The 51,454-nt window shown below is 37.9% G+C and overlaps 2 protein-coding genes across 2 annotated transcripts; both read right to left on the minus strand.

Annotated features, from left to right (window-relative positions):
- Positions 1–7,349: 7,349 nt before the first annotated feature.
- Positions 7,350–22,540, minus strand: LOC110938152 (cellulose synthase-like protein H1). The gene is made up of 8 exons (XM_022180622.2): positions 21,655–22,540; positions 21,142–21,472; positions 19,958–20,083; positions 10,093–10,194; positions 9,736–9,945; positions 9,259–9,370; positions 8,983–9,170; positions 7,350–8,384 (listed from the first exon to the last, which is right to left on the minus strand). Exons 1-8 carry the CDS (start codon positions 21,927–21,929, stop codon positions 7,449–7,451), a joined length of 2,280 nt encoding a protein of 759 aa, XP_022036314.1. The 5' UTR covers positions 21,930–22,540; the 3' UTR covers positions 7,350–7,448.
- A 12,518-nt stretch (positions 22,541–35,058) lies between these two features.
- On the minus strand, positions 35,059–35,997 carry LOC110934221. Its single transcript, XM_022177403.1, has one exon. The coding sequence runs from the start codon at positions 35,995–35,997 to the stop codon at positions 35,059–35,061; it is 939 nt and encodes a 312-aa protein (XP_022033095.1).
- Between the last annotated feature and the right edge of the window lie 15,457 nt (positions 35,998–51,454).

Below are 51,454 nucleotides of genomic sequence, written 5' to 3' on the forward strand. Positions count from 1 at the left end.
GGACCGAACCGACCCTATATTTAGGGTAGTGAATCGGTTCTGTATTTTATGTTTGATCGGTTCTCGGGTCGGGTCGGGTAATAGTCGGGTAGGGTCGGGTTTTTCCTTTTGCTCACCCCTAACTACAATGAAAACCAAGATGGACAAGAAACGTACTTAAACGTTTGAACCAAGCCCTCGGTGCTTGCTTAAGACCATAGAACGCCTTTTTTAACCGACACACATGATTTGGGACTTGAGAGTTGACGAAACCTGGGGGTTGCTCCATGTACACCGTTTCTGTTAGAAAACCATTTAAAAATGCATTCTTTACATCAAGTTGGCGCAAATCCCAATGGTGGATTGTGGCGAGAGAAAGAACGACCCGAACTGTCGAGGCTTTGACAACGGGGTAAATGTGAGCGAGTAGTCTAACCCCGGAACTTGCGTAAACCCTTGCGCTACAAGACGCGCTTTGTAGCGATCAACTGAACCATCAGATTTGTATTTCGTTCGATATACCCATTTCGACCTGACGACATTGGAATCTTTGGGGCTTGGTACAAGTTCCCAAGTTTGATTTTGTTTTAAAGCATGGATTTCATCTTCCATAGCAGTAACCCAATGAGATTGTTTAGATGCTGACTTGTAACCCCTAGGATCTTTAGTAGCAAGTAATGCTTGATGTAACTTACTTGAGCTAAAATAGCTATATCAACCTGATGTTTGGGTTTAAAGATCCCATTTTTCGACTGTGTGGTCATCGAGTGACCGCCCGTAGGGGGCGGATGAGATGTAGAGAGAGGAGGCGTAGGGGGTTGATGATTAGTAAAGGATTGTGTGTTGGGTGGAGATGATTGTAACGGAGGTGACGGTGGGGTGGGGTGGTTCGGTGTTGGTGGCGTAGGTGATTGGGAGGTTTGCATGGGAAAAAAATCATGTTGCATGGGAAGGTGATTGTTTTGTATGTTAGTTGCATCAGTAGGACATAAGGTGCACATGGGTGGGGATTTTGGGATGGAATTTGAGGTGGGAATAAATGACGGTTGGGGGTGTTGGGAATTAATTTTTGTGTGGGGTTTAACTGTGCACATGGGTGTGGATTTTGAGGTGAGAATAGATGACGGTTAGGTATGTTGGGAATTAATTTTGGTGTCACAAAATTCTGATAAAATTAGTGTAGCTTCATTTGGTGGTGAAACACTACCGCTAAATGGAAAAACATCCTCGTCAAATATTGCGTGACGTGTCGTATAAATGCGTTTAGTTGAAGGATCTAGGCAACGATATCCTTTGTACTTTGAGCTATACCCAATAAATATACAAGATGCACTTCGGGGCAAAAGTTTGTGTCGGGCATAATCTCTAAGGTAAGGAAAAACTCGGCACCAAAAAACCTGTAGAGTAGTATACGATGGGACTTGTGCATAGAGAAGCTCAAAAGGAGCTTTGTTGTGAAGCACAGGTGTCGGTAGACGGTTAATAATATATGTGGCCGAGGTGAATGCGTCTACCCAAAAGGTTGCTGGTGCATGGGAGTTGAACATCATTGCAAGACCCGTCTCCATAATGTGCCTATGTTTACGTTCGGCACGCCCGTTTTGAGGAGACGTATAAGGGCATGAGAGACGGTGATGAATACCGTGTTTTTGAAACAATTGTTGGACCCGATTATTTGTGAATTCGGTTCCCCCGTCACTTTGAAAGATTTTTACTGTTCGTGCAAATTGAGTATGCACAAACGGTAAAAAGTCATTAAAACATTATAAAATTCTGATTTCGCTTTAAGGGGGTAAAACCACGTGAATCGGGAGAAATCGTCAATAAAAACCACGTAATATAAGTAACCATCGGTTGAGGGTACAGGAGCTGGTCCCCACAAATCACAGTGAATTAAATCTAAAACATTTGAGGCACGTTTGTGATTTTTATTGAAAGGTAAACGATGACTCTTGGATAATTGACACGAGGAACAAATGCCAGGTTTGGGTAACAGAGAAGTAACACATAAATGACCAAGTTTTAACAAAGAAATGACATTAAAAGAAACATGACCAAGCCGACTACGCCATCGCTCGAATGAGGCTCGATGTGATGACGCGGCTGCAAAGAAAACTTCTTGGCCATTTTGTAGAGTGTAGAGACCATTGTTACAGGTTCCCCGTGCAAGAACTTCTCTAGTGTTTCGGTCCTGAATGTGAAAATAAGTATTAGAAAACAAAATGTCAACCGGTAAATCGGAAGTAAGTTTACTGACAGAAATGAGTTTCTTGGTAAGATTTGGAACAACAAGAACATCCTTTAACAAAATCCGATCCGTAATAGCCTTTTTACCAACATGAGACACAGGTAAAGTGTTACCGTTACCGAAAGTAATATAATCGTTACCGGTATGAGGGGCGGATGCATCAAGACCATCAACGGTAGGTGTCATGTGTGCGGTTGCTCCTGTGTCGGTACACCAATCTGGAGTGTCGTTTGTGACGTGACACTTTGCATGAAACGCTTGAGCAAGGTTTGCATCAAGTGTTGGAGCTTGTTGAGCAAAGGTGGAAAGACTTGGACATGAGTTTGCATAATGACCCTCTTTCCGGCAAAGCTGGCAATGAGGTGGTCGACGTCCGCGACCACGTCCTGAGAGACCAGAATTACCTCGTGCACGACCACGAGAGCTGCGATAATCATTCGAGCGTTTTCCTTGGGCAACAAAAGCGGTTTGCGGTGTAGAGGATCCATAAATGGACTGCACAAAAAGCTCATGATTTTCGGCTTTTGATAAGAGATCTCGAAATAGTGGAGTCGGAGAAATAGCCCGTTGAGCAGTCGAGAAGGTCTCGAAAGAGGACCCCAAGCCACATAGAAACCAGTGGCTTTTGTCCGTGTCATCAACGGGATGGCCATGGCGGCCAACTGGTCACAAATCGTCTTGAATTTGCGTCCAAATTCTGAAACGGAGGAGTTTCCCTTCTGAAGTTGACGAAGAGAGTCACGTAGGGTATGACGACGTTCAAGGGAGTCATGCTGGTATGCTTTTTCGAGAGCACACCACACTTGACGTGAAGTCTTGAGACCAAGAACCTCTGCCATTGCTTCTTCAGACAAGGAAGATTGAAGAAGCAAGAGAACTTGCTGATCAATATGATGCCACTTAGCGAATTCCGGGTTTTGAACAGTTTTGCCATCGGTAACCATGGTTTCGGACAGTTGCTCGACGGTGCCATCGATGTGGCCGGAGAAGTGTTGGAACGACAGGATAGGAAGAACCTGACTTCGCCAACACAGATAGTTTGTAGAATTTAGTTTGATAGTGAGAAGATGAAGAAGAGTATGGAGGAGAATGGCTGTGGTGGTGGTATCGACTGAAGAATTTCCTGCCATGGATGGTTAGATGAAAGAGATAGAGTTTGAAAGAAAGGGTTTGTTGAGAGGATCGATATTTTTTTAGGCTGATACCATGTGATAATGGTAATTGATAATTCACATTAAACAAGAGTGGTAAATATATACACATAAATCTCCAACAATCAAGGAGAAATCAACTACTTTCTATATTACAACATTGACTATAATATATACCAAATATAAGATATTATGATTTGCTAATAGTAACAATGTTACATTTTAACACAAAAAAAAATATATTACAATTCATCATAAACCACCTATCTATAATCTAAAATAGTTGAGATGATCTTCTACATAAGCGGATAAAGAACAAAGCCAAAATATTTGGTTTCCATATCATCGATGATAGCCTTGAAACTCCAAGAATATAGCTCTCTATTTAATAGTAACAATGTAATATTTTTGCCTGGCGGGCGGAGATGGACCGGTTACCGACAAAGGCGGCTCTTGTGAGAAGGCACGTTCATGTGGAAGATCCATTGTGTGTCTTTTGTGGGGAGGTGGAAGAAACTGCAGATCACATTTTCTGCGCTTACGGGATTGCCGCGGGGGTTTGGATGCTGCTGTCGAGATGGTGTTCTGTTCCTCCAATTTAGGCCTTCACGGTTCGTGACTTGTTCGATATTCATAAGCAAGTGAACTTGGAAACGGGCAAGAAAGAGGTGATTCATGGGCTCATAATTATTTCCTGCTGGAGATTATGGAAAGCTCGGAACGAAAGGATTTTTTCAAACAGTAAAGATAATGTGATGGATATTTTTGTAGATGTGAAGATTACAGGTTTTTTGTGGCTCAACAATAGGTATAAAAAGAGGGTTGTAGATTGGAACAAGTGGTGTAAGTTTGACATTATGTGATGCGTGTTTGGTTGCGGCTTCGTCTCATCTCGAGGTGAAGTGCGCGCCTGTTCTTGGTTGTGGTTGAATGAAGTTTAATTTTCAAAAAAAAATATCATCGACGATGGAATCCCATATTTACCGTTCCTAAATAACCCTTTTAAGTACTCCCAAAAACATAGTAAGAGCCACATGCTACAAAACATCTCTTCTAACCTGAATGTTAATACACATGCTACAAAACATCTCTCCTAGCTAATGTGGGCTAGCTTACTTGATAGAGTCTTTTGTTGCTTAGTGGGGAGGTCTTGGGTTCAATCACAGGCAAAGAGTAAATTAGTATTTATTTGGTATGATTTAGAAGTATGTAAACATTGCCATTCAAATAAAAAATAACCTAAACACACCATTGACCAACGTGGTCATGTTGACTAACAGAATGCCAATATAATATAAATAGAATGGTCGTTGTGTAGCTTGAGAGCTATATATAAATCACTACTAGAAAACTGCTACTATTTCTACCAAATTTTCCTGCGTATTTCCTACAAATGAAAATTCTGACACTTTTCTCACGAAATTCTTATGAACAAGAAAGGGTCTTAGTTTTGTAACAAAAAAGCGACAAAAAAGCCACAAATTGTTATGCGTAAGAAAAATGTCGGAAATTTCCCACTGAATTCAGACGGATTTCATTTTTATTTTAGCGATTAGTAGGTAATGCGTAGGATTACAATTTATCAAAAAATAATAACAATAATAATAATAATAATAATAATAATAATAAATAAAATTAGTGATATTAAAGTATAACGTTTGTTATTTGTAAAATATATGTTATTTTTGAATTTATTTTTTACTATCCGTAGGAAGAGTGTCGGAAATTCTGACAAATTACTTACGGAATGGATAAAATATATTTGTAATACATTTTATATGTTATTTTAAAACAAATTTATTAAAATCCGTAAGAAATGAGTCAGAAACGCCGACATATGTCCTACGGAATGATTTTTAATTAATATCCGTAGGAAATGAGTAGGAAAATACTAACAGATTTCTTATGAAATTGTTTTTAATTAATATCCATAGGAAATGTGTTGGAAAATACCGACGCAATTCCTATGAAATACATTTCGGTTTATTTTAACAATTCGTCAAAGATTCGTAGGAAAATAATGAATTTAATACTTCGGTTGAAAATGTGTATAACACTTCAATACTGAATGTTACATGTATGATATTATTGTCACTCAAACCCTTCAATACCGAATGTTATATAAAGGTTCTAACGGGCCATTAAGATATATCAAGGGCTAGCACAGTCTATTAGGGTCGTATGACTTGTTAGTGTCCATTAAGATATATCAAGACTTAACACGGTCTATTAGAGCATGTATGATTTGTAACTGGTTGTTACGACATAATATCACTCAATACAACGTGATATAACCCTTCAAAATCGAAGGTTACATAATAAAGTCCTTAATGGGCCATCCGCCATTAAGATATATCAAGGCCCAACATGGTCTATTAGGTAGGGCTGTAAACGAGCCGAGTCGAACCGAGCTCGACCCAGCTCGAGCTCAGCTCAAACTCAATTCGAGCTGGCTCAGCTCGAGCTCGAATTTCAAATCAAGCCGAGATTTGAAGCTCGAGCTTGACTCGACTAAAATTCGAGCTAGCTCGGCTCGGTTCGATCTAGCTCGAACTAACAAAGAAACGCAAAATTTAGTACTTAAAAAGCCCAAAAAATGAATCCCTTCAAAGACTAAGGACCATAATTGCAATTTAATTTAACCAAATGGCTAAATATGCAAGTATAAATAGTTAGCTCACTTTGGATAGTGTCTTTGCCTTCTTTTATAGGGGAGATACTCCCTTAGTTTTTTTTATCTTCTGAGCGATGTGGGACAAAAAAATAAGGATTAAACCTTATCGAGTTGGCTCACAAGCCGAACCAAGCCAAACTCGAGCTCGACTCGTTTTACAAACCGAGTCGAGCCGAGCTGGCTCGTTTACAACCGAGCCAATTTCGAGCCGAGCTTTTTTCGAACCTTTTTCGAGCGAGTTTCGAGCGAGCTGCAAGCCATGAGTTTTTTGAACACCCCTACTATTAGGGCATATATGATTTGTAATTCTTCGTTACGATATAATAGCACTTAATACAACGTGATGTAATCCTTCAACATCAAATGTCACATAATAAATGCCCTAATGAGCCATTAAGATATATCAATACTTAACACAGTCTATTAGGGCACATATGACTTGTAATTGTTCATTACAAGGGCGCAGGATGATAGGGGCCGGGGGTCGCCCGACCCCCCGAACTTTTCACGCAGTAGTGTTACGTATATACTTTTCTTATAGAATTTTTAGGTATATGCGTTTTCGCCCCCCCCCCCCGGGTTTTAAAAAAATTATGTATATACGTTTTTGAACCCCCCCCCCCCCGATTTAAAAATATTATGTACATACGTTTTCGGCCCCCTGGTTTTATAAACACAATTTATTTATATAGCCCAAATCAGATCTATTCAGTTTTAGCCCAAATCATATTGTTATGTTTATTATAGCCCAAAGCCCAATCACTGACCCAAGTACTCTATCGAAAAAACCCAATATCTGTTGATTGGATTACCAGGTCGCTGAACAGAAGAAGAAGAAAAGGAACGGCTGAACAGAAAGAAAACCAAAATCGCTGGGCAGTGGGCTAGCTGGTGTTGTTCGATCTTCGTTGAACATAAAGCAACGGCTGGAATCGATTTAGCTCTTCTTCAATCTTTAAGGTATGTGTTTTATCTTTAGGTTTAATTTATTTAGGGCTTCAATTTATGTGATTTAGGTTGAAATTAGGGGTGAAATTGTTCATTTGTTTGTTAAACAATGTTTGCGTTTTAATGTTTGAGAACGCTTTTTATTTGATATTAATGTTTGACCCGGCCCGACCCGACCCAAATCGAATCACCGATGTCCGACCCGAACATACACCTCGAAACTACACCATAGAAATTTTTTTTATTTCAAGCTACGCCACTGGTTCATTAGTTATTCTTCCCTAAATTTATATTCTAACAACTACTTTGTACATAAATGTATGAGTTTCTTATATTTTTGGCTTGGTAATGGTTTGATAATCCAAGAATTAGCTATCTATTTATGATAACAACGTTACAATTCAATCCAAGAATTACAATATTTAACATAAATCACTCACCCGATCTTCTAAAATGGTTGAGAAGATCTTCTACATAAATGCACAAAGAACAAAGCCAAAATCCCTGATTTCCAAATCGTCGAGGATGGAATCCCATATTTCCCGTTCCTAAATAACCCTTTCAAGAACTCCCAAAAGCATAGTAAGAGCCACATGCTACAAAACATCTCACCTAGCCCCAATGTTAATACCTCCATCCAAATTTTGTTATACTCTACCTTTAATAATCTTAACACACCATTGACCAACGCAGTGATGTTAACTAATAAAATTACAACACCTGGCATGATCACAAGTGACTTATCATATGTAAACCTACCAACATTTTTATCATCATTATCACCAACATCATCACCATCATTTGACTTGTATTCCTTTTGTGTTACTTCAAAGATACTCTTTGATAAACCCATGAGCTTTAGCATCATATTTAATATCGCGAATAACCATGTTGTCAAAGCAGTCACCCTCCCCATTCTTTGTAAATTCCACCACATACGTAATGATACACCTAGACGTTTAGACTCCCACAAAATATAAACATTGTAAATGACGAAAATACCCACAGGGATAATAAAAGCTTGTTCGTTGCCTTTAGGCAAGAAACGTGAGCCCGTGATGATACAATATGCAGGAAGTGATGCATAACATATCTCAGGAATGGACCGGACTCCCCATAAACATATCCAACAATAAGCGAGGGCTTGTCGAAACCAAAGGTTTCCTTTTATAGTAAGAAGGAACGGGTTTTTATCAGTGAATAAGATCTCAAGAAGCCCTATGGCCCATCTTTTTTGTTGGGTCAATGAACTCTGGTATGTTGATGGTGCACAACCAAGAAAAGCAAGTGGGTCTGGTGAGGTAATGATGGATTTCCATCCTCTACCATGGATACCGAGTCCTGTGAGTATATCTTCTGCTGAAGACCCATAAAGCCAACCAACCTAAAAATAGATTATATAATGTATTAGACAATACCATTAAATAGAATATTTTACCATGTATAAAGTCTATTTAGGTCATTTAACGCAGCGATCACGGACATGGGGCCACTCAAGTATTGTAACTCAAGTATTGTAACTTTTTTATGGTCACCATGTGCAACCTTTTTTCCTTCATGCCGGTTCTTGTAGAATTTATGCTAGAAATTTGTGAAATAACAAAAGCAAACTTTGAACTTTAAAAAAAAATATTATAAATACCTCGGATGTGAATGTGTGTATATATATGTATAAATCAAATACTTCGAATGAATGCATTTTTATTTCGATTATTTACTAACATACATTTGGTTGGAACCAGTATAAACAAAAGTTATATACTTTGGTGGTTTCAATGAGAAAATGTTGTTATCTGTATATAAACCACCTATACTATACATAATAACCAATATTGAAAGACAAAAGGTGTTTACGGTCGACGTGACCCAACTTAAAATCAGCATGTTATATTTTCATTGCGTACGCATTGTACGTTAAGGTCAATTATACGTTAACTAACCCCTATATTTATAATTATCATTATTCACTAATTTGTGTTTACCTTTTTGCCCCAGTGTGTACCATACTCGTAGCTACAACCTGCAACATCGATTGCTGCCTCAATTAAACTAGAGGGATTCGTTCGATTTTCTATATTTGTGTTTGATCCTGATAATATCTGTGCAGCTGATTCTCTCAATTCAAATGATTTTCCAAAGACTTTATGTAAATCTTCATTTCTTATATTCCCTATTTAACAAAAGAAAATATGATTTAAACCGAATATGCAATTCTACAAAACAAAAGTGGAAAATTAAACAAGCTTTAATTGGCATACCAGATTTTGTCTTATCATTTGGAGATAAACCATAGATAACCTTTCGTCTATGAAAACAATTTGATCCCATATAGAATATTCCTTGTAGTGCTGCTAATCCATTTATAATATACTGAAATAAATGTAACAAAAATGTTAACTAATTAACTCTAGTGATTATGTAAGAATTAAGGGGGGTGTCTGGATGCTGGTTTTGCATGAGAATATGAAATAATCAGTTTTTTAAATAAGGGGTTGTAGAAGATAGTGTTTATATGTGTTTATTGTTTTGAAGTTTTATTATTTTAAGAACCAAATAATCAGATAATAAAAAATTCTCTAGAATTGCGCTATATAGGTAATTAATTTCTCTTAAAAAACTAGTTTTGTTGGAGCAAAAACCCCCTATAAAGAAAGCTATATGAAATTTATCTTCATGTGATATCTTTGTGCTAGAATATCAAGAACAAAAGCAAAAAGAAATCAAATATACCGTACATAATAATTCGCGAGCTGATTCCCAAACGGGTCATCCTTCAATCCATCATAAAAAGCTTGGGGGAATTGAAAAAAGCCACATTCTTGATCATTCTTGTAATCAAATACCATACACATTGCATGAAGAAAAACTTGTGGATTGTTTGCATACATATCACAATCCACATTCAGCATCAGGGGTGCATTCGTCATTACTCCCGACACTCGAGTCTGCTCATCGTTTACAAAAGATAGATTGACTGACATATCAAGATGCATAATAATAACGTAATTTTTTGATCGTTAAACGCTCTTACGATAAATAAAACGGTTATATATTTTAGAAAGGTTTAAGTAAGTAAAATATATTGTACTAACCAAAGCATTCATAGCTCCAGCTTTGTAATGATGATGATGTTTGGGATTTTTCTCTCTTGAGATGTATATTACATGTGGTAGGTCTTTGGTCTCTGATATAACCTACAACAGTTACCAAATCATATAAACAAAATTAGACTTTAAATAAAAATCCTAGGCAGTATACTTTCTAGTAGTCCAAATCAAGTGGAAAAGACCATGATTTTAACTGCTAATTTGTAGTATATTCTTGAAGCACAAATATATAGTAGGTCTAATGTACAATGAGTCTAAGTATCTGTTAGTAATTAACTAAGGATTAAGTTATTCTATAAAGGCTTCTAAAAATAAGAAGTGTACAAAGACACAATGGATCGCACAAGATGACACAATGTTGAGCAAAATATAAAACAATGCCGAAAAATATAACACAATGTCGGGTAAAAAAGACACAATGAGTCGCCAAAAAGACACAATGACGCAAATATAGAAAAGACACAATGATAAATAAAAGACACAATGGTAATAAACAAAAATTCTAAAATCTACAATATAAATCCAAAAGTGAAAACCTAAAATCTCACGACTTCTTATTTCTAGAAGACTTTGTATTTGATCCTAAACCATTAATTATTTAGTTTTTTTCGCTCACTCTTTCATTTACCTTTCAAAACATATAACACCAACTTCTCATACATACTAATAGCCCATCGTGATCACACGACTTTATCTTTTTGTTGCTCTTCAAAATTGTTGGTGCACTTGTGTCTGTACTTTGTCTGTATTCGGTCTGATATAAACGATGTCCTGATTTGTATTGTAAGTTGACCAAGTTAACCATCCTCCGGTTTGACTTGGACAACATTTGAAAGATGTTCAGATCGAAGGATAGCCTCGAAGGATACACCTGATCCTTCGAGGTGATCGAAAGATATGGTTCGACCATGGTTCGACCATTAGACCTCGAAGGATGATCCTTCGAGGTCCATGCTGATCTTTCGTATGAACTGTGATCGATAGATGATCCTTCGGACCATCTATCAGATCCTTCGATCCAGACCTGCTGAGCTGGGTATATATACCCATGCATGTGTTGAGTTTCGGTAGATAGACACACAGACAGAAAGAGAGAGTATTCTTTGAGAGCATTCTGTCCAAACTCACACACACATCTTAGAGAGTTTATAGAACACTTCTGTAAACATTGAGCTTGTAACCGAACCCTCATTGCATTAATACAAGTTGTGTTAATCGGTGAACTTGTGTGTTTGTTTCTCTACTTGCTACTAACTCGGTTTGCTTGCTAGCTTGGATTCCGCACTCGCTAGTAGGTTTGTATAACAAGGTTTAGGTTCGTAATCCTCCGCGAAACAGGGACCTACAAGTGGTATCAGAGCCTCGCTCTTTACCTTGTTTAAAACCGGGTTTTTACAAGTTGTGGTGTGTTGAAACACTTGGTTTTGCACCTGTTTTTACTTGGTTTCTTGCATTTTCTTTGAGTAAAAACGTGTCTAAACTAACCGGGAGTGTTTAAAGTGGGTTGGGTAACTTGAAAACTTGTTTTTGAGTGATTTGGTGAATTCCGGCAATATTCCGGTTAAGGTTCCGGTCACCGGTTTCTGGGTTAAGTTTTCCATTTTTGGGCAAATTATCTTTCAAAATCGTGGTTGGTGGGAAAGTTGTCAGCCTGCCATACCTTTCTGCCGAAAGTTGACTTACCTACCCATCACCTTTTCACCAACCCGTCACATCTGTGTCAGTGTGTCAGTGCTCATTCGAAAGATATCCTTCGACATCGAAAGATATCCTTCGACATCGAAAGACCATCCTTCGATCAGTGACAGCTCGATAGATAAACATCTTTCGAGTAGTCCTTCGAAGTTCGAAACACATCTTTCGATCAGGGAATCTTTTTGAAAGATAGTTGTTTTATCTCGAAAGATAAGGATCTTTCAAGTGTGAATCTTTCGAGATTTTGAGTCTTTCGAAGCCAGTGCTCGAAAGTCAACAGTGATCCTTCGAACACTGTTGATCATTCGAACAAGTGTGATCCTTCGGAAGTTAGCTATTCGAAAGATAAGTGTCCGAAAGATAGGGATTTGACTCGAAAGATACGGATCTTTCAAAAGGGAATCCTTCGAGTTCTTGAATCTTTCGAAATTATTGTTCAAGACTCAACAGTAATCCTTCGAGTACTGTTGATCCTTCGAACAGTAGTTGATCTTTCGATTGTGGTCTGTTTATTGTTAACAAGTTTCGGTGATTTCAGATCTTTCGAACAGGATCGTTCGGCTGTGTGATCTCTCGGATTATTCACTTAGAATTTATTTTTCTTGTCAAAGATGAATCCGAGTTGGTGGAATCCTGCCCCAGACAGTGGTAAATATACAAGTTCAGGAGTTACTCCTTCATGGTGGGGTACACCGGCTCCTGATAGTGGAAAATACACGTGTACAAGTCTATCACCATCATGGGCCGAATCTCCAGTATCTACATCTTCACAAGCAAATGCCTTACCATCAAATCAATGGGCATTAGTAACGGGTCAAACTCCGAGTGTACAAAGTATTTTATTAAGCGAAAGCGAAACAGGAAGTTTGAATCGACCCCCAAAACTGATGAGTCTGAATGAATATCCAGGATGGGCTGAGAGGTTTAAAACATATGTTCTTGGTCAAAATACGGAACTGTGGATACGTTTCACCACAGATTTCGATCAAGCCATAGAGGTTGCTGCTTCAGAGACTGCGTCATTTGCTGATCTTCCCGAAGATAAAAAGAAAACGTATGATCTGGAAAAGAAAGCATATGCCATTCTCACCCAGGCTTTGAGCAAGGATATTTATCACCAGTTTGTCAGCTTCAAGACAACTAAGAAGTTGTGGGACGGGTTGAAAACAAGAGGAGTAGGAAATGAAGCAACACGTCAGCTGCGTCATGACTTACTCAAGAAAGAATTTGACAGCTTCGCTTGCATGGATAAGGAGTCTCTGGGAGACATGACAAGTCGTTTCTATCACCTGCTTACTGAGTTGAACAATTTTGGAGTTACAACAACTCAAGCAGAGGTGGTGAAGAAGTTTGCTGATGCCTTACCTCCTCAATGGAGTAGTTTCTTGGAAATCCTTAAGTATAACGGAGCGTTGAGAACTACAACTTTTAACGACTTCGTGCAGCTTTTGGAAAACAAGGATCAGGAGGAAACATTGAAGGCGAAGAGAGTTCCATTGCCACAGAATCCAGAAGTGTATTATGGAACTTCCAGCTCTTCGTCTGCAAGAACTGGTTCACATGCTCCAATTCAAACGGCGTTTGTCACAAGTACAGATTGTTTTGGCAATCCAATACAAGTTCCTGTTAAGCCACCTCCCACCACAGACATATTTGGAAATCCAATCCAACCACCTCCACCTCCTCCTGCTCAACAACAACGTGCATGTTATGGAGGAACATCATCTGCTGGTCAACAATCAAAGCCAAGTACAGTACAGCTCGACACTTCAAGCTTCTCCAAAGTCAGTGTAGAAGTAGCCAAGGAACACATGGAGCTACTTAACACTATAGTGAGCGCGTACTGTGGGTTGATAGAAGGTCAGATTGGTAACATTAATCTGACACAGGAAGACTATCGGCAGATAGATAAAGAAGAGATGGACTTGATGGATATCAAGTGGGCCTTTGCAAGTGCTGTAAGAAGAGCAAAGGATTGGATGGAAAGTACTGGAAGAACCAGCTTGGAAAGTAAGCGAGACACCAAGTATGGGTTCGATAAGCAAGCTGTAAAGTGCTTCAACTGTGGTGAACGGGGTCACTTTAAACGGGAATGTGCAAAGCCAGCACAGCATGGAAACCAGAACCCCTTCAGAAACCAGGGCAACCAGCAGAACCAGAACAGAAATAATGAACGTACATTAGTGCCTGTCAACAATCAAGCCAACCGGGCACTTGTAGTTCAGATGGATGAAGGTTGCGACTGGTCAATCCAGTTTGGTGGTGATGGTCCTAATGGTACAGCTTGCTTTGCTCAAGTTGTGAAGGATGTAGTTAGCACCAGTGGTGGAGAATCTTCCGCCAGTGGTGGTGAATCTTCTGAGGATGAAGACTCTTCTGGGTACAGCAGGAGTGTTGATGAAGATTCATCTAGGTCAGGCGATGAGAATATGGGCGAGACATCTGGTGTCTCAGTTGATGCTGATATTGATGAACTTTTGGAGGAAGCTGCAGCAGAAACTCAAAGAAGATCTGTTCTGGTGGATCAAGCTGCTTGTACTTCGTCTTCTCTCCATTCAGCCTTTATGGCTAATGTCGACAGTTCTTCAAGTCAGGTATGTGTCGATGAACCCATTGCTGTAAACTGTGATAACTGTGATAGCTTGCAGGCTAAATGTGCTGAGTTTGAGGCAAACATGTCTGAGTTGCAAGCCAAACATGATGCTTTACAAGCTAGTTTGTTTGACTTGCAAGACAAACATGATTCCTTGAATGCTGAGTGGTGTGCATTGCAAAGCAAACACGAGGCTTTGCAAGAAAAATATGATGTGACATTCATCCACAATCAGAAGTTGACTGTGGATCTTTCAAAATGCACAGAAGCCAATATGTTTTATGAAAACCATGAAAAGGAATTTAAGTCAATGATTGAGACATTAAAGAAAGACAAAACTGAATTGACTAAAATGGTTTCCAGAAAACAAACGGACATTAATTTGTACATCTCACGTCTTGAGGCAATGCAAAAAGAAATGGTCTGTGTAAAAACGGAAAGTGAGGCAATCCAACTCAAGCTAGACAGCTATTTGAGCTCTAGCTACGTGTTGGATCACATCATTGACGTTCAGAAAGAAAAACGGGATGTCACATGCATAGGATACAAAAAATGTCCACCACCAGTCAGACACAATTATGATGCCATGCCTGATGAGGAGGATAGAGTGTTCTTCGAACCATCTGTTCCTCTTGATGTGAAGGAGTTTGCAGCAGGACTCGGATACCAGAAAGAAGTATCCTCAGATTCGGATGTGTCAGCAGATACATCTGTAACTGCTGAACAGAAACAGGATCCTCCAGTTGAGGTTGAGGATGCTGATTCTTCAGATGATGAATCTGATGATGCTGCTCCAGCAAAGTCTGATGCGGTAGTCAAAAATGAGGACATACCTCTTGAGAATCACATTCTATGTGATCCCCCTGCCACACCCGCTAAGACTGTTGCAACTGAGTCCTCGTCTGAGAAGGAGTCGGAGAGTGTGACCTTGCTGTACACTTTGGTTGGTGATGATAAAATTTACTCAGACAAAGATTTTCCTATTAAGAACGTTAATCAATCCTTAATCGATAAAGTCTTTGAAAATTCGACAAGTAAGTTTTTGGGGAAGAAAGGACCACATGTTACAGTTACACAGTGTCCTCCAATCCCAAAGGCTGAAGTTCGAAAACAATTTGGCAACAAGAAATTACCAGCAATGCCAAAACAGCAAAATCACACCAAGCCCAAAGGAAAGGCACCGGCTCAAGTCCAGAAGAAGCCGAATCAAAAGAAGAAGAAAAATGTTAACTTTGTGAAATCGACGGGAACGGACAAAATTGAAACGTTTGAAAATAAATCTAACTTAGATTTTGTCAAGAAAGCTACTGTTTTGAAAAGGAATGAACAAAACAGCTCAAAGCCTAGTACCTCGAGTTCACAAGGTTCAACATCATCGGCTAAGAGAACACATGATTCTTCGAGGTATGTTGAACGAAGATCATGTTTTGAGTGTGGAACCATTGGGCATATAATTCGAAATTGCCCTTACCTTCATAAGCAAAAAGGGAAGGTTGATGATCCCCGTGACAAGACTGACCGTAAGCCATCTACTTCCACAAAACAAGATCCCCGACTTGTAAAAGAAAGGGAGAAGAAGCAGAAACGCCAACAGGTCAAAAGGATTGAAAAAGCAATTAAAACCGATGTGGTTCAAAAACAATCTGTTTCTGTAAAATCAACACATTCAAAAACTTCAAACTGTAATGAAGTTAAAATGTTAAAGAATGACACTGATAAAACAAAACAGACATGGAAACCTAAATCGGTTACTGAATCAGGGGGACCATCACAATTTACAAACCATCAAAGACAAGAAGTTATTGTCATTGATGAAAATGGAAGACCCAAGACCACAATGGCTTGGGTCCCTCTCTCCAACTAATCTCTGAGTGAGTGTGCAGGAAGTTCCAGGAGGAACTATTGATAGTCTTAGGATTGTTGATGGTGGAATGTCCTTGCACAAGATAGGCGACAGAAGAAATTGTTGCCTTTGATGGAGAAAGAGGAAAGAAAAAGAAAATGTGGCTGAATGAAGTTGCAAAAATTCGACCAAATGAAGAACGTGCCAAAAGTTGGTCATTATGGTTTTTGATCGGGTCCACAGGAACGAATGAAGTGAAATGTGTGTCGATGCCTTGGAGTGCATTGAACATCCGCACACCATTTCTGAAAGAGAAAGTCAAAGACCTTCGCTGGTGAAATGTGGAAGACCAGCCGGACCCGGAGGTTTATGAGCTTGTTGCTGTCAAGAGATTTTTCAGTAGTTGCAAATTCGACCTTGAAGTCCACACCGGGTGGATATCCAGTTGGGAGAGTGCTTAGATTCCTTGCAATGCACGGAACAGTTGCAGGATACGCCTTTAAATTCTTAATCTCTCCTATACTTGTCGATATTTTAACTGCTTTGTGAATTGTTATTATCTCGTACAGCACTCTTTGACCTGACACGTTGATCTCGGATATCACCTCACAAGTGATTGTTTCAATATGAAACTCATCAATGTTGTCATGGTCCGCACCGCTTACCGACATGCCAACTCATTTTTCCAAAATTTGCTAAATCTTTTCTGATAAAACTTAATTTTGGTAAACGGCATTAAGGTCAAGCAAGAGTAAAACCAACATCGGAAAATCATTTTTGTAAATATCTTTGTGTGTGTTTAAATTTATCTTAGTTTATTGATTTTAGGGGGAGTAAATCCAAAATTCTGAAAATCCAAAAACATCGAAAAATTTCAAAAACACAAAAACAATAGAAAAACAAAAATGAGTTTCCTGGCGAGCAAAAGAGAAAATGATAGTACATCAGTGGTCTATCCAAACCTCTTTAAACCTTAAATGCAAAACGATAAGCAGCTCTATATAAGATGTATCGGTAGGCTCACAATCATTTTAAAGTGTGCAGGGTGATATAAATCTTAATCGACTGAAGATCAGGTGGGAACCATTCATTGGCATATGGTCTTAGTACCGAAATTTCGTTTGATAGATTGCCGAGGTTCTGAGATATTCGGTCTTTATGCTGCTTATCATCTGGGTATCATGGTTGTATCTTTTACCGAAAAATAACGGGGACGCAAGTCTAGATCTTCCATGATACTATACATACGTGTACATATTGCATACTGCATTCGACCTCAATAAGTGATAAACAATCACATGTCCAAATCAAATAAGTGATAAAATATCACATTTTTCCGGGTGTCAAGTTCGTCTCTCTGCTGTACGGAAGTACTGACCTGTTCACGGACTTGCACCTGTGCCCTCATGCATACGAAAATCAAGTTCCTCATCAATAAGTGATTATATCACATAGGACTTGTTTTCAAATCAAAATAAGTGAGAATCTCACATCATATACGGTCAAACAGATGATAATCGGTATACTCACCGGTAAGATGAACCCTCGTGCATACCTTGATACGGGAATGTGTCGTGATGTGGATGAACACCGGTCGGTAAGTATAAATCATACATTAACGTATCCTCTAAACATGATTACATCTGATAAGTTGAGCTTAAGTGGACAACAATACCGATAATTGTTATAGGATGCTTATCTTAATGTTAACTAACTGAACAACAAGAGTGTTTTGGCATGACCGTACACTGATATGATTCTCTTACCCTCGAAACTCGCAAAAAGAATGTTTGTATATATTTATTTACTGCTTAACCTTTATTAGTTCTTTTAAACAGTTTCATCGTTTGGTGCATATCAGCACGACATTAGCGGTGATGTCGTTTGATAACACTCAAAGGATTTTAAATTGTTGTCTTTTAATTTCAAAAATACCAAAAAGATTTTAGGCTTGTTTTAATATAAACTTTATAAAAGCCAAAAAGATTTTATTTCTGCTTTATTTTCGATCGTACGATGTTGGAGCTCAAGTCTTCGTTACCTGAAACCTGACTGAAAACCGAACTGACTAAATCTTCATAAACGGTCGAAATTTGCATGTTTTGAAAGTTAAAAACTAAAATTGACAAATTTTATTAAACTTTCAAACTGTCGGACGGTGTTTGATTATGACATGGTCATTCGTGTGTCATTTGTTTATACTATATTCCAAGCAATTGTTCTCATTACGCGTTTAGATTTCTTGCATGTGCAGATTCTAAAGGCTAGGAGAACATGGTCGTTGACGAGCTTTGGAATGAAGACACGAAGGCACTCAATGAATGAAGATGATCGAGTTGCCGCTGGCCATCATCATCACCTCGAAGGATCTTACTTCATAAAGTTAAAGTATTTCACGAGCATAACTCAAGGGGGAGCTTATGTTAAGGGGGAGTTTGTCAACACACTTCCTACATGATACGGGTAGTTTGTTGATACACTTTCTACTTTCAAGACGTGAAGACTTTGAAGACCCTCCGACATTGAAGACATGATAGGACATCAGAGTCTTGAAGACTTGAAGACCAAAGACCGTCGAAGTTCAAGACGAGTCTACACTTTTAGAAGAACAAGACAAAGATTAGAGATCAAAGACAAAGCTACAGCCAAGGGGGAGTTTGTTGGTGCACTTGTGTCTGTACTTTGTCTGTATTCGGTCTGATATAAACGATGTCCTGATTTGTATTGTAAGTTGACCAAGTTAACCATCCTCCGGTTTGACTTGGACAACATTTGAAAGATGTTCAGATCGAAGGATAGCCTCGAAGGATACACCTGATCCTTCGAGGTGATCGAAAGATATGGTTCGACCATGGTTCGACCATTAGACCTCGAAGGATGATCCTTCGAGGTCCATGCTGATCTTTCGTATGAACTGTGATCGATAGATGATCCTTCGGACCATCTATCAGATCCTTCGATCCAGACCTGCTGAGCTGGGTATATATACCCATGCATGTGTTGAGTTTCGGTAGATAGACACACAGACAGAAAGAGAGAGTATTCTTTGAGAGCATTCTGTCCAAACTCACACACACATCTTAGAGAGTTTATAGAACACTTCTGTAAACATTGAGCTTGTAACCGAACCCTCATTGCATTAATACAAGTTGTGTTAATCGGTGAACTTGTGTGTTTGTTTCTCTACTTGCTACTAACTCGGTTTGCTTGCTAGCTTGGATTCCGCACTCGCTAGTAGGTTTGTATAACAAGGTTTAGGTTCGTAATCCTCCGCGAAACAGGGACCTACAAAAATACTACTCTAACCCAAGCATGTTTAACTATGAAGTTCTTCTCTCTTTACAAGTCAAAATGCCTAAAACACATTGGTATTTAAGGTTATAACGTGGTATTCTCCTAGAGATTCAATTCAAGATGAGGTTTATCCACCATCTCGAACGGCACATATGTGGTTTCCGCATCAGGTATTACAAACACCATACACGGACCCATCACCCGATTGCCCCACAATCCCGAACGACTTAAGGACGATAAATATTGAACGTCTTTATGCAAAACAAACAAACCTAAATTATCACATCAAGGTTTTCATTTTAATTAGAACCAATGAAAAGCAAGCCAGGGAAGCTTTTCTGACATTTTATCTCATTGGGTCATTTTTATCAAACACATGGATGCAAACAAATGGGATTATGCATGGTAATGCTTGGATATGATACCTTGATGATAGCTGGATGGTTGGACCGGTCAACATCACGGAAAACAGCAAAATCTGAATTACAATCACATGTGAAGGGCCTCTGTGCTGCAAGCTCTATCTTCTTGTATAGGTTTCCATATTCGTTCTGTGATCACACGCATATAAAAGAGCATGTGAATGTTAAGCAACAAAGAATCACACAAGTCCAGTTAATTAACAATAATAAGAGAGAGAGAGACTTAGAATATAAAAATAACAATAATAAGAGAGAGACTTAAGAAAAACTAGGATTTTTTCACCGCGAGTTGCGACAGGGAATCCGCGTACAAACCAAACGGTAAAACCATTATAAAGCTACAAAATATAGTTGTCTAATTAAAACAACAAAAAATCAAAATAAAATGTAATAAATAGAAGAAAAAAAATAGCAACATGGTGTCATGACCCGACACGCCGAAGATTACCAACCTGCAACAGTCACTACTGCGGACACTCACGATTGTGTTCGTTGACCTGTAAATTGTTTTTTAATATTATTTATTATAGCGGCGGAGGGCGACATGATTTTTAATAAAATTTAATGGAAACGTGTTTGGTGATAAAAAAATATAGAAATATAAAACACAATTTGTTTAACGTATTTAATACATAGAAAATAGAAAAGAAACTTTAATGGAAACATGTTTGGTGATAAAAAAATATAGAAACATAAAACACAATTTGTTTAACGTATATCAATACATAGAAAAAACTATTTGAGTACAAATTTATGAATTATTTATATTTCCAATTTGATTTATAAAAATAAAATTAAATATGTCAAGGTTTTATGTGGCTAAAACAAAAAAACAAAAAAAAATCTTTTGATGATCATAACAAAAAGTAAAAAAAAAATATAATATAATATAATATAATATAATATAATATAATATAATATAATATAATATAATATAATATAATATAATATAATATAATATAATATAATATAATATAATATAATATAATATAATATAATATAATAATATAATATAATATAATATAATATAATATAATATAATATAATATAATATAATATAATATAATATAATATAATATAATAATATAATATAATATAATATAATATAATATAATATAATATAATATAATATAATATAATATAATATAATATAATATAATGTTTTTCAATTTTTTTCCAATAACTACCTTCATCTTTTTCCATTCATGTTGGAACTCCAAAGAATCATTTTCTAACGGAGTGGAGGTTGAAGTGAAGTACCGAAATGGGGCTCTAAGTTGAATATTATACTTTTTGCAAAAAGGTACCCAAAGTTTTGCAAATTTTGTTGTCTCAACAATTGAGTAAAACGTAAGTGGTGAGCAGCCGTCATCGGAAAGATAAAGTGCTAACTTGTCTAGCGGGTAATCTACCGCCAACAAAGATAATACGGTGTTCATTGTTATGATAGATGGCTCTAGGATGGGATCTGCAGTGGTGACAAAAATATCTACTGCTGGAAAGTCGATTTCGTTTACCCTGAAAGACATTTAGTCACATTAACAATTAAGATAAAAAAAATGATATTTTTTTTATTCATAGTACACTTAATAATATACATGTAATAGTTATTTTTCAATTAATTAAAAGTTAAACATATACTTTTAAGCCTACTAAAACTTAAGAACACTCGAGATTACAAAGTTTGAGATCGATTTTACCTTTTTAAGAGTCGATCAGGGTATGTTTGAAAGGAGCATTGATTCCATTTGATGCACATACTAAGAATCCATGTGAAAGTGAACCACGACTCACACACAAGTGCGAGCAACCATGGGAAAGAGTTGTTTTGGTCTTTGAATAAAATAACCCGATAAACAAGCATGGAAATGAGAAACGAAAGAATAATGAGCTCTATGGCTCGAGCCATTTTGTTGCTATGGACTATTTTTTCTTGTAGAGGGAGACAATTTGAATCTTGAATGTTTATAGCCATAGTGCACCAAATCTGTAGAAGAAAAGTATGTGTTGTGGTATGCCAAGGTGTGTTGAAATGAGTTTTTATAGAGGATTTCCAAGAGTCAAAAGAAAGTATCAAAATTAAAAAGCAAACGGAGGTGACAATTATATTTATTATTTGGCTATTAACTTACTTAGGGGTTGTTTGGCAACATCTGAATAGTTAAGTGCTGAACCAGTAAGAGGTCTGAACCATTAAATGTTGAACCAGTAAGAGATCTGAACCATTAAAAGCCTGTATAATGCTTAACCGTCCAGAGGCAAATGTCAAACCAATTCAGATTAGAGGTCTTAACCATTCAGACTTTGTATAAATCTTAACCATTCAGAGGCAAATGTCTGAACCATTCAGACATCTGCTCGTGAAACAAACAGTCTGAATCATTAAGTGTTGAACCAGTAAGAGGTCTAAACCATTAAGAGTCTCATTAAGAGATAAACAAACAGTCCCTTAATAAGTGGGGGTGGGGATTAGGTGGGGTTTGGGTCAATAGCAAACTCAATAACTTTTTTGGCATAGTGAAATAGAGAGACAAAGGATTGATATGCAACCATCTTTCCCTACACCATGCATTGGCTTTGCCTCTATACTTCTTTGGTTGAGCCTTATCTCTATATACTTGGTTGAGCCTTGCCTTATTTGTATTCTTTGGTTGAGCCTTGTCTTATTTGTATATTCCAACTTGATTTGACCAGATTAATTTTAAAAAGATATCCTATTGGGGAAGATCCCAAACAACATTTATTTGATAGTTAAATTAAAAATATTTATATATTAATTATAACATCTTGTGTGGCTTTAAAAATTATTCATATTGAATTAATTAACTTGGGAAACGTGGATGCTTTGTGTTCATTCTTTCAAAGGTTGTTAACATTTTTTGCGGTCAGTTCACATCAAGCCACGCTATTGCCTGTGGAACCTCTGTTCCTTTACTATCGTGTACCTATATTTTGTTTCGCATAAGGTTTGATGGTCGTTCTACGATTGTACCGGGCCAGATCAACCGTGAAATTGTTGTTCATCTTGATCTTTTGCTTATTGTGTCGTCGAGGCTTAGTTTTAGCAAATGTGAGACATATTTTATAAAGATAAAAAGGTATCTTAAACCAGAATCTAATCTATATGTTTGGAATTTTAAAGATCATCAAAATGAACATTTTATAAGGGGAATTTATGCACAAACATAAACAGATGCTAGACTTTCTATTTTTATCCAATAACATGTATTGTTCTTATCTCTATCAGCGAGTGTTATATCAGTGTTTCGGAAGAAGCACGTAGCAACAAAGTTTTGTTTCGGACTTAATACTAAGACCAAGCGTACTGGGCGGTATCTCCCCCCAAACACGCCGATAAACACTACCGCCACCGCCCCCGCCGGCGTGTTTGGGCGTGTTCTTTCAAAAAATCACCAGCAACGTGTTTTAAATCACGCTGAAATGGCTGGATGGTTTGATCTTTGGACCAATGACTGTGTTCCTTGTTCTTTGTTTGGCCAATAACAAATTTTAATGGTTTTTTTTTATTTAAATTCTATTTTACACTCCTTTTAACATAATGCCCACATTCCCACTACACCCATTATAGAAAACGCCCCATAATGCCCCATTGCTGACTGGGCTGCCACATGGCGCAAAACGCCAAGGATGGGGTGTTAACCACTACACATGCTCTAAGCAGTATGAATAGAAATAAAGTCTAATTCTAATTGTTAGTGCAGTTGTCTGTCGACTACATCTTCGTTCGTGTCTTAGAATGATTGAATGACAAAGAGAGAGAGAAGCCCGAAGACTGATCAAGACTGAAGAACTGAAGACAGCATTGGTGTGACTCGATAGTCGACTCCATCAACATCTGAGGGGGAGTCTGTTGGTGCACTACATCTGCTGATTACGTCTTGTATCGAGTCATTGTCTTAGAACGTTAGATTTGGGCTTGAAATACGAGAAATAGTGAAATGTATAGGTTTTAGATGTTGGGCCGCTTTTAGAGTCAAATTTAGGTTCTTGGATCGCTCATAGGTACATAGGGTATGTAGGCCGCTCATGTGACAACTGGTTGGACCGCTTTTGTATCAACCGGTTGGGCCGCTAATGTGACATATGTATGGACCGCTTATTGGGCCTGTCCAATAAGCGGTTCCAGACCTCTATAAATACCCTTAAAGCGATCTGAGTTAGATAGTGAGAAAAACGTTGCGTAGAAATCGTGCCGAGGCTCTGCCGGTGCGAGATTTGAGCTGTAAACGTTTGAAATCAGTAAAACAAGTAGTTAAAGTGATTTGCCTGCTGTTTCTACCTTAGTTTCTTGTTATTCCGCACCTGAAACCAAGGAGAAAGCCTCTGAACGACTCGTTCGGGTCAGCACACGATCCTACAATTGGTATTAGAGCTCAGGAGGAGGTTCTCTGCAGAAATCAGCTGGATTTAGTCACTTTTTCTTACTTCTACACCTTCTTTTTCTGATTCGGGAAGATTTCACGGTCAGAATTCGTTCAAATTCTCACAGATTGTGCAAAATAGTACAGTGACAAACCCTTGAAAGTTTGGAGTTGAAATTCGAAGAAATTGTGGGTCAAATCGTTGTCCGAAGTTGGATCGCTTTTCTGGAACATTCTGGATCGCTTATTGGACCAATCCTGAACCGCTTATTCGTACGTGTTAAGGACCGCTCATTCGGTCGGTTTGCTCTTGAATCGCTAATCCGGACATCTTCTCGAACCGCTTATCTGGACCGATACTGAACCGCTTATTCGGTCGGTTGGATCGCTCACCCGGACGACTTGTTAGACCGCTCATCCGGACGACCTTGGTCCGCTTATTTGTCATCCGGATAGCTTATCTGGACCGCTTATTGGACACATTATTCTCTGGTCCGCTCTTTTAGCTCATCTGATCCGCTTTTGTGTCAGATTGCTGATTAGTTCGCTTTTCCGTCACACCTGGTTCGCTTATTCGTCACAGTGTTTGAAAAACGTGTTATCGAATCATGGATTTAAATATCGTTAACAGGACTCAAGAAACACTTGATAGAATAAAAATATTAAAGAATGAATTTGATTCATTTTCAGGTTTTCCAGGAGAAAGCACAAGATGTGTCATTAAGAGATACAAACATCTTGTTAGTTCAATGTCTGATTTAGATATTACAAAAGAACCAGAAGAGTGGGTTGAAAAATTTATCAGTGCTTTACCGAAAGAAGAATGGGAAGATTATGTCTTGAACTTGAAAAGTTCTAGAGAATTTTCTCAACTGACAATTACTCCACTCATTAAAAGGATTGAAGAACAGATTGTGATCAAGGATGAGAAAAGGAAAGAAAAAGCTGTAAAAGTCAAAGAATCTGTGAAGAATGAATCGTCAAGGTCTGCATCAGTATGCTCAAATTGTCACAACTTCAAGACAGTCAATGACAAACTTGTGAAGGATGCAGAAAGTTTAGCATTGGAGATCAAGAAGTTGAACAATAAGAAGAAAGCTGATGAAAAACAGATTCTAGACTTACAGGGTATTTGTGAAAAGTTGAAAGTCGAAAATGTCAAACTGTTGGGTAGTGTGAACAGCTTGACATTAGAGAACAAAGGTTTGAAAGAAAATGAAAAGGTTTTTGAAAGCAAACAGAAATCATCAGAAAATGAAGATTTCTGGATAAAATTGGAGAACAAAAATCTGAAAGCTAATGAAGTGAAACTTCAAGAACAGATAAATGTTTTGGAAAATAAAAAATCTGTTCTTGAAAACTTGAAAAATGAAAATGAAAATTCAATCAAGTCTCATCTTGAAAGAATATCTAAGCTTGAAGACGAAGCTAAGAGTTCAAGGATCAAGATTGATGAACTTGAAAAGAAATTGATCAGTTTTGCGACTAAATCTGACAAGTTGAATATTCCTTGTCCAAAACCGATCAATTCAGTTCCAATAAGTGACTGTGTCACAAACTTTGACTCTGTCAAAGTTGAAGATTGTGATGATGCATCCGATGATGAAAATGTTAAAAAAGAAAAACAAAAATTGTTTAAAAAAAATTTTCAGAAAACTGTTTTGCAATCGACTGAAAAAGGTGAATGTTCTAAGCAAAAGCCTTTGAAGAAGAAAGCAGAACAGAAACAAAAAGATAATAAAAGTTCATCGGATCGATCATCCAATCAAAAACAAAATTTACAAAAAATAAAAAATGAAAACTCAAAAAATGTTGGTAATAAGTGGTGCAGGTCAGACCACAGTGCTAAAGCGTCAAATCCAGCAAAGTTGAGGAAGGAATATCACCAGGCCAAACAGTGTTACGACTTGAGTGTTTGGTACAACGGTGATAACTGGTACGATAACAGAATGTGTTACAGCTGCGGCTATCATGGACACATTGCTGTTAATTGCCAGTACTGGAGATATGAGACCAGGAGGTGCTATAACTGCAACATCAAAGGTCATATTGCCCGAGATTGCCCGAGAAGATCAATGGGAAGATCAAGGGTTATGTCTCAGAAAGTGGCAAGAATTCCAGTCAAGGTCAAGCCCGAAGAACTAAAAGTTCGAGAACCAAAAGTTCAACAACCGAAAGTTCTAGAGACGAAAGTTAAACTTTCTCAGGGGCAGAAAGACCGACTGAGGAAGAAGAGAAAGAAAGCGAGAGAATATCTCGAGAAGATTTTGTCTTCAGGTTCACAGGATAAACAGAATAAAAGTTCTGATGAATCGACTCCTTCAGTTGCAAAAACAAGCAAGACGAATTCATCAGATACAAATCTGAGGACAGAACAGAGAGGGAAGAAGAAAGAAAAGGTCGGCGATGAATCTGACAGATCAAAGTCGGACAAGCCACCTGCAGGCAATGATTCTGGTATGGTAAAACCAGAGGAGCCATTGGTTAAGGTAAAAGTTGAGAATTCTAGTTTAGCAATGGATGATGCAAATTTTCCACCATTGTTGAGCAAGAATTCAAAATCACCCAAGGTCAGTCAGGCTTGGGTGAAATTGTTTAAATAGAAAAACCTGACTTGCCGGAGATCCCAAGATGGTATCGTGGATCATGAATCGGCACATTTCTTGAGAAATTTCACTTTGGTGATTTTTCGATTTACATGTGGTAAATCAGGGGACATTAATTTGTACTTGATTTTCTACTGATGGTTTATGATAAAACTGGAAATGATATATTTTTAAAAGGTTTGAAGAAAACAAGATGTTGAGATAACCCCAAATCTACAAATGGTTGGAACACAAACTAATTTTTCCGGAAAAACCATTTTGATTGAAACAAACTTGAGTGTTTTGAAATCATAATGGGAAAATAGTTTGTTGTGAGGGGGAGTTCTGATTGTTTTTGCACGAGAATGGTGAATTGAGGTAATTCACATAATGTTGTCATATTTCTTGAATAGTTTGTTTTCAATTTTTCCTCAGAAAATCAAAATTGAAACATATTTTGATTTTAGGGGGAGTATTAAAATTTTGAAAAATTTAAAAAATTGAAAAAATGAAAATGAGTTTTGCTGCAAAAAGAGGAGATGATAGTACATCGGTGGACTATCACAGCATGCTAGAGATTTGTAAAGACAAAAATGTTGTTAAACAAGTCTTACTAATGATGTGTCAGTAGGCTTCACACAGTTAGTAAATTGTATTCGAGATATAAACATAAAATCAAAACTTACTTATTTTGTAGGGAACACTACTTGGATATATAGGTAACCCCTGAAATCTCGTTTGAAAGGTTTCTTATTCTGGAATACTAGGTTCTTGTACTCGAATGATGTCTGGGGTATTATTCCGGGACTTCTGCTGAACGGTGGTTCTGACCTAGTCCCTGGCTAATACTTTCTTCATATGCTTGAAACATAGCATAAAGCCCTCAGCTGATTAGACAATAAAATTGATGATCAGTTGTTGTAGCTGAAAAGATCCTCTAAAGGGGACCCACTGCTAAGTCGAAGCTGATATCTCTCTGCTGAACGGAAGTTCTGACCTGAGATCCCTCAGTTCTCGCATTTTTTCCCTAATTTATATACAGATATCATTTGTAGTTATACTTACCTGTAAATCAGAATATTGAGATCTGGATACGGGAGTATATTCAAGAGGTGGGACACTCAAATAAGTCTAAGTTCTAAAACATTAAATACGTATCTTGAATCAATTGAAAACTTGTGTAGAGGTTTAAGTGGACAACAATACTGACAATCAGAAGTAAATTTGTTTTTAACATTTGCTGATTAATCAAGATCAACGGTGTTGGTGATATGTCTCAAAAAACCGATATGATCCTCTTGCACAATCTCTCAAAAATTAGTGTTCATTTCTGTATTTCATTAAATTCAAAAATCCAAAAATATTGTATTTTTGTTTGATATTTGAAAATTTCAAAAAAGATTTTCGACAACAGAGTGTGAAGAACTGATATTTGACATTTCAAGTGCTAAACATGTTGAACTTGTGGTTTGAGAGAGAGTGTTAAATTGTGAAGATTTGAAATGAAAATTTGGTTCATTAACTTGATGAATAAGTTGAATGGTAACCTACAGTTTGATCTTCATAATTTTTCTTATATGATTTGCTGATTCATTAAGTTGAACTTCAAATTGTATTAGTTTGTAATAGTATGATTGAGTTTTGCAGGTTTCTGATCCTGTTGCTACGAATAGCCAGGAGACACATCAGAACCAGAGAAGAGCTTAAACAGAGAAAGCCAGGAGTTGATTTCAATGGTGATAACGATTTCCAGACAGAGATCTCAGCATTATGTTAGGGGGAGTCTGATGAAAGTTAAAGCCAGAGAATGATCCAGGCATATGATTCCAGGAAGGAATTCCTGAAGAAGATATTATTCCAGGCTGAGTTCCTGAAGAAGGCTGAACAAGATTGAAGAGTTGTGATTGTTTGAAGACTCTCACTAAAGATTCCGTCAACATCCAAGGGGGAGTTTGTTAGTGCAGTTGTCTGTCGACTACATCTTCGTTCGTGTCTTAGAATGATTGAATGACAAAGAGAGAGAAAAGCCCGAAGACTGATCAAGACTGAAGAACTGAAGACAGCATTGGTGTGACTCGATAGTCGACTCCATCAACATCTGAGGGGGAGTCTGTTGGTGCACTACATCTACTGATTACGTCTTGTATCGAGTCATTGTCTTAGAACGTTAGATTTGGGCTTGAAATACGAGAAATAGTGAAATGTATAGGTTTTAGATGTTGGGCCGCTTTTAGAGTCAAATTTAGGTTCTTGGATCGCTCATAGGTACATAGGGTATGTGGGCCGCTCATGTGACAACTGGTTGGACCGCTTTTGTATCAACCGGTTGGGCCGCTAATGTGACATATGTATGGACCGCTTATTGGGCCTGTCCAATAAGCGGTTCCAGACCTCTATAAATACCCTTAAAGCGATCTGAGTTAGATAGTGAGAAAAACGTTGTGTAGAAATCGTGCCGAGGCTCTGCCGGTGCGAGATTTGAGCTGTAAACGTTTGAAATCAGTAAAACAAGTAGTTAAAGTGATTTGCCTGCTGTTTCTACCTTAGTTTCTTGTTATTCCGCACCTGAAACCAAGGAGAAAGCCTCTGAACGACTCGTTCGGGTCAGCACACGATCCTACACTAATTTTACTAAAGTATTAGTAACTTGTATGATTAGATGTACTAGAGGCCGATGTTTTTAGTCCTGCTGTAGATTATGGAGTAGAAAAAAATTGGGGTATGTAAACAAGTCGAGCTACTCATTAACTACTCGAGATCGCCTAGAAAAAAGCTTGAAATGAGCCGAGCTTAAATGAGCTCGAGCTCTAGCCCGAGTCTAAAAATAAGTTTGTATAGCAAATGAGCCCAAACCCGAGCTTCACTTATCGAGCTCGAGCCGGCTTGCAAGCCTAATTAAACGAGCCTATTTATTCATATAATTGTATTTTATATAATAAACTTATATTTATATAAAAATAATAAATATTATAAAATTATGATAAATATAACTGAATAGTAATAGTAATAGTAATAGTAATAGTAATAAACGAGTCAAGCTCGAGCTCTAGAATTCTAGCCTCGCTTATGATGATGGGATCAAACTTCAAAAACAAAAAATTATAGGGAAATTTTTATTTATAAAGTATGTAATACCTATTTATTTGCCACTTGTTAGTAACGAGTTGACGTCAACCCGCACGTTGTAGCGGGATGTTGATTATAAATGTGTTTAGTATCACTATATGAGATGCGGAAAGTTTTAAGTATGCAAAACATTCTTTTTCATATTGCATATTCTCGGCCTACAACACAACACTAAAGCATTTTACTTTCAAAAAACAAAGTGTATTGAAGAATGACCCAACTTTGCCGGCATAAATTTCAAACGAACATTTTTTGAGCCGCGTCAAAATGTTTCAATTTGTAAGTAAGAAAATTGTTACATTATGCAGGGGCGGATATATATAGGACCAAGGGGTAGCCTCCGCTACCGCTTGGTCGGAAAATTTTTGACGTTTTTAGTGTAAATTTTGGAAAAATTTGACGTTTTTTCGATTTCGTTACCAGGGCCGGCCCTGAGAATTCGTGTACCCTGTTCGAGCTCTAAAAAACGTGCCCTTAGGCCTTAACAAAATTGGGTATTGGGCTCAATAAAGGTCTAAACATAATGCCAATGAGTTAATAACTAATCTAAAGCATAAGAATAGTATTATAAGTGGACCTATGTTGGTGTTTGTATAGGTATACCTTATTAAAAAAGATTTTTTTACGTATACATATCGGGTTTTTTTCTAAAATAGCGTGCCCTCCAAAATATCGGGCCCTGGCCGGTGGTCCTCCCCGCCCACCCCCAGGGCCGGCCCTGTTCGTTACCGCCTATTTATAAAACGTTCCCGCTTGGTCGAAATCCTAGATCCGCCACTGACATTATGTAAGTAAAAAAATAACAATATTACGGGTCTTGGTTTGGCAGGTTGAAAGACCAAAACAATTATTCTTAACCAAAAAATTTTTAGATCCAAATATTTCAAAATTAAATGGAAAACTAAAAACTGACTCATATCGAAAAACTCAAAACTAACCGGTTTTCAAAACCTATAAATACCAGAATTTTGGTTTTAGTTTGGTTTAAGCCTAATTTAATCCCAAAATCTACGCAAACCAATACGTCTTACCTGCGTAATTTGTTGAAAAACTTATACATAAAATTGAAAACCCTACTGTCCAAATGTGAACTTGTGATCAAATACGATCCAACAGTCAATATAGAATCAAATTGATTTTTTAATCCATGTGACATACGGAAAAATGATTATTGTTTTTGTTAGTGTTATTTGTAATTAAACAATTTGATTAGTAGTTTCTTTTTTCTTTTTTTTTTTTTTGCTTTTTAATATAAAAGTATCTATTAAAGAAATGTCTCTCCTTCAGTGGGGATCTAGAAAATTACTAAAGGGGCAACGTTTTAAAAAAAATTAACGTATTTCATACAATGTAAACGAAACAACGATAGTAGTGCGGTAATAAATAAATTTAAACACATACCTAAATGATTTCTCCTCTTCGGTTTTTAAAAGCTTGAAACCGAGCCATGACATCATCTTCTTTTACTTTACAAAAACTTTCTTTTTCGATCGCACAAATTAGAGCATTGTTTAAATATTCATCACCTATCCAATTGCGTAAATCCGTCTTGATAAGCTTCATTTTAGAAAAACATCTTCCAACTGTTGCTGTTGAATCATCCTGAACCTGTTCTTCGAAGATTTAGTGTGTTTATGTGATGTTGGTTTGAGTGTGTTTTATGTTAATCTTATGTTTAGTTATGATGCTTAGTTATGATGTTTGGTTTTATGTTAATGTTATGTTTTAATGGTATGTAATGTTTGATAGTAATGTTTGGTTTTAATGTAATCGGTTTTATTTTAACGCACCGGGTTCTTTTTGTTAACGGAGGAACCGGTTCCGGGTAGGAACCGGGTACGGCCCTATTTTTTATAAAATGTGGAACCGGGTAAGAACCTACGGATTTTTTTGAACCCAGAACCGGTTCTTCTATATAGTGGGTAGGAACTGGTACCGGTTCTTGGTCGGGTCTACCGGGTCGGGTTTGGAACCGGTTATTATGCCGATCTCTAGTTGGGGGTGGGGACTTGGGCTATAATGGTTGAACTTATAAGTATTGGGTATTTATTTGGGTAGTATAAAATATATTTGGGCTTTGAAAAGGAGTAACATAATATTTCTCAAGGGGTAACGAAATCCGAAAAAAAAAATTACACTATCGCCGGCGAGTCAAGGGGCTGCGGGGGCTACCCTTGACAAAGGGTATGTCCACCACTGCTCTTCTTTACTAAAATATTTTTTTTTGAAAGGTAAATTTCATTCAAAAACAAAAGCCCCAAACAGTCCTCAAAACGGGGACCATCGGGCAAAAACGATATTACATCGAGTTCATAGGGTTATTACACCAAGCATCCCAATCTATACCTTTCAATCTAGATCTATGACGAAACCAAAAAAACGACATAGACTTAATATATTGCATGACTTCAATAGTTCTCCGGGGCTTTCCGCCAAACACTCTAGAATTCCTTTCGTTCCAAATGGTCCACATAGAAGTGAATATGATGCCTCGCAAAATGTACCTCTCCTGTTTCGTCTTCGTTTGAGTCTCCGCCAGAGACAAAAGATCTTTCACGTCAAAAACCAACAAGGGTGGTAACTTACACCACGAAGCGACCCGAGCCCAAATTTCTGAGGAGAAGATGCAGCCAGTAAACAAGTGTATAGCCGTCTCCGAATCCGCTTCACAAAGGACGCAAGACGTATCTTCAATTGTTACTCCGCGTTTGATTAATTCTATCTTAGTAGGAAGACGATTAAGATCGGCGCGCCAAACCATAATTTTGCATTTCAACGGAGTCCATCCTTTCCATTTCATGTTTGAGCCGGTTGCAGTCATCGATTTATAAGAGATCAATTTTTTTGCGCTGTTAACTGAGAAACACCCATTTTTATCACCCTTCCACTTCCAGCGATCCGCACCACTACTCCATTTGTAATCGTGTATATCCGAGAGGATTTGGAATAGCTCAGTCACCTCCTCATACGAAGTAGGAAAGCTACGCCAATCCCACTTAACAGAAGTATCAGCGCCGTTCTCGGCTGTCACCCGGGAATTCACATTCACCCATTTGTTCTTTTCGAGTCGAAAAAGATTTGGATAAACATCGCGCAAAGGTTGATCCCGAAGCCACGTATCAGTCCAAAAGTTAACCGACGAACCTGCTCCGACATCTGCAACAAAATAACTATTTAGCTCTCTACCGTTATCAATCTTTTTAGAACCGGTCTTCACAATCCGTTTCCAACACCCGCTAGCCGATGAACTACACGGAAGCATAGTCCATGCACGACTTGACCCGTTGCACCCTACTATAACCTTTTTCCACAAGCTATTTCCTTCAAGTTTGAAACGCCAAGTCCATTTAAGAAGAAGTGCTTCATTTATATCTTGTAATCGACTTATACCCAAACCACCGTTGTTTTTAGGTCTCGCGATCACATCCCAAGCTACCCAAGGAATCTTTTTTTCTTCACTAGATCCAGCCCATAAAAATCGCCTCATAATGGATTCAATGCTATTGATAACCGCCATAGGAGCTTGATAGAGAGAAAAATAATAGATCGGAAGATTCTCGAGGACCGATTTAATAAGAATCAAACGTCCTCCTATAGATAATGTCCTAGCCTTCCAAGACTCTAGACGTCTCTTTACCACCTCGATCACCACATTCCAATTGCTAATCCGGGACATATTTGCGCCAACTTGGATCCCTAAATAAAAAAATGGGTAAGCCCCACGCTTACACCCCAAAACCTCCATCATGTTATCAACTTCATTATCCTCGGTGCCAACTCCGAATAAGTTTGACTTATGAATATTTGTACGAAGACCCGAGCAAATATAGAAAATCCTCAATATTCGAGCCATGTTCTGGAGGTTCTCGCGAGACCATTCTCCCAAAATGAGAGCATCGTCTGCATAGAATAAATGCGTAATGTCGGCTTCCTGATCGGTAAAGTTGATACCTTTAAGAATACCAATCTCTTTAGCTTTCTTCATCATACAAGATAAAGCTTCCATCACTAACAAAAATAAAAAAGGGGAAAGGGGATCGCCTTGACGAAGGCCCTTCTCACAATTAAATTCAAAAGTTGGTGACCCGTTAACAAGAACCGCGGATCTAGAGGCCGCTAAAATCCCCTTGATCCAGCAACACCATCTCGAAGGAAAACCCATTTGATCCATGATAGACATCAAAAAATTCCAATTCACATTATCGTAAGCTTTCTCAAAATCAATCTTTAAAAGAAAAGCCTTACGATTTCTTTTTTTCAGCCATTCCAACAACTCATTAACTACAAGAGGCCCGTCAAGAATAAAACGACCCGATAAAAATGCCGACTGAGATTCGGAAATAACCCTACCCAACACCTTTTTAAGACGATTAGCAAGAATTTTGGACTTGATCTTACTAATCATCCCAATAAGAGTTATCGGTCTATAATCTTTGAGACCCAACGGCGTTTTCACCTTTGGAATCAAAGTAATAAATGACGAACCACAACCGGGACTAATGTTACCTGTCTTGTGAAACTCCTCCATGATCCGAACGAAATCTTCTTTGAGGAGGTCCCAATACCGTTTGACAAACCGAAAATTAAAACCGTCTGGTCCCGGGGCCTTGTTAGAACCATAACCAAAGGCCGCTTCTTTTATTTCTTTCCTTGTAAACGGTTCAAGTAACATAACTCGGTCTTCTTTGCTTAAACTATTGAGGCCGTAACAATGCAGCTGAGGACGAGATACGCAAACTTCTTTAAAGTGATTGCGAAAGAACCGCAAAGCTTCTTTCTTAACCAGAGTAGGTTTTGAAACCCAAACCCCATTTACTTCGAGCCCAGGAATAGCGTTTCTAGCCTTTCTCCCATTGACCATACTGTGAAAAAATGAAGAATTCTCATCCCCTAGAGACGCCCACTTCACCCGAGATTTTTGCTTAATATCCTTTGATCTATAAAATTCAATTTCATCAAGAATTTTCTTACACTCGGCCCATACCCATAACTCTGATTCTTCTAATTCTTTTTACTCCATCAAAGTTTCGAGCTCCTCGTTTTCTGATCTCAGCCTCACCTCGTCTTCCATCTCTTTGGACTTCCAACTTTTGTGCCATATTTTCAGCCTATCTCGTAAACATTTGAGCTTCATGCTTAAACCTACGTCTGACGGGCCTTGAACTATGTTCTCCCGTAAAACCGAGATAACTAAATCCTCACACCCTTGTCTCTCGAACCAGGAATCAAACCACCTGAAAGGCTTAGATCCAAAATTCGTTTCAATAGGCGAGTGATCAGAAAGCTCTCTCTTCAAAGCTCTAACGTAAGCGTTCGGCCACTTGTTAAATACATTAGAACACACCAAAATCCTATCAATTCGACTCATCTTGCAATCGCCTCCCCTATTTGTCAAATATGTATATTTCATGCCTTTTAAATTATATTCCTGAAGACCCGCTTCATCAATAAAATCATTGAAATCTCTGGCACACACCGGGTCAAAATTAGAATTCTTTCTCTCTGACGAGTCTCGAACTGCATTAAACTCACCAAAAATAATCCACCATCCCTGCCTGGCTTGCTTAACCCGAAGAATTTTCTCCCAAAGTATACGTTTCTCAACATTTTGTTGAGGAGCGTACACATTAATTATATTAAGACGAACCAACCCATCAACAAGCAAACCGGATACGTGCAAAAAATTATTATCTTTCAATACATAGTCTTTCACATAAATCTTTGGGTCCCAACATGAAACTATACCTCCCGAATGACCGTTTGCATCCACGATCTCGCAATCATACCCCATACCACCCCAGAAATTCGTCATCAAACCACTATGTAAATTACTAGCCATAGTTTCTTGCATACCGATAAAAGAAATACCAAACTCGTTCTTCAGTCTTTTTATCCACCTCGACTTCCCATCAATCCCAATTCCACGAATATTAATAGAAAGGCAATTCATATCTTATCGCGTTGTAACCCTTCTTGAGCGATAGAATCCCGAATTAGAACGTCACTTAATCCGATATTTGCTCCAAGTTTTTCACCCAAATCCTTCGTTGCCACAACCTCTTCAACTAAAATGCAATCATCCACAGAATTGCTTTGATCCTGAACAACATTCTGTAACACGACACCTGGCTGTGAATTCAAATCCAAAGGTGCATTTCCTTCGAGAAGACTAGAATTTTCATGGTTATCAATCGGCTTGTCAACTCCTATGCCCAGCAAACTGTTCAGGCCGAAAAGGTCAACCGAAACGGCGTGCTTAACTTTTTTACCGGCTTTCAAACTCTCATTACTACTCGTGTACGTATTACTAGGTCGAACCGAACCCTCCGCTTTTTTGAACTATTTCCTTTTATTCGTCTTTATATCAATTGATTTCGAAGCCTCATTTACATCGAGGAATTGCTCGAAAGGGAACGTGGCTGCTGGTACAAACCCATCGACATGCTGAAAATCCGAGGTATTCTCATAAGCCGCCTGGAGTGGATCGCTTTCAACACCTGTTACACCTTCCAGTCCCTCGTCCTTCTTCATGGATTCATCCTCCAAAGTATTACCATCCGAATCAGAAGTTACAGACTTGTTTTCTGATTCATTTGAAGCTTCACCTCCGAACCTTCTCGGTTCGATAAAGTCCGGAGTCCAATCATCTAATTCCTCCATAACCCACACCCGGAATTTACGATCTTTCCAACTCAGCAACACTTCCCCCGAAACCCTTCTCCCATCTCCTACTAGAACCCCCAGATACTCGAACGAAATCATTATCATTTTCCGCTCTATTCGCCTTATGCACCACCTTTCCGAACATACCTCCGACTGAGTTTATGACCCCGTTATCGATTAAGTTAAGAGGTAAACCCTGGACTTTGAGCCAAGCAAGATGCTCAAAACCGATTACCTGACCATTCCAAATGCTAGTCTTCAAGAACTTGCTCTCAAAACTTCTAACAGCAACATGTACTGCAATAGCTGTTTCCTTGTCTATGAACGAGATTAAGACATCCAAACCACCTAGATATTGCACCTTGAATTCTGACGTACAAACCTCTCGTATTATAACTTTAATGTTCTTCAGTGAATCTAGATCAGCCATACTTGCTATAAAAGCTTTACCATACAAACCGGAAAAGCGTTAATCTTACCATCGATGTTAAGCGTTTTACCCACCAACATATCTTTGAACGACCTGGCTCCTTTCTCGACTGTTGCTGACGTACCTTCCTTTATAACTTCTTCAACATGCTGCTTATAATTCTTGTGATTCGAAGGCTTCCGAATATCCTCCCTGTTATTATTGATTTCACCGTCTTCCAAAACGAAACGTGCCACACTGCACCACAATCTGTACTCCCCCATCCTAATACCACGAATGTTCTTGATCAGAGTAACTTTATCCTTGGCATCAAGCATCGACACAAAACCAACCTGTTGCCGTGAGTGTCTCTTTTCCGGGCAATATAAAGATCATAAATCTGACCAAACTCACGAATCTGACTAGCCAGATCTGCTCCACTGCATCCATCAGGTAGGTTAGTAATGAAAATCTTCGTGATTCGACGTTGAATTTCGACTGGAATAGGCTTCCAACGGCGGTCGCCCATTAGGGTTTTTTTTACACCTAGTTGTTAATATTTGATGATTTTTACTTATAATTCTTGTGATTCGACGGCTTCCGAATATCAAAAAATGTGCATTAGGGTTTTAGAAAACACGGTTATAAATATAAGAATGTTTAGAAAACACGGTTATAAATATAAGAATGTTTAGAAAACATATGAAAAACTTAAAAAAAGTTAATTAAATCATAAAACATTATAATTAAGTAAATCCTCAAATTAAAAACAAACGAATATAATGAAACATTGTAATACCCCAACCTGGAACAGGCTGGCATGTCACTATTACAGATATCAAAAACCAAAAAGTTCCAATAAACGATAGAAACCAAGGATCAAAAGTCTCGAATGAACTAGAAAATCTAAGTCTTATATTATTCAGTTACTGAAAATAAATAAACACGGAAACTTCAAAAACTTCTTAAACTTCATTTTCCTCTCACTCATCCCCGTTTCCTTTGATTACCTGTAAAACACACAAAACGACACAAGAAAGAAACTGCGGCTGAGCCAAAAAGTTGCCCAGTAACGGAGAAATCAACAGTAAAAGTAAGACAGACATGCGGACAGAAACATGAACGGTACTGACGTTAAACAAGTCTAGATTTTGGCACCGAAACAGATACTTATATAACTTGAATCCCAAAACTTATACTGAACAGATAACAGATACTGAACATAATCTGATGCATATAACATATCAAACAAATCATAACAGAGACAAGACATACATGACAACATATAACAATACATAACAATGAAACAAGTCACGTAATATAGAAGCACCCACGAGCCTAAACAGAAGCATGCATGGCTATAGTCCATGCGCCGAGATGGTGTGTGTAGGCGTACAAACATTATTCCATCTCAACAGGAGTCAGGAGTCAGAGCTAAGATCGATCTATTCGCCTCTAGGGGCCAGTGCTACACAAGCACAAACTAGAGACGCCGTGAACTTTAGTTACGCACCATCACGATGAGTGCCATGTCGTTAACGCCCCAACGATAAGTCTAAACATATAATTGCTCGGGTGACAAAGTACAAAGCGTATCAGAAATAAAAATATATATTGACATAAGTTTAAAGGGAACATGCAATAACGAGCACAAAATCTAAGGTCTATTGCATGCTACAATAAGTACTAATCATATAACAATATAACAATATGAAACAGAAACTACAGACGAAAACGTCCGTACTACAAAGTAACGGACTTGAATAAAAAAATACTAATCCGTACCTTATTAGCAAACAAAGCAAAAATAATCAAGTCGTCCCAATGGATTTGACACCCTACACTTTAATATAGTTGAATCATATATAGGAATTTTGATAGATTATCTAACTTGTGAACGTAATGGTTTCCGGCGACTTGGTTTTCAGTTGTTTATCAAGCCTATATAAGAACTAATAATTTAATTAAGGAGTGATCACTGATTAAAAGAAAACATTTGTATAATTCCCAGTTTAATTAAGACCAATCCAAAACAAAATTTAAATAATAATAATAAAATAATAATAATAATAATAATAATAATAATAATAATAAATAAAATATGGCTGCTACTCTTATAATTTGATAACCAAAACAATATAAAAATTTGAAACTCTTGAAATACCATATAACACTTTCGACAACTCCCATCTATATTTGAGTTGAACTTATAATTAATTTAACAACTACAACAATTAGGGTTGTAGACGAATCGAACGAACACGAACAAGGCCTTGTTCGTTTTCGTTCGTTAAGGAAATACATGTGTTCACAATCGGTTCATGAACACTTACCGAACGAGATTTTATGTTCGTGTTCGTTCATTAAGGAATTAAGGAAATGAGCGCGTTCGCGAACGGTTCACGAACACAACCAACACAAATAAATTTGGTGAACGCGACGAATGATAAAGATAGATGGCCCAGAGAGTAGCACTCAAACTTAAATCCCTTATTGTGGAACGGAGGTCGATCGTATTTGTTTTCTATTGGAAATCAAAGATGTTCTTATTGCTTGATACAAGTTATATGAATTACAAAAGAAAAAGCTAAATAAATAGTTGATACAAAAGTTGAATATGGCAATACAAAAACTGGAAACCTTTTTGATTGAGAGCAACGGTCCATAATGGGTAATATGTTAGCTGGCTAAAATCTTCTTGAGAAAGGAAATGATGTAAATCTGATCCTAATAATTTTTTTATTTTCTAACACTCCCCCTCAAGTTTAGTAGTGGGATCTCTGATACTTAACTTGTGAAGACATTGATTAAAGATTCTTCCATTAACTGCTTTTGTTAGTATATCGGCTAATTGGTGTTCTGAGCGAACAAATGGAAGCTCTATAATCTCCGTCTCGAGTTTTTCTTTGATGAAGTGTCGATCAACTTCCACATGCTTTGTACGATCGTGTTGAACAGGATTTTCTGAAATTTGTATTGCAGCTTCATTATCACACATGATCCTACTGGCTTCACTTTGAGGAAAACCAATTTCAGTTAAAAGCTTGCGTATCCATAGAACTTCTGCTAGGCCTCGTGCAATCCCTCGAAATTCTGCCTCGGCGCTTGATAAGGCAACAACCTTTTGTTTTTTACTTCTCCACGTGACTAGGTTTCCACCGACCAAGGTAAAATATCCTGATGTTGATCTTCGGTCTCCTTTGTCTCCTGCCCAGTCTGCATCTGTATATGCTTGGATTTTAAGATGTTTGTTTGGTTGAAAGAGAACCCCATGGCCGACGGTTCCTTTGAGATACCTTATGATCCTCCATACTGCATCCATGTGAGCTACTTGAGGTTGATGCATAAACTGGCTGACTACCCCAACTGCATATGCAATGTCTGGACGAGTGTGTGAGAGGTATATTAGTTTGCCAACTAAACGTTGGTATCTCTCTTTGTCCGCTAATTCTGCATCTTTTTCCATATAAAGTTTCTGGTTAGCCATCATTGGGGTGTCGGCTGGCTTGCAAACGATCATTCCTGTCTCAGCTAGGAGGTCAAGAATGTATTTCTTTTGACATATAAAGATCCCTTGTTTAGACCTTAGTACTTCTATTCCAAGAAAATACTTAAGCCTTCCCAAGTCCTTCATCTCAAATTCTGTGAACAAGTTTGTCTTCAACTTCTTCATTTCTTCCTCATCATTACCTGTTATAATCATGTCATCAACATATATGATCAAACAAGTTACAAGTTTACCTCTTCGTTTAAGGAATAATGTATGATCGGAGTTGCTTTGTTGGAAGCCATATCCCTTCATTGTTAAGGTAAATCTGCCAAACCAGGCTCGAGGAGATTGCTTAAGCCCGTAGAGCGTCCTTTTCAACCGACATACCTCCTTATTTTTGAATGTTTTCGTGAATCCGGGAGGAGCTTCCATGTACACTTCTTCTTTTAATTCTCCATGTAAGAAGGCATTCTTAACATCAAACTGATGAAGAGGCCATCCTTCATTTGCAGCAATAGAGAAAAGTACACGGATCGTGTCAATTTTGGCTACAGGGGAGAATGTTTCTGAATAGTCAATCCCGTACGTTTGACTATAACCCTTAGCCACTAATCGTGCTTTATATCTTTCAATGGTTCCATCCGGTTTGTGTTTGATTGTAAAGACCCAACGACAGCCCACTAGTTTCTTTCCTTGGGGAAGGACACACTTTTCCCATGTATCATTCTTTACAAGCGCCTTCATCTCTGTTTCCATAGCATCCTTCCAGTTTTTTGACTCCAAGGCTTGTTCCACAGAGTTTGGAATTTGTTCATCATACAAGGAGGAAGCAAAGGCCTTGGCTTCTCTAGACAAGTTTCCTTTGGCGATGTTCGCCATGGGATATCTAGAAGAACTTGTTTCCTTTTCTGGAGAGTATCGTTTTGGTGGAACCCCTCTATTGACTCTTGGAGGTAAAACATATCTTTCGGTAGTTTCTTCTTGTGTAGTCACACCATGTTCTTCTTGTATCGGTTGTTCTTCTTGTATCGGTTCCCCGTGTTCTTCCTGCACAGTCTGTTCTATATCTATCTCATGATTGTCAAATATGTCAGACGTGTCAATATGAGACTCAACATTTTGAATATTATCATGTGTGTCAGAATTACTTACGATGGTAACTGGACTGGGAGGATCTTGGTTAGTAACACTGACGGTTGGTTCACCGGATTGGTGGGAAGCAAGTGACTCATCTCGGACATTGTGATTGGCTTCTTGTGATGATGGAACCCATTTAAGCCAACTCAGTGTGTCAACATATTCTGACTCCCCCTGACCACTGTGTTGGGATGTATAGTAGTATTCGGTTTCAAGGAAGTTACAATCTAGGGTAGTATACATATGTCGTCGTCTTGGGCTATAGCACCGGTATCCCTTTTGATCGATACCATAGCCTACGAACACACATTTTTCAGAAAATGGGCCAAGTTTACCCCGATCAATTTTGGGAATGTTGACATAGACAGAACACCCAAAAACCCGTGGTGGAAGAGTGAGGGTTGGTGGAGGTTTGGTAAAATCAGAGAGAGTTTTAAGAGGCGTCTTTAGATCAAGAGCTTTGGTAGGAAGTCTATTGATTAAATAAGTAGCTGTAGCAATGGCTTCAGGCCAAAAAGACTTAGGGACTCGAGATTCAATAAGGAGTGCTCGAGTTATTTCTAAAAGGATACGATTTTTTCTTTCAGCGGTGCCGTTTTGCTCAGGGGTGTGTGGGCAAGTTGTTTGATGAATAATTCCTTTATTTTGACAGAACTGTTTCATAGAATCATTTTTAAACTCTCCTCCATTGTCAGATCGAAGAATTTGAATGTTGGTTTTGAATTGTGTTTGTACCATGCTATAGAACATAGTAAATTTATCAAAAACCTCAGATTTGTGTTTTAAAAAATAGATCCACGTCATACGAGTGCAATCATCAATAAAAAGTACCAAAAAACAAAAATTTTGCCCCCCAACGACTTCTGCGGGTCCCCAAACATCAGAGTGGATAAGAGAGAATGGTAGACCAACTCTTGTATTATTCAGTTTATAGGAATGTCTATGACTTTTAGCTAAAATGCAAGTTTCACAATTTAAAGATTCATTTGATGAAAATAATTTTGGAAATAAAAGGTGCAAATAACCGATGGATGGATGCCCCAATCTTCGATGCCATAACCAAGCTTCTCTATTTGGAGTCCCATGAGCAAGCATCACAGTCCCATGTTGAGTCACTTCTTCCACATAATATAATCCTTGACGTTCAGTGCCACGCCCAATGATCGCTCCCGTCCTGATATCCTGAAGGATACAAAAGGTGGGATGCATTAAGACTGTGCAATTCAATTTTTTTGTCACATGACTAATGGATAACAATTTATGCGATAAAGATGGAACATAGAGACAATTTGAGAGTTTTAAAGTTGGAGATATTTCAATACTTCCTCCACCCTTAACGGGAACCACCCCTCCATTGGCAGTTTTAATATGGTTAATTTTTGGTTTGGATTTTGAGACTATGTCTGATAGTTCAAATGTCATTGTGTCAGTATCATCACAATCGAATATCCAAGATTTGTCTAATTTTTCACAAGTTTGGGTTATATTTGCTTGTCCAAGAGGTTCTAAAATATCTTTAAATATTTTAGATTCCTCTACGTCTTGATTTTTGTTTTTGAATGAAACATTTTTTTTATTAGGAGATTTAGGTTTTTTTAGAAAAGTATCATTTTTAAAATTGTTGGTAATGTGTTGACCAATATTACAATTATTTTTAATTTGTTTTTCACATGAAACAACACTTTCAGTATGTTTAAGTTTTTGTAAAAAGGTGTTATTTTCAAAATCGTTGGTCATACATTGACCAATATCACAAGTACTAATATTAGAAGAGTTAATATTGCTTTTAAAATTATTGGTCATATGTTGACCAGTATCACAAGGTTTAACTTGAAAATTATAATTGCTTTTAATATTGTTGCTCGTATGTTCACCAATACTGGTCATGTGTTGACCATTATTAAATTCATCACAAATCTTAGATTCTTGAGGGGTGTTTTTGTATATCTCTAAAACACTAAAGCCAAAACAATTAGGATAAAAAAGAGAAGGGTCTGAGGATATTTCCCCAAACCCATTACCTCCATCAACATCCAGATGAGCGCCTCCATCTCCGGCGAAAGCTACGCCTCCGAAACCGCCACTGTTCTGCTGATCGTTGCCGGCACTATTGTTTTTTGTGTCTCCAATGGCGGCAGCAGCCTTTCCCCCTTCTTTATTCCTCTTTTTGTGACCGTCGTTCCACCATTCGGGGTATCCGACAAGCTTGAAACACTGATCTTTTGTATGTTTCAGCATACCGCAATGAAGGCACTTTAGTTTTGACTTATCAATCTGGGATGATGATCCACTGTTTGGGTTCTTCTGACCACTTCGCCCTTTCGACAGAAACCCTAGGCTTTCGGTTTCGTGAGATCCGTTGGCAACCAGTCCTGCCGCCACGTTGTTGTGAGAAGAGGTGGCTGTTCCGAGAATGCCTTGATGTGCCATTTCCTTTCGAACAGCCGCGTAGGCACCCTCGGCCGAGGGTAGCGGATCCCACCGAAGGATCTCTCTCTTTATGGTATCATATTGTCGATCAAGGGCGTTTAGGAACTGGAAGAGCTTTTGTTCTGACCGGATTTTGTTGTAAGTTGCTATATCCACAGTACATGTCATAGGATTTGGGTCTCTCCTGTCGATTTCTCCCCAAATACCTTGCATGATGATCCAAAAATCTTCTAGTGGTGAACCGTTTTGTTTTATCCCGTTTGCCTTGACATGAAGATCGAACGTTTGCAACTTATCCTTCCCGCTACTGTAAGTAACAACCAACGCATCCCATAGCGATTTTGCAGTGGGAAATTCGGTTAGGTTACTCGCAAGGGCGGGTTCGATATTTTGTATTAACCACGAGAACACTATTAAATCATCTTGTTCCCATTGTTCGTATCGTTCATCGGTTGGATCCGGTGGTGCCGGGTTTCCCGAGAGATGGCTTAGGAGGGGTTTTGACTTCCCCCCGATTGCAACTCGGATCATCCGGGCCCACAGGGCATAGTTTTGGCTATTAAGCTTGAGGCTGATTTTGAGGCTGTCGGAAAGGTTTTGTTTCTACGATTGATTTTGATTATTGAGGCTGTTCTTGAGGAGATTGGTGATCTGTAATGCAAGATCATCATTCTTGTTGTTTTCGTCGGTCATGGTGGTTTTTTTTTTTTTTTGAACTGACGGGTTTGAAAAAACAGGTAGATGATGAGCGGATTGACCCTAAGATCGTATACACCGCTCTGATACCATGTTTTCTATTGGAAATTAAAGATGTTCTTATTGCTTGATACAAGTTATATGAATTACAAAAGAAAAAGCTAAATAAATAGTTGATACAAAAGTTGAATATGGCAATACAAAAACTGGAAACCTTTTTGATTGAGAGCAACGGTCCATAATGGGTAATATGTTAGCTGGCTAAAATCTTCTTGAGAAAGGAAATGATGTAAATCTGATCCTAATAATTTTTTATTTTCTAACAGTATTCACCGATGTAAATAATGAGAAATGAAAGAGAAATGATGCATAAACAAGGTGAAAGTGAATTTCCTAGTTGAATTGTTAGGGTAATAAAATAAATAAAAGTTTAATAATATAAAAAGTACAAATAAAATATAAGAAAGTACAAAGATCTTCAATTAAAACACAAACATACGAACATAAACAAACGCAAATCAACGAATGTTTATGAACACGTTCACGAACACCTTACCGAACGTTCACGAACACAATCGAACGAATGAGACCTCTGTTCATGTTCGTTCATTTAACTAATCGAACGAAATTTCTTGTTCATGTTCGATCGTTTATTAAACGAACGAACATAAACGAACTTCCTGCCGAACGGTTCATGAACTGTTCGCTGAACGTTCGGTTCGTTTACAACCCTAACAACAATTGCCTTTGACCATACCCTTTGCATATGCATGTGCCATGGTAGCTAACTATGTAAAACTCCTACTTGCAGCACAATGCAATTTACGATAGAAAGTTATCCATTCATGTATGGATCAAGTTTATATTCACGTATGCACTTTATAAATCCAATTTAATATATGGCTCAAATAATTAACTGAATCGGCTAACATGGAGGGAAGAGCGACAGATTGAACATAAGTGTGATCGACTTCAACATAATTTTTGATCAAATTATACTTTAGTCGCCAGAACCACACGACACAATTGACTTCTATACACGAATCGGACAAGGGTTCAATTTATTACCTTAATCGTCGAATGGAGCTAACTGGAGACAAAAGACTAGAGTTTCAGGCGATCAAACGGAACCGAGTTAAAGCGACAGCCTGATGCTTCGATCACAACAAGAATCAATAAACTTTTAAAAGAAGGCTATTACGAAGTGGCATTCCAAATAAATTGATTTTGATACTTGGTCGCGAATCAAACTGACCTGAACGATGCACTAATAGAATGACGGAGTACGACAGTTGTATGACGATTTCGAATAAGGGCTGGTACGCGGTGACTGGTGAACCGGCGATAGCACAGCGGCGCTGCAGTAGTCCCGTGCTTAAACTCCGGCGAACAGAGAAAAACAAAGAAAAACGATTTTTGCGAACAGAGAAAACCAAAGAAAACGATTCGAGATAACCCTTTCGAACGTTTATAAAGAAAGTTATAAGCTGAGTAAATCGAGAAATTCTAGACTAGTTTCGTTAGAACTTAAAAGGAAAAAAAATTATTTGAGATTTTGCGATAAAGTTTGAATGATGAAATTTTGTCAGATATAAAGTTGAAGGTGCTTAGACCATGTATAGTGGTAACAATTTATAATGCCCCCATCATGGGGCATTATTCGACACGTGGCATCCTAGTCACACTTGGGCATTATAACAAAAGTGGTGTAGTGGGCATAATGCCTAATAATGCCCCTACCAATCATTAAACAAAAAAAAACTATTTTCTCATTGGCTAGTCAAACCCATTCAAACCTTCCACAGTTCATTTTAGGCGTTTTCATTAAAACGCCAAACCATTTTTTTTTGCCCTATAATGCCCTATGTAATGGGGAAGGGGGCGTTTTTTTTGCCCTATAATGCCTCACTAGACATGGTCTTAGGATTAGATAACAATTAATTTGACTTAGTCGGTCAACCAAACTTGAATTCAAAAAAAAAAACATGTACGAGACTTATGACTAGTTATTGTTTTATGTATTTCTTTTATTTATTTAATGTATACATTAACCTAGCATGGATAATAATCTGTTTAATTAAATTATAAAATTTCAACATAATCAGACTTTTATTTAATTAAATTGTTATCTTAAGTTTTGGAATATTACAAACATTAACACATTTTCATATACATCAATACAAAAATTATTAAACACACTTAATTTAAAGAAAAAAAAAAACAGGAAAGTGGGACACACTCGATCGATGGCTTTACTATACGAATGCCTCTAGTGGCTAAATCCGAAAATATTTCATAAAATAAAATAATAATCTATGTTTTATTGAGATTTGATATACTCTTAAACAAATAGATCACCTCTTCCTACATATACAGACTTCGTCCCTGTCAAAACCGGAAAAAATTTAAGTATGCTTATTCAACTTTTTGTGGCAGCCGAGCATTCAGATGGTGATAACAAATATAACAAAACCTTAAGAGATTTTTTAGTGGCAACATGGCCGGATATTTTGGTGGAGATGTGAAACAGCGGCAAAATGACGGGAAACAGTGGCTGGAGGAGATGCGTCCGTTTAGTTATATTTATTTTCAAACGGCGTGGCATGACGGTTGTTGGATGTTTTCGTTGGTTCCATTACGGTGCGTTCACACCGATACAGTCACGACGTGACAGTGGTGGTGGAAAACTATATACGAAAGTGTGAAACTGAAAGGGTGTGTGTGTTAATATATGAAAGGATGAAAATGAAAGGGTGTTATATATATATATATATATATATATATATATATATATGCATTCGGTTAGGATGTTACTTTTGCATATGTAAGGTAATATAATATAATTTTTTAAACGACGCGACGTTTAAACAAATAGGTATGACTTCAAGTTGGTAATCCGTAATTGTATGATTATATAATTGGTTGTTTTAGCATGATATTTACAGGCGACCGTAGTATTAGAAAAACATAATCTATTATAGTTGTTGATAGCAATAATCTAAAATCTAATAAAAGAATCCAAAAAAGTCCACCTGTCAACATTTCTCTTACATTCAATTCATTAAAATGCCATGTGGCCTTTTCTAATCCTACTTTCCGTTCGACCCAGGTGGATCTAAACCCACCACCCATGGACGATAATTTTTACCCTGAATTTCATTCCAAACCCTAATCAGCATCTCCTTCATCACGCTCACAATCGTCTCCCTCCCCACCACTCGTATCTCCATCTCTCCCTGAAGAAGCATGTCCCGAGTGGGTCGGTACTTCTACGGTGATGGATACGGATATGGCCACACCTCGTCTTCTTCGCCCGAAACCTAGACCTGCAAATAATAAGAAGAGAGAAAAACGGGGATGTAGAGACGGCCGGTAGGGGAAGAATCCCCTATTTCCAGCTACAAAAGTGTTTGCCCCATATATCATGCCCTAATATGGAGGTGGAGACCTCCTTATATAGGAGATATGGGAAAACCCTAACCTCAATGGGCCAGGCCCAGTTAGGGGTTGTCTCTACAAGCCCACAGCCTAGTGTAGTATGTAAACTACTGTTAAAATATATAAATAAACTTATCCTTTTTCAATTCAATTCTCTAATTCTCTCTTTTTTGCTTGTTGCTGTGTTTTGCTTTGAGGTACACTTGGGCTTTTTTAAAGAATGGGATGTTTCCTATGGATGGGCCTCTTGTTCCTCTTGGGCTGCTGTTGCTCGCATTCTTGGGCTAATTTTTAGGGTTTTCTCAACGTTTTAATCAGCTGCTCCTCAGCCTGTGTTTACACACAAAAGTTGCAGCCTCTTTCCTCTTGCTCTCTAGAACATTGACTTAAAGCATTGGCTTCTTCCTCCTGTTCGAGAGCATCGTGTCTAGCTGCTGTTCATCTTGATGTGCAGAATCTTTCAGTTGAAAGATCTGCTTTACTTTGCTGATTGTAATCGGTGATTACACCGAATTTGTTTAGTGTTCTTGCTTAAAGCATTGTACTCGTTCTATTTATACAAGATATCTTGTTTTTAACATGGTATCAGAGCCATAATCGGCTCTGTGCTGTGCGTTTCCATCCGCTGCTACTTCATATTGGAAATCTGATCCGTTTTGGATCTAGGGTTTGAGTGATTTGTGGCTTAGGGTTCTTTTGATTTACTGTTCGTTACTCGCTGCTCGGAGATCTCTGCTGCTGTTTCTCTGTTCGTATTACTTTCTAGAACATCTGAAGGTCCTTAATTTTCTGTGTTCGAGAATTTGCTGCCACGTTTTTGATCGTCACGTTGTGCAGATTATCAGTTGATAATCTGTTGTGTTCGTTCCTAGTTTACGGCACTTTGAAGACAGTTTATAGCGGTGATTGGTTCTGGTTTGCGGCACGTTGTTGTTAGTATTATAGCTTTGTTCGGAGCTGTACAGGCCTTTTGATCCGCTGTGTCAGATTTTCTGGTTGGGCACATTATACAGGTTTTTTGTACGGCCGTGGTTTTAAGCAGAATTGGTATTCGTGCCTATTGAAGGGGTTTTTGTTGGTCTCTGGTACAGAGCAAACCAACAGAACTTTCACTGGTCTTCTTTACTTATAATCAGGCTATTGAAGTTACACGCACCCACTGTGAGATCGTTCTATCTCTGTTTTTTTTTAATCTTTTTCTGAATTTATTTGCTTCTTGCTTTTCCTTGCTATTTGTATTGGTTACTGTTCTTGATTGTTCTGTGCTTTCAACTATGTCTGGTGATAATACTGTTTTGACATCTCCTAGTACCACCCTGGTTAGTAAAATAGATGCTGGTGATCCATTGTTTCTTCACCCTAGTGACTCTGCCAATTTATCCATAGTCAGTATAAAACTTAAAGGGTCAGAAAACTATAGAATCTGGTCCAATGCCATGTATCTTGCCTTACAGGTGAAAAATAAGATAGGGTTTGTTGATGGTTCTTGTCCTAGGTCAAAAACTGATGAGGTCTTGGGTAGACAATGGGATAGGTGCAACTCTATTGTTCTTACATGGATTCTTAACTCTGTGTCTGAGGAGCTATATCTTGGTCTAGTTTACTCTAAAATTGCTTCTGATGTTTGGAATGATTTAAAAGAGACTTATGATAAGATAGATGGTTCCGTTGTGTTTAATCTATATCAAAAAATCAACTCTTTTAGTCAAAATGGCATGCCTGTCTCAGAATATTATCATAAGTTGAATTGTATGTGGAAGCAATTAGACCAATTACTTGCCTTACCTGCTTGTTCTTGTGATGCATCTAAACAGTTTAATGACTTTAATCATCTTATAAAGTTGATGCAATTCTTGATGGGTCTTGATAGTTCATATCAGTCTGTGAGAACAAATTTATTAACTAGAGAAACTCTTCCGTCTGTGAAGGATGCCTTTGCAGTCATCTCGAGAGAAGAGTCTCATTTACACTCAAAAATTTTTGATAAAACCCCTAATAGTGCTGTTGGCTTTGCTGCTAGGGCTAGTCAAACTATTGATTCAAAGAAAAAAGGTGCAAAAACTCTTAATCCTAATCTCAAATGTTCTCATTGTAATAAAACTGGTTATACCATTGAGAAGTGTTTTGAACTTGTTGGCTATCCTTCTTGGATGAAATCTAAACCTGGTGGGAACAAGGGTAACAGGGTTAGTAATAATGTTACTGCTGATACTACTGATACTTCCTCTGTTGTGAGTTCGCTAACAAATGATCAGGTAGCTCAGCTGCTTAGTCTCTTGAATGATAAATCTAAGGGTGATCCCCATAGTAGTAACTTTGCTGGTATGTGTGCAAATTCTATATGTCTAAATAGTTTTGTCAATTTCTCATCCGAACCTACCTGTAAATTTAAACCTATCTACTGTTTCTCAAACTTTGTTGACAATGGGAAAAAGGTAGGATGGATAATTGACTCTGGTGCTAACCAGCATATGGTAATGACTGATGATTGTCTTATTAATCAAAAGGATGTCACCGAATTCAACATTAAAGTTAAACACCCTAATGGCACCAGTGCCTTGGTAACTAAAATTGGTGATATCAAATTAAGTGACCAAGTCATTCTTTATGATGTGTTTGTTGTGCCTAATTACTGTGTTAACTTAATCTCTGTTCATAAACTTGCTAGAGATTGTAAACTTACTGTTTCTTTTGATGAACATAATTGCTATATTCAGGATTCTCATCTAAAGAAAGTCCTGGTGACTGGTAATCAGTTTGATGGTCTATACTTCTGTGGTAGTTCTTCTGTTTCAAATAAGGTGTGCAATGCTAGTTGTGATGTTAATCTTTGGCATGCTAGGTTAGGACACCCTGCTCAACCTGTTCTGCATGTGTTAAAAGATAAATTAAATATTAAAACTAGCACTAAAATAGAACCTTGTGAAACGTGTCATAGGGCTAAACAACATAGGGAACCCTTTCCCTTAAGTGACCATAAATCTAAGTTGTTAGGTGACCTAGTTCACCTTGATGTTTGGGGTCCCTATAGGGTTCCAAGTAGGGATGGTTTTAGATACTTCCTTACTATTGTTGATGACTTTACTAGAGCTGTGTGGGTATATCTCATGAAGTCAAAAGATGAAGTCTTTTACAATATTAAAG

The sequence above is a fragment of the Helianthus annuus genome, chromosome 4, assembly GCF_002127325.2.
Source record: "Helianthus annuus cultivar XRQ/B chromosome 4, HanXRQr2.0-SUNRISE, whole genome shotgun sequence".
In the NCBI taxonomy this organism is placed as follows: domain Eukaryota; kingdom Viridiplantae; phylum Streptophyta; class Magnoliopsida; order Asterales; family Asteraceae; genus Helianthus; species Helianthus annuus.

Bases quoted from the DNA above. Each gene is read 5' to 3' on its own strand.
- LOC110934221 (XM_022177403.1), bottom strand. From the start codon at position 35,997: ATGAATTGCCTTTCTATTAATATTCGTGGAATTGGGATTGATGGGAAG.
- LOC110938152 (XM_022180622.2), bottom strand. From the start codon at position 21,929: ATGGCTATAAACATTCAAGATTCAAATTGTCTCCCTCTACAAGAAAAA. The intron at 20,084-21,141 runs GTAGTTATTGGA...GTGTGATCACAG, and splicing joins ATGAATGGAAAAAGATGAAG to AACGAATATGGAAACCTATA. The intron at 9,946-10,092 runs GTTAGTACAATA...AACGATGAGCAG, and splicing joins CTGGAGCTATGAATGCTTTG to ACTCGAGTGTCGGGAGTAAT.